The 62,050-nt window shown below is 46.8% G+C and overlaps 1 protein-coding gene across 1 annotated transcript; it reads right to left on the bottom strand.

Annotated features, from left to right (window-relative positions):
* Positions 1 to 7,893: 7,893 nt before the first annotated feature.
* On the bottom strand, positions 7,894 to 43,941 carry ZC3H12D (zinc finger CCCH-type containing 12D). Its single transcript, XM_007516406.2, has 5 exons — positions 43,543 to 43,941; positions 24,626 to 24,765; positions 17,478 to 17,712; positions 11,297 to 11,403; positions 7,894 to 9,547 (listed from the first exon to the last, which is right to left on the bottom strand). Exons 1-5 carry the CDS (start codon positions 43,845 to 43,847, stop codon positions 8,778 to 8,780), a joined length of 1,557 nt encoding a protein of 518 aa, XP_007516468.1. The 5' UTR covers positions 43,848 to 43,941; the 3' UTR covers positions 7,894 to 8,777.
* Between the last annotated feature and the right edge of the window lie 18,109 nt (positions 43,942 to 62,050).

Here is a 62,050-nt window from a genome sequence, read left to right as displayed (position 1 = left end):
GTGACATGGTCCAGGACATCCAAGCAATAACTGTCAGTCTGGATAAATAATGAAACTGAGTCAAATAAGGGTGTGAGCCAATGGGCAGTGGCCCCGAGGTCAGGTCCAGGGTGAAAGAAATAAAAAAGTCTTATTGGCCCCGTTGCTCTGGGTAAACAAGCAGAGAACTTTCCACTCCTAGAGCACTTTGCCAACAGTCATAAATCAAGCACACTGAGCCATACAAATCATGAAAAGTTATTTTGAAAGCAACTTGGCCCAAAAAGAAAAAAAAAAATCCCTGGAGTTGATGCAACTCAAAGAAAACAGGTGGATTGGGAGATAGTTCCCCGGATACCCTGCACCTTATCATGCATAAGGCCCTGGGTTCAAGTGACAGCACCACATAGGAGCACCATCAACAAGATGAGGTCACAAGGCTTTCCATGAACAGTGGAGTGGTGCTGTGGTGTCTCTCCTCTCTGTGTACCTGACATCTCTCTCTCAAAAAAAAATGTAGGTAGTCAGGCAGTATCACAGCGTGTTAAGCACACATGACCCAAAGTGCAAGGACCGGCATAAGGATCCCCTGGCTCCCCACCTGCAGGGGAGTCACTTCACTAGTGGTGAAGCAGGTCTGCAAGTGTCTATCTTTCTCTCCCCCTCTATGAGTTCCCCTCCTCTCTCCATCTCTCTCTGTCCTAACCAACAAGGACGACATCAATAACAACAACAGTAATAATAACCACAACAATGATAAAATAACTAGGGCGACAAAAGGGAAAAAAAACACCCTCCAAGAGCAGTGGATTCATGGTGCAGGCACCGAGCCCCAGCAATAACCTTGGAGTCAAAATCAAAGAATGGAGAAATGTCCATCTTTCTCTTCTCTCCAGAAAGAAGGCTATGGGGGGCAGGTGCTGGCACAACCGGTTAAGTAAACATAGTACTGAGTGTAAGGACCAATGCAAGGATCTGGGTTCCAGCATCAGGCACCTGTAGGAGGAAAGCTTCACAAGTGGTGAAGCAGATCTACAGGTGTCCCTTTCTCTCTCCCTCTCTATCTCCCTCTCCTCTTTGAATTTCTCTCTGTCCTAGCCAATAAAATGTGTGTGTGTGTGTAGTGGGGTGTGGGGGTATGGGGCAGGTGGGAGTGTGTGTTGGAGAATGGCTTCCAGGAGCAGACCAAGCCCCAGCAATAACACTGAAGGCAAAAAAAAAAAAAAAAAAAAGGCGGGGGGGGGGAGGCCCCAGGCTGGAGTCTCTCCCATTCTGGATGCTTCTTTCCCTTGCAATATCATAATCCCCAGATAATTTGTGATCTGGGTGCTACTAGGAAATTGGGCTCTGTAGAACAGTCACTGCAGCCAGGTGATGTGGCACTTTGGTGGGAGGGGACTTCCAGAATCCTTCAGCGACCACCCCCTCAGCAGCCCAGGCTTGTACCTGGTTTCCTGGTGATGGAACCAGCTGACTGCTCCCCTAGACCACCCAGCAGCCTCGTGCTCCCCAACCCTGACCTGTGAGGGTTCTCTTTCAGTGAAATATGCCTACAAGTATAGCAGGTGCCACTCAAGATGTCTGAGTCTTCTGAATTTTGTGTAGTGAATATGAATATTTTTAAGGCAGCATTGTTTTTTCAAGAGTTTTCTTTCTTTTCATCTTTTTAAAAATATTTATTCCCTTTTGTTGCCCTTGTTTTATTGTTGTAGTTATTATTGTTGTTATTAATGTCATCGTTGTTAGATAGGACAGAGAGAAATGGAGAGAGGAGGGGAAGACAGAGAGGGGGAGGGAAAGATAGACACCTGTAGACCTGCTTCACCGCCTGTGAAGCGACTCCCCTGCAGGTGGGGAGCTGGGAGCTCCAACCAGGATCCTTATGTTGGTCCTTGCGCTTTGCGCCACGTGCGCTTAACTCATTGTGCTACCACCCGACTCCTCCTTCTTTTTTTTTAAAATCAACATTATTCACTAGATAAGATTTAGAAAAGTAGAGACCATAGAGAGAGTCACCTGTAATTATAATCCTACCATCCAGTTATATTATCTGGCTCTTTGGTTATTTTCTAATAATATATACTTTATTTTTTAATAAAAAGCAAGATAATGGTGTGTTTTTAAGATCTTTTTAAAATATATATTGAATAAAGTTTATTAATGATAAGAACATCACTCTGGCACTGAGGTGACAGATTCAACTCAGGACTCACGCTTGAAAATTCAGCACTCTATTTACTGTGCCACCTCCTAAGTTTACTTCTTTTCTTTTTTAAAGATTTATTTTTATAAGAGGAAAAAGAGACCCAATCCCTGTTCCACTGTTTTATAGTTGTTGTGGGGATTGAATCTGGGAACTCTGGAGCCTTGGGTATACAAATGTGTGCTCTAACAGCCTAGGCTATCCCCTCAGCCTATTTCTAATGCCCAGTATATGCTCAATATTTTTCATGCTGTTAACGTCCTTCCGTAATATCTTTCTGGCAGCTCACAGTATTTGCTGCCTGTCAGTCAGTTAGTCCAGAAATTCAGCTGGTTTCTGGGCACTGTGTCTGCTCGCCATTCTGTTTCTTTGCCCAGCTCCTTTATAGAGATGCTATTTTTCCTCAAGGCCAGAGAGCGGTGACCTTGCTTGGCCACAGAACTCGGAACAAAACTATTGTGAATTAGGTTCGGCCCTGGATGGTGGTTTTCAGCTGAGTATCAGTTTAAGGACCCGTGCTGCTGAGACTCCAGAGTTCTCTGATCCAGAAGGCTTCGGTGCAGATGTGAGTCAGGGAACAAGATCACCTGTTGACTGAGAAGAGCCACTACTTCCCCTTCAGGACTTGTGGGAGCCTCCCACCTGAATCTAGGTGCAATTCCAGAGCTAGCATGATTAACACAAGGCTACATATCTCAGGCTCTGAGACAGCAGGCCCTTCCGACCTCCTGCCACAGAAAGCTGGGTTTATGCGGCTTTTCCCCCACTAACGGAGAAAAGAGAATAAACTCAAGAGAATAAACACTTTCCCAGTTAGAACAAGAGTTGCGTTGGCCTGGGGATGGAGAAAGATGGTACCAGTCCCCAGAGTTATACAATGCAGTGGGGATTTGTTCTGTCTACCTCAACACCGCTCCCCCACTTTCTCTGACTGAACTCTCACATTGTAACCCACCCACTGCCAACCAAAGTGGGTTCAGACAGAGCTGACACCTGCTCAGTCTCATCAGGAGTGCCAGACCTGGTTAGACTGAGCAAGACCTGCCTAGACCAACTAGAATACTTCACAGTGATTGGTCCAGCAGATGGGCATGTGATCCAGCCAGGCCAATCAGAACTTTTCCAGGATTTTCCCAAGGCTGCCTCTGGGTTTGGCCAAAGATGTGCCCTTATCTATCAACAAAATGGTGCCTTCCCCCGCTGTTTTTTTTTTTTTCCTTCTTCCCTTTCTTTCTTTAAAGATCCATTTATTTATTTATTTATTTAGCCTCCAGGGTTACTGCTGGGGCTCAGTGCCTGTACTATGAATCCACTGCTCCTGGAGGCCATTTTTTTTCCCCTTTTGTTGCCCTTGTTGGAGCCTTGTGGTTATTGTTGTTGTTGATGTCCTTCGTTGTTGGATAGGACAAAGAGAAATAAAGAGAGGAGGGGAAGACAGAGGAGGAGAGAAAGATAGACACCTGCAGACCTGATTCACCACCTGTGAAGCGACTCCCCTGCAGGTGGGGAGCCGGGGCTCTAACCGGGATCCTTAAGTCGGTCCTTGCGCTTTGCGCCATGGACGCTTAACCCACTGCGCTACCGCCCGACCCCAGATCCATTTATTTTTATGAGAAAAAACAGAACCCTACTCAGCTCTGGTATATATGCATTGCTGGGGCTTGAACCAGAGACTTCTGACATGCAACTCCTGTATTTTACCTACCAGTGAAGTTGACTCCTTCCCACGGCTCTTGTGTAAGGAAGATCTTTAGTAGAATAGTCAAGAGTCCCACATACAGTAGAGAACAGAGCCTCCAATTCCAGCCAACCACTCTGAGGGCTCCACACCCGACTTGCTGCCATCTGTGCAGGCAGGTACATCAGAGCTCCCAGTACAGAGTTCTACCCCCGTGTGGAGGTGACCCACCCAGTATGAGGTTTACCAGAGCTCCCTGACTTATGTTCAACCCTTGCATCAGTGGTAGACAGGGCAAGCAGGGGAGGCTCAATCAGAACCTCAGATGAACGTGACAGCTCCTGAGAGAGGTTCCGGCTATGAGTCCTTGGAACCACACCTGCCCTGATGCCATAAAGCGTGTGCATTTTATCTTGGGCTCTGACTCTCTGTCTTTTTTTTTTCCCCTCCAGGTTTATCACTGAGGCTCAGTGCCTGCCCTAGGAATACACTGCTCCTGAGACAATTTTTTCCCTTTTGTTGTCATTGTTGTTTACTGTTTTTGTTGTTATTGTTGTTGGATAGGACAGAGAGAAATGGAGAGGGGAGGGGAAGACAGAGAGGGGAAGAGAAAGATAGACACCTGCAGACCTGCTTCACCGCCTGTGAAGAGACCCACCTGCAGGAGCTTGAACTGGCCGGTCCTTGCGCTTCCTGCCATGTGCGCTTAACCCACTGCCACCGCCCAGCCCCCTCTCCTTGTTTGTTATGAACACACTCTTGGTGTGGGGAATATTGTCTTCCTTGTCTTTTGGGAGATTTTGTGTGGGGTAGGTGACTTCATGGGGCTTCATGAACTTAAGTCCTCACTTCAAAGAACCCCATACCTGGTCAAATGCTCTGTTGACACCATCCTAACTTGTTTTTTAAAAATAGAAATTCATTCATTATTTTTAATTTGATATCCCAGAGAGAAATTGAAAGGGAAAAGGGGGACAGGAAGGGAGAGAGACATCTGCAATTCTGCTTTGCCACTCGTGAAGCTTCGCCCCTACCGGTGGAGACTGGAGACTTAAACCCAGGCTCTTGTGCTGGTGACACGGGTGCTCAACCAGGTGCACCATTGCCAACCCCATCTTAAACTTCTTGGTCGACCCTGCAACAAATAGCCCAGCATTTCCATTTTGCACAGCACCCCACAAGTCAAAGAGGCCCATATTGGTTTCACACATTCCCACATAGGTGATTTGTGACTCCAGTTCAGTGTTCCAGCTCCCGGAGCCTCCTCTCCCACCACCCATTTCTAATGCCTTTTCCCTTCCCCTCACTCTTCTGACTTCTCCTCCAAGGGGGGGGGGGTGAGGCTGTCCCTATCTAGCTACCAGAGTTCCTTTCTCCTCACCTGAATCCTATGTAGAAACGTGAAAGCTGAAATCAATTTTCTTTTTAAAAAAAATTTTTTTTGCATTATCTTTATTTATTTATTGGATAGAGACAGCCAGAAATTGAGAGGGAAGGGAATGACAAAGAGGGAGAGAAACAGAGGGACACCTGCACTGCTTCACCACTTGCAAAGCTTTCCCCCTGCACTGTAACATGTGCGCTCAACCAGGTGCACCACCACCTGGCCCCCTTGAAATCAATGTTCTCTCTTCTTCTTCTTCTTTTTTTTTTTTTTGCCTCCAGAATTATCAGTGGGGCTCAAATCCACTGCCCCTTGTGGCCACTTTTTCTTTATTTATTTCTTTTTTGGATAGGACAGAGAGAAATTGAGAGAAGAGGGGCAATAGAGAGGGAGAAAGAGAGACACCTGCAGACCTGCTTCACCATTTGTGAAGCGTCCTCCCTGAGATGAATTTTCTCTGGGAAATGCCCACCTGAGTGTCTTCTCTTGCTTCTACCCCTCAACTCCTGACACTCCACAGTTCTGCCTCAAAGAGTCTCCTAGAGATCCCTAAGACCAAAAAAAAAAAAAAAAAAAAAAAAAAAAAAGCCATCCGGCACCAGGCTCCTCAGACCTGAGCAATTGTTGCTTCTTGTTTGATGATCATTCTTCCTGGTTCTGTAACAAAGATGTTGAAACTCTAGCAAAGAAGCCAGTGTCCTTGCAGACAGCCTACTGAACACTGAACATCCAGCAAAGGCATGCCCTGGCCTTAGCCTCCCCCCCAACCCCCCCAAAAAAATAGAATGAAACAAAAAAACAGCTAGAGTCTGAGTCCTCACACATGTTAAAACCCAAAGTGGGTGGGGTGGTGGTTGGACATCAGAGCAAGTAATATTCAGTTTGACAATGAAGAGTCCCGCTGAGAGTAAAAGGGGGCTTATTTGAGTAGCACAGTTAACAGCCAGGCACCCAGGTATTTAAAAAAATTTTTTTATTATTATTTATTTTCCCTTTTTGTTGCCCTTGTTTGATTGTGGTAGTTATTACTGTTGTTGTCGTTGTTAAATAGGACAGAGAGAAATGGAGAGAGGAGGGAAAGACAGAGAGGGGGAGAGAAAGATAGACACCTGCAGACCTGCTTCACCGCCTGTGAAGTGACTCCCTTACAGGTGGGGAGCTGGGGGCTCGAACAGTGATCCTTGCACTTTGCGCCACGTGTGCTTAACCTGCTGTGCTACCGCCACCCCTCCTACCCCCCCCACCCCCAGGTACATTTTATCCACCTATCTTATCCATGTTTTGTGTCACAAAGATATACCAAGACTTTGGGGAAAAAAAGAATTCCAAAAGGGATTACACTTGAAATGTGCTCCCTTGGCTTGTATTCCTGCTTGTTTTCATCTGAGTGAACCCCGTAAGGTAGTTTTACAGCTTCCTGAAGCTCAAACTTACCCTCCAGGGGAAGTAGTTGTAACACTTCTGACTACAAATTGATACAACAGTGCCACATCATCGGGAGGCAGAGCCAAGGGACAAAGCAGCTCTACTGTGAGGCCTGGCTTGTCCAAAGAAAAAAGGCAAATAGGGTAACACAGCCTATCTAGAAACAGTGGGACCTCTTTGGGACCGAGGCCCCCAAATATTAAGATACAGTTGTAGGTGCAGTGACTTTTTGGGAAACAGGTAAGTAACAGCTCCTGGCTGGAGTCAGGGAGAAATCAGGTTTCGAGGAAAGAAAGGAGTCACAGAGTGACACAGTGTCTGCAGTCACATTTTCTAGGATGAAGAGAGCGGGAGCAAACTGTCCTGGGGTGCACCCTAGGCCTCACCAACAAGGCACTCAGCTGAATAATACATGGATAAGAGCTTCCGCTGTGACTCTCCCCAGTGGCAGAGCCACAAAGTCCCCTGATGAACAAGTCAGCCAAGACCAGCAGAGCTGGACTCAGAACACAGAGAGAGTGGACAGCTGCTGAGGACACAGACTGCCTATTTCAGTAGCTCTGTGTCATTTCTTGTCTACTGAAAACGGTGGACCCCTTCTTCCAGACTCAAAGCAGTCCCTGGCTGGGAGACACAGCAATGGTGGGAGGTGACAGCAGACCTCCACAGCCAAGTTCATCCCAGTTTTCTGCTGACCCACTGAGAGACTGCTGAGCAAAAGTCCTAAGTCTTTAGGTGTGAATATTGGCCTGGAAGACCAGAACTGAAAAGGGCCTGGAAACTTCCATAATAGTTGACGGGGGGGGGGGGGGGAGGCAGCAAGACCCGCTCACCTGAACAGCGCACCTGCTTGGTTGTGGACACAATCCCGGCTTGAGCCTGACCCCCACTACACAGAAGGAAACTTTGATGCTGTGGTGTCTCTCTCAGTCTATCTCATCATTCTATCTGAAAAAGTCAGCCTGGAGTAATGAAGCCCCAGTGACAACCCTCTCCTCTCCCCAAAAAGAACAGAGACACTTAGCTCTAAGTCAAGAGATGTGTGTATAGCCAGAGAAATAGGGTGTGTGCATTGCCATGTTCAAGATCCACATTTGAGACCTAGGTTTGCGCCCCACACCGTCACATGAGAGGTGCTATACAGTGTCCTTTCTGTCTCTCTTAAAAAGTGACCCCTAGTGATGAAATCATATATACACATGGCCCATTTCTTTTTTAAAAAAAAAAAAGCTGTGTATTGTGATATTTGTGTGTGGTGTCTGTTCTATTTGTGTAGTATGTGAATTGTGATATTTGTGTGTGACGTGATGTTATGTGTGGAGTACCTGTTTATGTCACTACCTGTGTGAAAGTGTGGTGACATTTGCATGTGACCTATGTCTGTGTGTCTTAATACTTGTGAGGGTATGTGTGCTAGGTTATCTGTATGTGTGCTGTGACTGTGTGTGTGTGTACGTGTAAAGATGAAACACATAAGAGACCCTCAGTACAGTGTGCCCTACAGACAGAGCAGCACAGTTACACAGTTTCAAAGTCCCAGGTGGAGCCCACACCTTGGAAGTCTGAACTCTGGGCTCCCCTCATGGGGTTGTCTAAAGATCCTGTGAAGACCCCCAGCTCCCAAACCCTCATCAGCTAAAAGGCTACGTACTGGTTTGATGCAATGTCATTCAAGGCCGCTTGCCAGGATCTTTCAAATGTTTGCTCGTAAGCCACACTGTCCATGTGGCCACCAAGGCTATTCAAACCCAGGTTTGCTACGGGGAGTTTTATGCTGTGCCTGAGGGTATGGTCTGAGGTTCCCCCTTCCACTCCTTTCTGGGATGCTCCCACTAAATTGATCTTGTGACTCAGTTGTGGATCCCCACTGCAGCTTCACACCTCCAGCGGTGAGGACAGTTCCAGACACACCCTTGGAGCTGTGTTGGACCCAGAATCTTCCAGGCCAGAGATAAAGGCCCCTCCTGAAAAGCTCCCTGAAAGCTCCCCAGACGATATCTAAGGGAAAGGAGGGGCTGGGGGCGACCTTGGAACAGGCTGCATGCGGCCTCGCTAAATTGCAAGGAAGAATTGGGGACGTCCCCGGGAGGGGTGACTTGTCGGGCTCCTTAGGGCTTTCCCGAAGGCGCCCCAGATCCTTGGAGTCGCTGGATGAGGAGACTGAGCCTGGTGACATCTGAGAGCGCGGGGAACAGCGCCATCACGCGGTCCACCTGCCGTGGCGGGAAGAGTCTGCAGAGCGCGGTTCGCGCCCGGGCGCGCGCGGCCACCTCGCGGGGTGCGGCGGGGGACACCGAATCGGAGGGTCCCCCAAAGGGGCAGTCGCCCCAGCCTGGCTCTGTCCAGATTGGGTTGCCCGAGAATCGGCCCGCCCCCTCCGGGGAGGCCCACGGGTCGGCCGGCAGCCGGCGATGGGGGAGCACATCACTCTGAGGGTCCCCGAGACCGGGAGCATCCCGAGACCCGCCCAGCGCGCTCGAGGGGCTCGGCAGGCCGGGCGGGGCTGCAGGAGACGCCGCCCCCAGGTCAGGGCGGCGCGGCTGGCGCGCGAGGCTGCAGCAGGGCCCCGCGGATCGCGCCCCCAGGAGCCCCGAGGTGTCGCTGAAGCTGAGCCGCGAGAAGCCGTCTGCCAGGGCCGCCAGGGCCGCCGCCCCCCGCGCGGGGAGCTGGGTGCGCTCTCCGGGCTCGCGGGGGATGGGCGGGGCAGCTGCGGGGGCGCCCCGGGAAGCCCCCTGCCGCCGGGGCCACTCGTCCTCGGCGGCCGCACCCCGCCAGGCCCGAGTCTGTGCGCGCAGCTCGTCTGCCACCGCCAGCTGCGCCTGGTGCGGCCTCTCGGGGTGGAAGAACTTGCACTTGACGCCGTAGGTGCATTTCTTGCCTGGAAGGGGCAGCGGGAAGGGGGCGCGGGGTGAGACTCGGGGCGTGAGCTATGCTCCCCTCACACACACACCTTTCTCTTTGGGGACCTACTAAGGTTGTAAAAAGAGCCTTGGGGCACCGGCAGGGCGCACTAGGTGCAGCACCCTCCCCCACAGTGTGGGGTACTGATAGTGCACCCCATATTTCTCAGTGTAGGAGCACCGTCTAGCCAGGGACTGAAACCACATCTCAGGATCTGGTGAGTGGCCTTTGGGGTGTACCTCCCTTGGACATCTGGGCGCTAAATTGCCCTCTCCTTAATGATTTCTTTCTTTCCCCCCTCTCTTTTTCCCCCACCCCCCAGCCCCCAAAGAGACACCATTAAGCCAAATCTTCCCCCAGTGCCTTGAGATCTGAGAGCTGGAACCTGGGTGGAGCGCATCCTGGAGTGGGCACCTTCCCAGCTGAGCTCTCTCGCAGGCAGTTTGAGGACTATTTTAGAAGTGCTCAAGTCAGTTATGAAACAGGCCACTTCTGAGTGGAAGAAGGCAAGGTGGACCAACCTGGGTGTAAATGGCCCTGAAGGCCACTTAGGGCTTGACTGGACTTCTAAATACCCCTACACATACCCACCCACACACATGAATAATACTAATAATAATATTAACGGGTGTGGGGTAGATAGTATAAAGGTTATGCAAAGAGAATCTCATGCCTGAGGCTCCAAAATCCCAGGTTCAACCTCCCACACCGCAAGAGAGCTGATCAGTACACGGGTTTAAAAAAGATAGTAATGTTGGGAGTTGGGCTGTAGCGCAGCGGGTTAATCGCAGGTGGCGCAAAGCACAAGGACCGGCATAAGGATCCCGGTTCGAACCCCAGCTCCCCACCTGCAGGGGAGTCGCTTCACAGGCGGTGAAGCAGGTCTGCAGGTGTCTTTCTCTCCTCCTCTCTGTCTTCCCCTCCTCTCTCCATTTCTCTCTGTCCTATCCAACAACGACGACAACAACAATAATAACTACAACAATAAAACAACAAGGGCAACAAAAGGGAATAAATAAATAAAATAAAATAAAAAGATAGTAATATTAACACAACCTGAGGGCACCAGGAGGTATCACATGGGGTGAAGCCCCAGACTTGCAAGCATGAGGTCTGGGGATCCATCAACCGCCTCACATATGTAATTATTATTGTTGTTGTTGTTGTTATTATTATTATTATTTTACCAGAACACTGATCATCTCTGGCTTATGGTGGTGCAGGGGATTGAACCTGGGACTTCAGAGCCTCAGGCATGAGTCTCTTTGTATAACCATTATGCTATCTACTCCTGCTGATTCTCTCTCTCTCTTTCTCTCAGTCTGCAGGTGCTGAGGGCTCGAGGACAGAGTCCTTTGCTCTTACCAGAGCGGAGGCAAATCCAGAAGGTCAAGGGGCAGAGGAGTAGGTGACAGGAAGTAGACACAGCCTTCAGGTGATGGAGAGCTTTGGGTGTGTGCACACAGCCTCCCTGCTCCCCTTCCCCAGCCTCTGGCCAGTGTGTGATCCCCACAGCCAGCCCTCACAAATGTCCCCACCCAGGACACGCCAGTTCAGCTAACTGTAACTGTGTCAGGAAACCACTGACCAGAGAAGTTGTTACCTTTCCAGAGTTACACAGCCCAGTGAGGGGGCAGAAGTGAGACTAGAACCCAGGCTGCTGCACTGAGGGGACAGAAGACCCTGAACAGGACCCCAGGATCCTTAAGACACAGGTACCACCCACCGTAGGGACAGTGCTGCCAGGATGGCTCCGGGGGCTTTGGCTTTCGGCTTAGGAAGTTGCTCAAGGTGGGTCCCCAGCGGCCCAGGGGGTCATCAGGGGGCATGAACCTGGAAAAGAAGCACAAGGGGTGATCGCACACCCATGGGGGTGCACCACTGGGTGCTCCTGGCACCCAGCTGAGTGCACATTATCAAGTAAGTGCTCAAAGGATCTTGGTTCAAGACCCCACTTTCCACTTTCTACCTGCAGGGGGAGAGAGAATGGACTTCATCAGGGTGAAACACTGAAGGCGTCTCTCTTTCCTTCTCTCTATCTCCCCCTTCCCTCTCAACTTCTCTTTGTCTTTATAAAAGAAAGAGACAGACAGACAGAGCACACCACAGTGGATTCACTGTAAAGGCACTGATCCCCATCAATAACTCTGGTGACAATTTTTTTTAAATAAAAGTACAAGATCCAGCTGGGGAGATAGCTGAGCAAGTAAGAGCACGGGGCCTACATCCCCAAGGGCTCAGGTTCCACCCTTGGCAAAGTCATAAGCCAGAGCTCAACAACTACCCCCACCACACACACAAACATATGGTTTTAAATGCACAGTCCTAAGCCAGGGATGTATCTCACCTGTAGAACACACAACTCACATGTGTCAAGTCATGGATTTGAAAGAAAGCAAGAGAGAAATAAAGGAAAGGAAGAAAGAGAAAAGAAATATGCAGGCTCTAGGCTCCACACTTGGCCTGCTTCAAATTATTCCAGAATGTGCGGGTAGTTTTTTTTTTTTTATCCATGAAAGTTAGCCCCTAGCTTTTCTCGGGCCTCTCTGGGTCCTATTTGGAAAAGGCTCTCTACTGTTTTCCAGTCTTGAATGTAGTCCCCTAGTTGAGCACAAGTCCCTTTTTATAGCAACATTTGTTTCCAGTAAACACTTTCAGCACTTACAAAGGCTCGCTCATCTGGAGGGGTAGTGGAATATAAATTGGGATAAGAGATTGTTTTGGTGAGTTGCTATCCCTCTCAGGCTTAAAAGGTCAAGCAGAGACCCACCCAGCTGACTACTAGGCCACCACCAAAGCTGGGAGAGTCCCAGCTCTCAGGACACCGCCTCCTGGATCAGATCCCAGCTACACAGCTTCTCAGAGTTGGCTCCTGACTAAGAATCCCGGGCACCACCCTCTGAGGTTTTGAAAAGTCCCCAAGGACTTCGCCCTGTCTCCACACACAGGGTAAGAGGGCCCCTTGGACCTGCCCTGGGCACAAGGCATGTGTCCTCACCCCCAAGGGGGCAGGCAGACTCTGCTTCCTGGCAGCCCCGGGACCTCTCAGCAGCCCCTTAGGACCCAGTACATCAGGAGGACTTGACCCAATAACCTGTCTGTCACCAGACCAGAGCCGGCCAGGACCCAGCAGACCCCAGTGAGGATTTTCTGGAATCAAAGGTTACTTCTTTCCACATTCCTGCAACTGGTCTTATGCGTGCATGCGTGTGTGCATGTGTGTGTGTGCGTGTGCGTGTGCGTGTGTGTGTGTGTGTGTGTGTGTACTTGACCACAGGCCTCCTTCCAACATCTGCCTGGGAACCACACTTGGAACCAAGTAGAAATGGGGACAAGAGCGCCCCCTGGTGCACCATGTTTGGCCTGAGAATTAAGGGGTACAATTCTTCCTGGTACAGACTTTGTCCTCCAAGGACAGTTCACTCAAGGTGACAACTGTTCATTTCAACGAGCGTGGGTGACCAGCCCACAATACACAGCCTGTAAAGAACAGAAGTTCTTCCCACAGCTGGCTCTTTCCAGCTCGTTTCACAGCTCTGCACAGTCTCATGTGTCACCTCTGTCGTCTCTTCCTCCTTTCCCCAGAGCCATAGTCATCCACTCATTCACTCATTCATCTACTCATTCATTCACTCACTCACTTGCTTATCCACTCATTCATTCATTCAGTTCAGGCCTTTATTTATATACTCATTCATTAACACATACACTCATTCATTCATTTATTTACCTACTCTTACATCCAGACTCATTCACTCACTCATTTATTTTTTAATTATCTTCATGTATTTATCGGATAGAAACAACCAGAAATCGAGGGGTAAGGGAGTGGTAGAGAGGGAGAGAAACAGAGAGACACCTGCAACACTGCTTCACCACTTTCAAAGCTTTCCCCATGCAGGCAGGGACTGGGGGCTCAAACCAGGGTCCTTGACATTGCAACTGTGTGTTCAACCAGGTGCGCCACCACCCCGCTCCTTACTCTCACATTCACTCACTCACTCATTTGTCTGCTCACTCATTCATACACTCAATCACTTACTCATCTACAACTATTATGTTGGGGCCACTGCAGATAAGATACCCACAGTTCCTGCCTTCACAGAGCAAGGGGACTCTGAAGCCACATTCATGGGTGACGAGTCCAGATTGAGGGATGAGCTATGCCTATCTGGAACAGAATTAACATGGGATTGGCATCCCAGCTGGCATGTCTTCCCACTCACTTGTCCCATGCTAAACTGGTCTCAGCTCACTGCCTGCCTTGTCAGACTCCGAGCCTTGATCGCCCAGACATGCCCGAGGATCAATCTGATGGCCCAGCCCTGGCTTCCTCAATCCACCTTCACTCCATGGAGGGGCCCTCCCCAGCACAGGCTAGTTTGTATGCATGATCCTCTGCCATATTTGATTAGCAGAGTGGACCCAGCCCAGGGGGACCAACCTACAGGGCAGGAAAACCAACCAGATCAGCTGAGACAGTCCATTTTCTAGGCAGGTTAAGGTTCTTACAGGACCCCCTCCAAAAAAAATAAATAAAGACAGTGTTTCCTGCTTCAATGTATAGTTCAAGACCTTCAAAAAATAAAGATGGTGTTTCCTGCTTCAATGTATAGCTCAAGACCTTCAAAAAAAATAAAGATGGTGTTTCCTGCTTCACTGTATAGCTCAAAACCTTTTTAGGGACTAGGGATGTGGCTCATCAGCAAAGCGCCAACAAAGCAAAATAGCGATTTGCATGTGTGAGGGAGGCCCTGGGTAAGATTCTCAGCGCCACAAAAGAGCAACAAGGACAAGATGAGTCAGAACTCATGTATGATGGGGCAGTGCTCTGTGTTCTCCATTCTTTTTCTTCCTCTCTGTTTCCTACCCCTAAGTACAGTTAAACGGAAAAGTACTAAGCCGAGGAAGTGACTCAGTGCTAAAAGGTATGAGGTCTGTGTTTGATCTTTGGCATCACATAAAGAAAGAAAGAAAGAAAGAAAGAAAGAAAGAAAGAAAGAAAGAAAGAAAGAAAGAAAGAAAGAAAGAAAGAGGGAAGGAAGGAAGGAAGGAAGGAAGGAAAGGAAAAAAGAAAGAAAGGAAGGAAAAAAGAAAGAAAAAGAAAAAAAAACTTCCCCACATTGAGATAACACCTCCTCCCACCTGTGAGGTATGGTCTATTTCAACAAAACAGGAAATGATAGCTGTTGGAGAGGTCTGGACAAAAAGGAACTCTGTTACACTGCTGGTGGGGATACAAGCTGGTACAGTCCCTGTGGAAAAGCAGTGGAGTCCTTAAGTAGAAATGGAAATGCCTGGTGAGCCAGCAGCGCCATTCCTAAGCATGTATCCAAAGGACTTTAAACATGAATTTGAAAGGATCTATGAACCCCTATGTTCTTAGCTAAACAATTTGCAATAGCCAACATGTGGGGCATATATTCAATGGAATACTACTCTGCAATTTAAAAAGATGAGATTGTATCCTTTGGATTGAACAAAATGGATAGACCTGACGATGATTATGCTAAACAAAAGGAGTAGAGAGGTGGAAGACAGTTACCGGATGATTTTGCTCATATTGGAATCTAGATAAGGCATACAACTTTGCAACAAATAAAAAAAGTAACCAAACGGCCTCTCAGTCTCTGTGAAAACGTGATACTTATGGGGGCATTGGCCACAGAAGTTTTGTGATGGGTATGGTGTGAAACTATACTCTTCTAATCTTATAAGCTTGTACACCATTATTAAACCACAAATAAAAATAATTTTAAAACTGCTTTGAAAATTAAACAAAAGGGGAGTAGACAGTCGATAGCACACATCACCACACACAAAGATCCATGTTCAAGCCTCCTGTCCCCACCTGCGGGGAGAAGCTTGACAGGTGATGAAGCAGTGCTGTAGGTGTCTCTCTTTCTCTCCTTTTTTTAAAAAATTTTTTTATTATTTTTTTAATTTATTCTTTTTGTTGCCCTTGTTGTTTTTTTATTGTTGTAGTTATTATTGATGTCATTGTTGTTGGATAGGACAGAGAGAAATGGAGAGAGGAGGGGAAGACAGAGAGGGGGAGAGAAAGACAGACATCTGCAGACCTGCTTCACCGCCTGTGAAGCGACTCCCCTGCAGGTGGGGAGCCGGGGGCTCGAACCGGGATCCTTACTCTGGTCCTTGCGCTTTGCGCCACCTGCGCTTAACCCGCTGCGCTACCGCCCGACTCCCTCTCTCTCTCCTTTTCTATCTCCACTTCCACTCTCAATTACTCTGTTCTGTCAAATATAAGAAGGAAAGAAAAAACAATGGGGGGATGGCCACCAGGAGCAGTAGACTTGCCATGCAGCCACCAAACCCCAGTGATAACTTTAGTGGCAATGAAAGAAGGGGGAAAAGAATTGCAAAGATATAAAAGAAGTGAAAAGAAGAGCAACAGAGTTCAGATTTTCTCTCATGATGTACAATGACCATCTCAGTGCTCTATTTTACATGGGTTTTGTTTGTTTGTTTGTTTGTTTGTTTGTTTTACCAGAGCACTGCTCACCTCTTGGTCTCTGGAGCCTCTTTGCATAACCACTATGCTATCTATCCCCTGCCCCAACATATTCTTTTTTTTCTTTTGCCTCCAGGGTTATTGCTGGAGCTCAGTGTCTGCACCATGAATCCTCTGCTCCTGGAGGCCGTTTCCCCCCCTTTTGTTGCCCTTGTTGTTGTAGCCTTATTGTGGTTATTATTGTCGTTGATGTCATTTGTTGTTGGACAGAGAGAAATGGAGAGAGGAGGGGAAGACAGAGAGGGGGAGAGAAAGATAGACACCTGCAGACCTGCTTCACTGCCTGTGAAGTGACTCCCCTGCAGGTGGGGAGCTGGGGGCTCGAACCCGGATCCTTATGCCTGTCCTTGCACTTTGCACCACGTGCGCTTAACCTGCTGCGCTACTGCCTGACCCCCCCCCAACATATTCTTTAAAAATAATAACATGATCCTGGTTCGAGCCCCCGGATCCCCACCTGCAGGAGAGTCGCTTCACAGACGGTGAAGCAGGTCTGCAGGTGTCTGTCTTTCTCTCCCCCTTGCTGTTTTCCCCTCCTCTCTCCATTTCTCTCTGTCCTATCCAACAACAACAACATCAGTAATGACCACAATAATAAAACAAGGACAACAAAAGGGAATAAATAAATGAATATTTTTAAAAATAAAAAAATAATAATAACATGTATAAATAGGGGAAAAGCAGAAGATATTTTCTTTACAAAGGGGGGGATAGCATAATGGTGATGCAGAGAGACTCTTAAACCTGAGGCTCCAGAGTCCCCCAAACCACCATAAACTAGAGCTGAGCAGCGCTCTGGAAAAATAAATAAATAAATCCCAAAGATACCCACCCATTAATCCCCCAATAAAGACATTTTAAAGTAAAATTAAATAACTTTAAAAAGAAAAAAAAAACCAGAATAGTATACACCTGGTTCACCCACTGGGCAACTCAGTGCTGGGTTCAGCCACCTGTAGGCACAGTGACCAAAAACTCAAAAACAACTGAAACCAAAAAAAACAAAGGGGGGGGGATTGGGGCAGGAGAGACAATATAATGGTTATACAAACAGACTCTCATGCCTGAGGCTCTGAGGCCCCAGGTTCAATCCCCTGCACCGCCATAAATCAGAGTTGAGCAGTGCTCTGGTAAACCAACAATAAAAATCCAGTTGGGGGAAAACGAGTCACAAAACCCAGAGGGGCAGAGTGAAGCTGCTGCAGTGAGGGGTGTCCTCAGCCGGCTTTTTCCAAAATTGAGTGTCCTTTATTTCTGGCGAGGTGTGCCCATGACCACAAGTCCCCCTGGGCCCGGTCACCTGGAGTGTCCGTCGGTCACCTCCCTCTGTCCTGCGCCAGGCCTTCCTCCTCCCAGCACCCCCAAGCCAACATACCGATCATTGACAAAGGAGAACATGAGCAGCCTCTGCTCAATGAACCACTTCCACTCGGGGTTCTCGCTCTGCAGGTCCCGGTAGTTGTCGTTGGAGACGATGATGCCGTCCTGCTCGTAGGCCACCTTCACGATGTACCGGTCGTCGTAGCAAACCACCCGGCGGCCGTTCAGCTTGCGGGACGGGGTGTACACCAGCACCGCCTGCCGCTCCAGCTCCTCCAGCACGTGCTGCTCTGGGGGGCAGGAGGGCAGCCAACTGAGGGCCTCTCACCCTGGGGGCCACCGGCTGCCACCCCTCCCCCGTAGCTGTGAGGACAGGGGAGGTAGACACAACTGGTAGGATCCCCAGAGGCTGTTGTCCCCCTAAATGAAAACCATCATGGCTGTAGCATCTGGTGGGCAGAGGTGCCAGCTGTTGGCTGCTCCCTGCAGGGTGCCCGAGTGAAACCAAGCAGACAGCACCTGTACCAGCCCTCAGGGAGAGACCCCCACCACACACATAATCAAGAAGACCACAGACAGCGCAGAAAAGCAGCGCAGAAATGTAACTGGTCTGGTTCTCCCCTCACTTTTTTTTTTAAGATCAGGGATCTTTTTTGGATTAAAAATAAACACATACACATATATTATTGGATAGAGACAGAGGGTAATTGAGGGGGGAGTGATAACGAAGGAAAGAGGCAGAGAGAGAGACCTACAACCCTGCTTCACCACTCATGAAACTTTCCCCCAGCAGGGGGCTTGAACCTGGGTCTGTACACTGTAATGTGTGCACTTAACCTGGTGCACCACTGCCTGGCCTCCTGGATTTTTCTTTTTAAGATGTGTTTTTCTGTTTACTTATTTGCTTACTTGTTTGCCCACTATGAAAGAGAAACAGAAGTATCAGAGCACCACTTAGCTCTGGCACATGGCAGCATCAGGAATTGAACCTAGGATCTCTGGGGTCTCAGGCATCCAAGTACTGTGCTCTCATCTTGAGCAATCTTCCCTGGCCCCACCTGGTTCTTTATTCACAAATAAAAACACAGACTGCCAAAGCTCATCAGGCTTTTGAAGAGAAGATTCAGCGAGAGAGAGAGAGAGAGAGAGAGAGAGAGAAAGACTGACTGACTCATGGGAAACTGGTCCCAGAAAAAAATAAAGTGGAAATGGAATTTAGGAGAATATATTTTTAACCAGAGCACTGTCCAGTTCAGGCTTATGGTGGTGTGGGGGATTGAACCTGAGACTTTGGAGCCTCAGGTTCGAAAGTCTTTTTACATAACCCTTATCTGATTCCACCACCCTAAAGGGGACATTTTTAAAAATCAATAAATTTTTAAAATTTGTATGGAATTTTTAAGATTTGTATAGACGTGGTCATAGTCAGATGTGTCACACCAGGTAGAGAGCACACATTACCGTGTGCAAGGACCTAGGTTCATGCCCCTTGTTCCTACCTGCAGGGGGGAAATTCCAGAAGCAGTGAAGCAGGTCTACAAGTGTCTCCCTTTCTCTCCCTCTCTTTCTCCCTCTCAATTTCTTTTTTTTTTTGACATAGTTATCAAGTGTTTATTCAGAAACTATTTAAAAAATTACATGTGCTAGGATTCCCTCTCAGTTTCTATCTGTCTCTATAAAAAAAGGAATAGGAGAAAATTTTTTTAGTAAGTGGTCAGGAAGATTCTGCATCCGTGAGAAAAGAATAGCACTATATTTTGAGGGGCAGGGGGCTTCTCCTAGTGGTCCTGGCAGTGACATAGTGGATAAAACACCAGACTCAAGCTGAGGTCCTAAGTTTGATCCCTGACACTGCGTGTACCAGCGTGATGCTCTGGTTCTCTTCCCACCTCCCCATCTTCACACACACCTCTCTTGTTAGCAAGTTGTATTTTTGTTTTTGTTTTCGCCTCCAAGGTTATTGCTAGGGCTCTGTGCCTGCACTACAAATCCACTGCTCCAGGTGGCCATCTTTTATCCATTGTTGTTGCTGTTGTTGTTGTTGGATAGGACATAGAGACATTCAAAGGGGAGGGGAAGATAGGGAGGGGAAGAGAAAGATAGACACCTGCAGACCTGCTTCAACTCTTGCGAAGCAACCCCCCTGCAGGTGTGGAGCTGGGGGCTCAAGCTGGGATCCTTGCACTGGTCCTGATGCTTCACATTATGTGTGCTTAACCCGGTGCATTACCACCTGGCCCCCAGTGAATAAGTTTTTAAAAGAGAGAGAAATCTCCCTGAATCACCTAGAACTCAGTCTTGTGGTCAATGACTCAGTAGAGACAGCACCAGCCACAGTTCACCATCTGACTTCCTATTATAGGAAAGCCAAACCAAGAAAGCAAACTAAACTCAGTTTAGTTAAACCATAATATTCTTTACTTGTGGCCTAGAGGCCCAGCAGGTGGCTCAGTGGGTGAAGTGAATGTCTCCTATGTCTGGCATCATGGTTCCACTCCCTGGCACCACCAAGAAGAGAGAGGGGAGGTGCTCCATGAGTGGTGGAGCAATGCTCTGGTCTCTCTCTCTTTTTAAAAAATATTTTATTATTTATTTATTCCCTTTTGTTGCCCTTGTTGTTTTATTGTTGTAGTTATTGTTGTTATTGATGTTGTTGTTGTTGGATAGGACAGAAAGAAATGGAGAGAGGAGAGGAAGACAGAGAGGGAGGAGAGAAAGACAGACACCCGCAGATATGCTTCACCGCCTGTGAAGTGACTCCCCTGCAGGTGGGGAGCCGGGGGCTCGAACAGGGATCCTTCCGCCGTTTCTTGCGCTTTGTGCTACCTGCGCTTAACCTACTGCGCTACTGCCCGACTCCCTACTTTGGTCTCTCTTTATCATCCTCACTCTCTCAAAAAGTAACAGAAAATAAAACGTGGGCCAGGAACCCATGGAGATTATGCTCAGTGAAACAAATAAGGAAGTGCAAGATAGCTACTGAATAGTTTCACACATATACGGAATGTAAAAAACTAAGGCAAAACTAGCTTGCGAAGGTAACATTTAGGGGGCCGGGCAGTAACACACCCAGTTGAGCATACATGTTACCAAGTGCACGGACAAAAGTTCAAGCCCTCAGTCCCCACCTGCAGGTGTGCAGGTTTCTATCTTTCTCTCTCGTTCTCTATCTCCCCCTCCCCTTCCTCTTCTCCCTCACAATTTCTCTCTGCCCCATGAAAGAAGGAAAAAAATTAAGGAAGGAAAGAAGGAGAGAGATGTCTGGGAGGTGTGGGCATGGAGTAATAGGAAACAGAAATGATCCCCTCCAAAAGAAAAAACAAACAAATATCTATAACTATTGACCTTAATGAAAGAGGGGGGGAGGGAGGGGGAAAATGGATGGCCTCTGGGAGTGGTGGATTTGTAGTACGGGCACCAAGCCCCAGCAATACCTGGTAGCAATAATAATAATAATAAAAGGAATAAGAAAACTAACTCTAGGCTTCTGAAAGCTATGGTGTTCATATGTTGTAGTGGCACATTTCAACTAGAAATATGATGATTTCAGATTTAATATATACTTAAGTCTCTACCTGAAGGGCTCTGGAACTAGTAAAGCTATCTACTTTGTTCCTCAAACATTGATCAAGTTAAAGAGTGACAGCTTTGGGAGCTGGGTGGTAGCGCATTGGGTTAAGCACACAGGGCCTGGGACACAAGGACTGACTTAAGGATCCTAGTTCAGCCCCCTGCTCCACACTTACGGGGGGGGGGGGGTGTCACTTCACAAGTGGTGAAGCAGGTCTGTAGTTGTCTATCTTTCTCTCCCCCTCTCTGTCTTCCCCTCCTCTCTCCATTTCTCTCTGTTCTATCCAACAGCAATTAACAATAACAACAAAATGGAAAAAATGGCTGCCAGGAGCAGTGGATTCATAGTGCAGGCACTGAGCCCAAGCAACAACCCTGGAGGCAAAAAAACAAAAACAAAAGTGACAACTCTTGGGAAGTGACAGCTCCTGGGTTATCCTGAGGAGGAAAGAGACTAACTCATTGGGGTCAGTAGCCACGAAGATGCTGAGATGAGATCTAGAATCTATAAGACTTAATTACCACCCTCCAAATTCTAAAGCTGTTTACTCAAATCTGCTGAATCAACTCCTTCGCAAGCTACAATTCTTGATATATTATATAAAACTTGCTGTATAAAAAGGTTCTGGCCTTTAAGGGGGTGCTCCATTGTTCTTCCCCCTCCTTTAGGGGTACATTTTTAAAGCATTTTATTTATTTATCAATGAGAGGGATAGGAAGAGAGAGGGAAAGAACTAGACATCACTCTGGTACATGTGCTGCCGGGAACTGAACTCAGGACCTCATGCTTGAGAGGCTTTATCCACTGTGCCACCTCCCGGACCATGGAATACATTTTCTATGGAGACACCTTCAGTGTCTCAGTCAGACACATAACTAATGTCTCTCTGAGTAATCTTTCAGGTTCATGCATCACCCTTTGGGGCACAGGGACATGTGACAATATGTTTCAATTCTTTTTTTCTTTGCTTTCAGGGTTATTGCTGGTGTTCAGTGCCAGCACTACAAATCTACTGCTTCTGGTGATCTTTTTTTTTTCCTTTTTTTTTAATTGGATAGGACAGAGAGAAATTGAAAGATTAGGGGGTAATAGAGAGGGAAAGAGAAAGATAGACACCTGCAGACTTGATTCACCATTTGTGAAGTGTCTCTCCTGCAGGTGGGGAATAGGGGCTTTGCACAGGTCCTTGCACTTAACTGGAACACCACCTAGCCCCTCAATTTTCCATATTTCACATAAAAACAAAAGTCTCTCTCTCTCTCTCTCTCTCTCTCTGTGTGTGTGTGTGTGTGTGTGTGTGTGTGTGTGTGTGTGTGTCTAGCCAACTGTCAATGAACATTTAGGCTGCCCCCATATTTTAGTTGTTGTGAATAATGCAGCTATGAGCATGGAGTTCAGAATTTTTAAATCGTAAGAAGAGGCTGGAAAGTTGGTTCAGCAGATAGAGCACATGTTTGGCTTGTATGAAGCCCCAGGTTTGACCCCTCACATTGCATGTGACCAGGGGCTTCTCTGGTCTCTTCATCGTTTTCTTTCTCTCACTCTCTCATAAAAGAGATTTTTTTAATTTAATTTTATTTTATTTTAATATTTATTTTATTTATTTATTCCCTTTTGTTGCCCTTGTTGTTTTATTGTTGTAGTTATTATTGTTGTTGTCGTTGTTGGATAGGACAGAGAGAAATGGAGAGAGGAGGGGAAGACAGAGAGGGGGAGAGAAAGATAGACACCTGCAGACCTACTTCACCGCCTGTGAAGCGACTCCCCTGCAGGTGGGGAGCCGGGGTTCGAACCGGGATCCTTATGCCGGTCCTTGTGCTTTGCGCCACCTGTGCTTAACCCGCTGCGCTACAGCCCGACTCCCAAAAGAGATCTTTTAAGGTGCAAGCTTTTATTTTCTTTATTTGTTTATTGCCACCAGGGCTATCACTGGGGCTAAGTGCCTGCAAGACTACCACTCCCAGTAGTCATTTTCTTTCCCCTTATTATATCATCATCATCATCATCATTTGATAAGACAGAGAGAAATTGAGAGGCAGAGGGTATAGAGAGGGAGATATAAAAAAATAGACACCTGGGAGTTGGGCGGTGGCTCAGTGGGTTAAGCGCCCGTGGCACAAAGCACAAGGACCAGGGTCTGAGCCCTTGGCTCCCCACCTGCAGGGGAGTCGCTTCACAGACGGTGAAGCAGGTCTGCAGGTGTCTATCTTTCTCTCCCCATCTCTGTCTTCCCCTCCTCTCTCCATTTCTCTCTGTCCTATCCAACAACAACGACATCAATAACCACAACAATGTTAAACAAGAAGAGCAACAAAAGGGAAAATAAATAAATCAATAAATAAATATAATAATAGAAAAGAGAGAGACACCTACAGCCTGCTTTACCACTCATGAAGCTTCCCCTCTGCAGGTGATGACCTGCAGGTCCTTGCACAATACAACATATGCCCTCTACCAGGTATGCCACCACTTGGTTCCATTATTACTTATTTTGTCACCATAACTTCACTAGTCCAGGCTAATTTGGGGGGGGGAGTAGAAAGAGACACAGAGAGAAAGAAGGAAAGATACCATAACACTGAAATTTCTTTTAGTGCCCAGGGGCCAAGCTCAAACCTGGGTCTCTCACATGGCAAAGCAGGCACTACCCAGGTGAACTGTCTTTCCAGCCCACAACAATTATATTTTGTTTATTTATTTATTTATTTTTACTTTTTATTATTATTTATTTTCCCTTTTGTTGCCTTTGTTGTTTTTTATTGTTGTTGTAGTTGTTGTTGATGATGATGATGTCGTCGTTGTTGGATAGGACAGAGAGAAATGGAGAGAGAAGGAGAAGACGGGGGGGGGGGGGGGGGGGGGGAGTCAGACACCTGTAGACCTGCTTCACCGCTTGTGAAGCGACTCCCTGGCAGGTTGGGAGCCAGGGGCTCGAACCCGGGTCCTTACGCCGGACCTTGCGCTTCGCGCTACCTGCGTCTAACCCTCTGTGCTACTGCCTGAGCCCCTTATTTATTTGTTTATTTATTTATGTATTGATTTTTTGTCTCCTGGGTTATTGCTGGGGCTCTGTGCCTGCATTACGAATCCACTGCTCCCGGAGGCCATTTTTCCCATTTTTATTGCCCTTGTTACGCTTGTTGTCATTATTATTTTTGTTGTCATTGCTGTTGTTGTTGTTGGATAGGACAGAGAGAAATCGAGAGAGGAGGGAAGACAGAGAGGGGGAGAGAAAGACAGACACTTGCAGACCCGCTTCACCGCCCGTGAAGCGACCACTCTGCCGGTGGGGAGCCGGGGGCTCGAACCGCCGTCCTTACAGAGGTCCCTGTTTACGCATGTGCGCTTAACCCTCTGCACTACTGCCCGGCCCCCAGCAACTATATTTTCAAAGATTTATTTACTTCTATGAAAGAAAAGAGCACTGCTCAGCTTTGACACCTGGCAGCGCCAGGGACTGAACCTGTGCCCTCTGGAACCTCAGGTACGCCAATCCTGTGCTCTACTGCAGTGAGCTATCTCTGTAGCTCAGGACAGTTATTCTTAGAGTGTAAGCCTTCACACTGAAATCTAAAGTCATCTGGGCTGGTAAAATAGCTCACACACGTCACAATCAGTCCTGTCCAGCATACCTCTAATAGGAGTGTCAGATCTTGGGGGGTCTTTCCTCCAGGATGGGACAAAAACTTTGATGTATGGATGTCCTCTGTCCCTGAACCAGTCCACGGCCAGCTGGATTCCCCGGCAGGAGAACACTTCTTTATTTCCATGGCTACAACAGGAAAACAAAGATATCTGTAGAGACCTGGAAAGGGTGCCTAAAAAGTGTCTTTTTCTATCGGGCTCTGCAGGAAGACAGGTGTCTAAAAAGTGTCTTCTTCTATAGGGCAGGCAAAATTAGTAAAATCGGGAGTCGCACAGCAGGTTAAGCTTGCGCAGATGGCATTAAGTGCAAGGATTGGCGTAAGGATCCCAGTTCAAGGCCCCAGTGGTGAAACAGGGCTGCAGGTGTCTCTGTCTCTCTCCCTCCTATCTCCCCTTTCCCTCTCAATGTCTAGCTGTCTCTATCCAATAAATAAAGTTAAAATAAATTTTTTTTTAAAAAGAGTAGAAAAGCTTTCAAGGGAGGGGATGGGATACGGAGTTCTGGTAGTGGGAATTGTGTGAATTGTACCCCTCTTATCCTATGGTCTTGTCAATATTTCCATTTTATAAAAATAAAAAAAAAGAAGGGGCCAGGTGGTGGCTCACCTGGGTAAGCGCACATATTACAGTGCACAAGGACCTGGGTTTGAGCCCCTGGTCCCCACCTGCAGGGGGAAAGCTTTGCAAATGCTGAAGCAGGTCTGCAGGTGTCTCTCTGTCTCTCTCCCTCTCTATCTCCCCTCCTCTCAATTTCTGGCTGTCTCTATCCAATAAATAAATAAATTAAAAAAAATAAAAATAAAAGAAAGAAGAATAGGGAAGTTTCCGATGGAGGGGATGAGATATAGAACTCTGGTGGTGGGAACTGTATAGAATTGCACCCCTCTTATCCAACAATCTTGTTGACTATTACTAAGTTACTAAAAATAATGTCATTGCTGACTTTCATTGTGTGTGAGGGAGGCAGGTGGGTGATCAGGGGGAGATCCCATGTGCAGGTTATACCTTCTCTCTGTACAAACAAATATCCCTTAGCTTGAGAAAAGTAAGAAGATGGGGTTTGAGGGGTCAGGTGATGGCGCACCTGGTTAAGTGCGCACATTACAGTGTGCGAAGACCCAGGTTCAAGCCCCTGGGCCCCACCTGCATGGGGAAAGATTCATGAGTGGTGAAGCAAGGCTGCAGGTGTCTCTCTGTCTCTTTCCTGCTCTATCGCTCCTTCCCCTCTCCATTTATCTCTGTATCTAATAAATAAAATAAATTTTTAAAAAAGATGGGGTTTGAAATAAAGCTGGAATTACCTTATGATCCAGCGATACCACTCTCAGGCATTCTATTCAAAGGATACTCAACCCCTAACTCAGAGGGACCTGTGCATTCCTCTGCATTATTCACAACAGCCGAAGAATAGAAGCATGCTAAACGCCCATCAGCACATGACTGGCTAAAAGAAGTTATGGCACGTACTCCATGGAACACTACTCTGCAATCAAAAAAGATGATATTGTGTCCTTTGGGACAAAATAGATAGAACTGGAGGTGATTATGCTTAACAAAATAAGGAGAGATGAAATACAATTATCAGATGGTTTCATTCATATGCGCCCTCTAGAGACCTCATGTACATGAACAAGATCCGGAGAAAACAAACTCAGTGGGATCCATCCATGGAGGGGCCACCACAGGTTCCTGAAGTGAGTTTAGTCACTGCTCCGCCCCAGCACCTGTGCTTCCTTCAGCCTTTTCCCCTAGCCACACACCTTCCTCTACTTGGACCACAGGGCCTTTGAACCTCAGCTAGTCCTTCTCCTCCAGAAGTCAACTTTGTTTCTACTTTCTCTGGAAAGCATCCCCTGGTCCCTAGGCCCCACCAGGCTCCTTAGACTATTGACCCTCCTCAGCTTCGTACTTCTTCCCAGCACTTCTTTTGTTGTCCTTGTTGTTTTATTGTTGTAGTTATTGATGTCGTCATTGTTGGATAGGACAGAGAGAAAAGGAGAGAGGAGGGGAAGATGGAGAGGGGGAAAGACAGACACCTGCAGACCTGCTTCACCGCTTGTGAAGCGAATCCCCTGCAGGTGGGGAGCCAGGGGCTCGAACAGGGATCCTTAAACTGGTTCTTGCAGCTGTGCGCCACGTGCCATGCGCCACGCACGTGCGCTTAACCCGCGCTACCGCCTGACTCCCCCCAGCACTTCTCATAGTTGAACGTTCACACCCACACCTGGGTCAATCCTAAATTCGTTCTGTCTCTTCAGTGAATTCCACTTAGCCGGTGCCTCCTCACTGGGATCAACTCAGTTAAAAAAAAAAAAAAAAAGATTGAATAAATAAATGAGAAAAAAAAAAGCCAGTGTTAAACTGGAGGGTGGGGCAGCCCAGGCAAGGAACAGAGCTGGCTGGAAAGATTCAACACAGGATCCAATGCAGACATCTCACTCACTTGGATTATAAAGAGGTTCTCATGCCTGAGGCTCCAAAGTCCCAGGTTCAATCCCCCACACCAACCATCACCAAGAGCTGAGCAGTGTTCTGGTAAAAAAATAAATAAGTAAATAGAAATAAATAAATAGAAAATTCAATACAGGATCCAATGTAGACACTGATCTCACCTGCATGGATCACAAATAATGTAAATGAATAAATTTTTAGGGTCAGGTGGTGGTATACCCAGTTGAGTGCACACATTACAGGGTACAAAGACCTGGGTTCAAGTCCCTGGTTCCCACCTGCAGGAGGGAAGCTTCGCAAGAAGTAAAGCAGGGTTGCAGGTGTCTTTCAGCTCCCATTTCCTTCCCAATTTCTCTACATATCCAAGACAAACCGAAAATAATAAGGTAATATTAGAAAATAATAAATTTGCCACAATAATTATTATAACCAAGCAGGCTATTAGAGCCAGAGAACTTTGGTGACTGTTGGAAACAGGAGGAGAAAGGGTACAGAGGGCTCTTGGGGTGACAGCAGTGGTACTCTGGCGATGGGTGAGTTGAGTCTGGGGCACATACAAAGGTGTGAAATATTAATACGCCCTCAAGTTTCATAATATTATGACCAGTATGATGGCTTACCTGGCTACTTGGCCTGCATTGTCATGTGTGCCCCTGCCCCCCACCCATCACACAGCCTCAGTGCTGTGATCTCTCTCTCTCTTTCTCTCTCTGGAGTTTGACTCTCAAGCATGAGGTTCTGAGTTCAATCTCTCTTCTTAAATTTTTTTCTGATATATTAATTATTGGATAGAGACAGAGAGAAATTGAGAGGGGAGGGGTAGATAGAGAGGGAGAGAGACAGAGAGACACCTGCAGACCCGATTGACCACTTGTGAAGCTTTCCCCCCTGCAGGTGGGGACCAGGGGCTTGAACCCAGGTCCTTGCACACTGTACTGTGAGCACCACCTGGTGTGCCACCGCCTGGCTCTTCTCTCTCTCTCTCTCTCTCCCTCTCTCTCTCTCTGAAAAAGTCAGCCTGGGATGGTAGAGCCCTGGTAACCAAATAAAACCAAAAAACTGGAATTTCACAATATTGTAAATCCATGTAAAAATCATTTTTAAAAAGTTGGGAACCAGGTGGTGGCACACATGGCAAAGCAAACACATTACTATGCTCAAAGACCTGGGTTCAAGTACCCAGACCCCTCCTGCAGGAAAGGAACTTTCACAAGCAATGTAGCAGGGTTGCAAGTGTCTCTCATCTTATGTTAAAGCAAAAGCAAATAAATAAATAAATAAATAAAAAGCCACAGAAGCAGTGGAGCCAGGGCAGCACTAAGCCCTAGCAATAACCGTAGTGGCAAATAAAAATAAAATAAAATAAAAAGTTCAACACAGGAACGGCTGGTTGTGCTCCTGTCCCTGGGTGCATCCCTGTGGGTGTCAGGTGGGGTGAGCAGAGGGGAGGCCGTAAGAAGTGAGGTGAAGGAGGCTGCAGCTGTCCCAAGAGGCCTGGCAGGCATCACAGCCCACAGCCAGCAGATGGTACTTCAGACTTCCGTATTCGCCTTTGCCCGGACCTTTCCTGTCACTTTCTCACAGAGGGTTAAGATAGCTCCAGACTGGTCTGGAGAAAGACAGGAGTCCTTGGAAATCCTACTCAAGAGCCTAAACCGTGGGATTTAAACCGGTGCTGGAAGAGGACATCCTCAATGTGACGCTTCAGAAACCAGGCCTCAGGGCCTAGACTGAGCACAGTTTTGGCTGTGGAGGCTGAGCTGTGGAGCATATGCAAATAGTCAGGAGAAAATATCTCTGGGGCCTGTCTGCAGCAGGAGGAAGAGGAAGTGGGAAACTAGTCCCTTCCACCCTGGCCTCAGCTGAAAAAGAAAGACGGCCAAAGAAAGAGGGTGTCCTGCTGGGGCCTTGCAGAGTCTGAAGGGAGGGACATGAGGAACTATCTAAATGGGTGCCCAGAGGAGGCCAAAGCTTCTGAATCTGTCTTCAAGAGACTCCTGGGATGGGAGTAGGCTGAAGCCATACACTCTAGGCCCTCACATGCCCCCAGGCCTGGTGGAGTGTCTGAGGCCTGGGGACGGACCAATGATTTCCCCAGGAGAGACTGTATACCCAGGGTTAAGCCAACAGGCCCCTGGAGAGGTCTCCTGCCTAAAGGCAGGGTGGGCCCCATAACCCTGCTGTGTTCACTATTCGGGTCAGCTTGGCCACTCTGCATCTGAGCCCAGGGAGGATCCCAGGACTCCTTTGCCAAGGCCAACACCAAGTCTCAGCCTCCCAATGCCATTTTGGAAGGGAAGTGTGGTAAGGAAGGAAAAATGAACCCCAAGCCCTCAATTGAAGTCACTGAGATGCCCTATAAATGCAAGTTTAGGGCCAGGTGGTGATGCACCTAGATGAATGTGCATGTTACCATGAGCACGGGCCTGGGTTCAAGTCCCCAGTCCCCACCTGCAGAGGGGAAGCTTCACAAGCCGTGAAGCAAGTGTCTCCCTTTCTCTCTGCCTCTCTATCTCCCCTCGTCTTTGAAACTTCTCTCTGTTCTAACAAGTAAAAAATAAAGAAGGGAGGGAGCGAGGGAGGGGAAAATGGCTGCTGGGGGTGGTGGTGGGTGGACTTGTCATGCAGGCAGCGAGCCCCAGTGATAACCCTGGTGGAAAGAAAGAAGAAAAAAAACAAGCTGCAAGTTTAGGCTTCTCCCTCTCCATTACCTAAAAGAGGGGAGACACGACACCTAGCACAGAAGAGCAATCATTTCCTCCCAGTGAAGCACATACACTGTCATGTGCAAGGACCAGAATTCAAGCCCCCAGTTCCCACCTGCAGGGGGAAGCTTCACAAGCAGTGAAGCTGGCTCTCTTTCTCTCTCCCTGTCTATCCACCTCTCTCCTGTCAATTTCTCTCTGTCTTATCAAATAAAATAGAAAGGAAAGGGAAAAAAAAAGAAAAGAAAAGAAAAACGTAAAATGGCCGCCAGGAGCAGTGGATTTGTATTGCAGGCACCGAGCCCCAGTGATAACCCTGGAGGCAAAAAATAAAATAAAAAGGAAAGACAAAGAATCTTTCTCTGTGCATATTGAAACAGTGACATGAATGACTGATGACACCCCGTCACCCACACCGCCCCAACCCCTGACACAAGTATGTCTTGGCTGTAAGAAAGTCTGTCAGGGGGCTGGACGCAACCGGCTAAGAGCACATGATGCAAAGCCCAAGAACAGGGATACGGATCCCAATTCGAGCCCCCGGCTCCCCACCTGCAGGGGAGTCGCTTCACAGGCGGTGAAGCAGGTCTGCAGGTGTCTATCTTTCTCTCTCCCTCTGTCTTCCCCTCCTCTCTCCATTTCTCTCAATCCTATCCAACTACAATGACAGCAATAGCAACAACAATAACAATAAGCAACAAGGGCAACAAAAAGGAAAAAACAGCTTCCAGGAGCAGTGGATTTATAGTGCAGGCACTGAGTCCCAGTGATAACCCTGGAGGCAAAAAAGAAAAAAGAAAAGAAAAAGAAAGTCTCTGTTCAGTCTCAGTGGAATGTGTCATTACCACAATTCTTTCCTTTTTTAAAAAAATATTTATTTATTCCCTTTTGTTGCCCTTGTTGTTTTATTGTTGTAGTTATTATTGTTATCATCATTGTTGGATAGGACAGAGAGAAATGGAGAAAAGAGGGGAAGACAGGAGGAGAGAAAGATAATTCACCTGCAGATCTGCTTCACCGTTTGTGAAGCGACTCCCCTGCAGAGGGGGAGCCTGGGGCTTGAACCGGGATCCTTACGCTGGTCCTTTGCATTTGCGCCACGTGCGCTTAACCTGCTGCGCTACTGCCGGACTCCCCACAGTTCTTTCCTATTTTATGTGGTGCCCAGGAATAAACTTAGGGTCTCATGTATACATGATCCCACCAGGACCAGTATTCTGTTCTTTTTTTTCTTTTTTCTTTTTTCCCAGAGAGAATAAGGAGAGAGGAAGATACAGACACCAAGAGAAGAGATGACACCGTGACGGCACTGTTATGCCATGTATGTATACCAAGTCTCCGTGCTATCCGTGGTGCTCGGGCAAATCAGGTGACACACAAAATAATAGCTCTCAGTGCTTGGCTCACAGGAATTGTTTTCACAACAAAATGTGAATATGCTGGGGTCAGGCGGCAGCGCAGCGGGTTGAGCGCACGTGGCGCAAAGCGCAAGGACCTGCATAAGGATCCCGGTTCGAGCCCCCAGCTCCCCACCTTCAGCGGAGTCGCTTCACGGGTGGTGAAGCAGGTCTTCAGGTGTCTGTCTTTCTCTCCCCCTCTCTGTCTTCACCTCCTCTCTCCATTTCTCTCTGTCCTATCCAACAATGATAGACATCAACAATAACAATAATAACCACAACAAGGCTACACAACAAGGGCAACAAACGGGGAAAAAATGGCCTCCAGGAGCAGTGGATTCATGGTGCAGATACCGAGCCTCAGCAATAACGCTGGAGGCAAAAAAAAATGTGAATATGCTGAAAGTAAATTTGGAAAACAAAAGAACAGCTGTCAGAGTCTCATACCCCACCACCACCCCATTCCTGTTCCCACTCTGTTTGTCCCTTTGAAATAATGAAGGAGAGTTAAGGCCTAGGACAAGCTTTGTTTGAGAAGATTTTCAGGAAGCCCATTCTGATCCAGGAGGCTGAAAATCTCCCATTTTGTTTGCCCCTTGAACCCACCACCAGGTTTCGCAGCCCCAGCCCACTTCTACCTGTATAAATACACCCTGGGACAGAGGAGCAGGGAAGTAGGTCTGAGCATCACTCCTGCCTCCACTGCACATTTGAACCACAGTCAAAAGCCTTCCCCTTGGTGCAGAAGTTGGTGGCACAGCCTTTGTGTTTCTACAGCACAGGGTGCAGCAGAACCAGCCCACACAGGGTTCCACTCACACCTTCTTCTTCTCCTTTTTCCCCTTCTTCTTCTCCCTCTTCCTCCTCCTCTTCCTCCTCATCCTCCTCCTCCTCTTCTTCCTCTCCTCCTCCTTTTCTTTCTTCTTCTTTTTCAGAGCTGGGGCCTTATACAAGCACAACAGCATCATTCTGAAGCTAGCTCTTCCATTCAGAAAGGGGGAGTGGGGAGAATATATCACAGCACTGTAGATTATCCCCCAGTGCCATGGTACTTCCATGTGGTGTGTTGTGCACATGACAAAGTACAAGCCCTACCTGGTGAGCTGTCTCTCTGAGCCTGTGTTTACTTCTCCTTTTGCCACTAGAGTTATTGTTGGGAATTAGTGCCAGAGCTAGAAATCCACCACTCCCAGCTGATGGCCATTTTTCCTCAGATTTCCTCCCCTTTTTTTATTAGATAGTACAGAGAGAACTCAAGATGGGTGTGGGAGATGGACAGGGAGAGAGACATCCATAGACCTGCTTCACCACTCATGAAGCTTCTTCCCCCATGCAGGTGGGTATCAGGGACTGGAACGCAGATCCTGGAGCATGGTAATATATGTGCTCTACTAGGTGGCTCCACAGATTCTTAAAAAGTATTTTATTTATTCACTTACTGGATAGAGAACAGAAAGACACTGAGATGGAGGAAGGAAATAGAGAGGGAAAGAGGAACACCTGCAGCACTGCTTAACCACTTGTGAAGCTTCCCCCTGCAGGTGGGGACCAAGAGCTTGAACTTGGGTATTTGCACATGGTAACGTGTTCCCAATCAAGTATGAGACCACCAGGGACTTTAACTGATTTTCTTATTTGTTGGATAGACAGAAATTGATAGTAAAGAGGGGAATAAAGAGGGAAAGAGACAGTTGCGGCACTGTTCAATTGCTCAAGATATCCCTTTTGCCTTTCACATTGCTCAACTGGGTCCGACACCACCCCACCCTGAATTTACTTATAACATTGTTTTACAAAATTATTTTCATATCCACACATGATGGATGTTAAGTCACCACCACATCCCATCCAAGTTCTGTCTAGCCGTGAATTTACTTCTTAATTGTTGGGAAATTGTGCAGATGTGGCTGAACATTGGCAGGGCCCACAAACCACTTTATTTCCATGCAAGTATTATTCACAGATCTCCACCACCTTATCCCCTCAGGGTATTGCTAATTCAGTTAAAACCATTGCAACAGTTGCTAAGGACGCTTCCACCTTCCCAACATGCCTTTTGCCTCTCTCCACCCCCTTTCCTAGCCAATCCTGTCCCGAAGAATTGCCACTTCCAGAATTCTCCCATAAAAGCCTCTCCTGTTTCCATTTTCACTCTCTTCTCTCTTTTCTCTTCTGAAACCCGACCCGGAAAAGGGCTGGTGGGCATAGTGGGAGGCGGCCATTTTGCTAGCTCCATGTGGCCTAAACCACTGTGCTCTCACCCAATTCTGGGACAACCGTGTGAATAAAGATTTGTGTTCGCGCTCCGCCATGAGTTCCTGGTCTCTTCTCTCTCCCCTGTGATGTAACCCGACACTAAATCATTAGGAGATCTTGAGGAAGTAACCTTAATCCCATTATGCTCTTAAGGAAACTAAAGGGAACAATGTGCCCAAGAGCCCAATCTGAAAGCTGAGCTCAAGCCCTGATGGGAGCTACAAACTCTTCCTCCCCATCTACACTTACTCCTGTCTCTCCTCAGGCTCTGTTCCTAGAGATCCAAATGACAGCTCACTTGGAACCATGTTACAGGCTACCAAATTTTTTGCAGGGGCAAAAGATAGTTCTCAGTAGGGCATATGCCTTAGTATACTTGAAGCCCCAGGTTGGAACCCCAGCACCACATGAGAGCACCAGAGGAAACTACAGAGATGCATTCTGTGTCTGTCACTCTATCTGAAATGCAAAGAATGAACCCAAGAGTGATAGAAGTGTGTGTGTGCATGAGAGAGGGGGGGAGACAAAGAGGAAGAGAGAGAGACCCTAATGACTAAAAAAATAATGAAATATTCATTCTCAGGGAGGAGGGAAGAGTCACTAGGTTCCAGTATTTAGTATCTCAGTCTGCAAGCAGGGTGCTGGGCACTTGGCCCTGGGGGAGGGAGGGGGATAAGGGAACCAGGATTTGAATAAAGGGAGTGTGCAAAGGGGAAGTGGGTTGGTGCCTGAGGTGATTTTTGTCTACAAGACAGTTGTTCTGGGCCATGCAGGGTCAGAGTGTAACCATTTACTGTAACTAGACACTCTGATTGGAACACTGGTCTGTAACCTGATAAGTTCCTGCAGAAGCTGGTGGCTCCCAGAATAGTCCTGTGCAGGGCAGGGGGAAGCTGGAGAAGGAAAGGCAAAGATTAGCAATGTGTCCCTAGCCTAGATGGTACAAGACAACACATCCAGGGCTTGACCCTGATTTTTTTTTAATCTTATTTTAATTACTTTATTTAGTTATTCCTTTTTGTTGCCCTTGTTGCTTTATTGTTGTAATTATTATTGTTCTCATCATTGTTGGGTAGGACAGAGAGAAATGTAGAGAGTAAAGGAAGACAGAGAAGGGGAGAGAAAGATAGACACCTGCTGACCTGCTTCACCACTTGTGAAGCGACTCCTCTGCAGGTGGGGAACCAGGGGCTCGAACTGGGGTCCTTAGACCAGTCCTTAACCCGCTGCACTACCGCCTGACTCCCGACCCTGATTTTTATTTAAAGTTATGTTGCAAGACCCTGCAATTTACAACCCTCCTCAATAAAAGATCTCTCCCCACTCCAATCTGGGGGGGAGAGGACAAAAGGGACTGTTGCGAGCACCTCAAAGGGAGAACTAGGTGAAGACGGGTTTTTTAAATTCTTTTATTTTTATTTATTTTTATAGACTTGATATTGCTTTATTTATTTAACAATGATTGACATAATTGTAGGATAAAGGGTACAATTCCATACAATCCCTACCACCAGAGTTCTATATCCCATCCTCTCCATTGGAAGCTTACCTATTCTTTATCCCTCTGGGAGTATGGACTCAGGATCATTATGGGGTACAGAAGGTGGAAGGTCTGGCTTCAGTAATGCTTCCCTGTTAAAAATGGGCAGGCCAGTCCATAATCCCTGTGTGTTTCTATCTTTCCCTAGTAGGGCAGGGCTCTGGAGAGGTGGGGTTCCAGGTTATTTTTTTATTTTTTAAAAATAATTTTTAGGGGCTCGGTGGTGGCGCACCTGGTTAAGCGCACATGCTACAATGCTCAAAGATCTAGGTTCAAGTCCCTGGTCCCCACCTGCAAGGGGAAAGTTTTGCAAGTGGTGAAGCAGGGCTGCAGGTGTCTCTTTGTCTCTCTCCCTCTCTATCTCCCCCTTCTCCATTTCTAACTGTCTCTATCTAATAAATAAGTAAAGATAATAAAAAAATTTTAATTATTTTTATTTATTTATTTATTTATTGGATAGAGGCAGCCAGAAGTCGAGAGAGAAGGGGGAGATAGAGAGACACCTGCCGCCCTGCCTCACTACTCACAAAGCTTTCCCCTGCAGGTGGGGACCACAGCTCAAACCTGGGCCATGGCACACTGTAACATTTGCACTCAACCAGGTGCACCAGGAGCTGGCCCCAAGGTGCAGGCTTAAATAGGAGTCTCAAGGTCAGCTTTGCCAGTACTTGTTCAGTACATAACCTGCTGATAAATCTGGAAACTTCCGTTCGTAAATCTGAGTTTGTATGATTGATCTGTTATTTGTTGGTTTGTTTTATCAGAGCTCTGTTCAGCTCTGGTTTCTAGTGGTGCTGGGGATTGATCCTGGGACTTTCATGCCTCAGGCATGAAAGGCTTTTTGTAAAACCCTTATGTTGTCTCTGTAGCCTACATGAGCACTTCCATGGCCAAAGTCTCTACTGGAGAATACGGCAAGGTTTCAAAGATCTGAAAGTATAAACAAGGGGTTGGCTCAGCAGTAAAGTGTTTTCCTTGCATGTTTAAAGTTCTGGGTTCAATCCCCAGCACCATGTGAGAGCAGCAAGGAGAATTCTATGGGGTCCAGGTGGTGGCGCACCTGGTTGAGCACACATGCTACAGTGCACAAGGACCTGGGTTTGAGTCCCCAGTCCCCACCTGCCAGAGGGAAAGCTTCACAAGTGGTGAAGCGGGGCTGCAGGTGTCTCTCTGTCTCTCTCCCTATCACCCCCTTCCTTCTCAATTGTTGGCTATTTCTATCCAATAAATAAAGATAAAATAAGTTATTCTTTATGAAAAATAAATTTAAACAAATAAATAGAATATTTAAAAAATAACTAATGACAACAATTCAAAAAAAAAAATGACCCGATATGCCCACACATGAGGACATAGGCAAGAGAAAGCTTTGTGGGAGGCGGGAAGAGGATGTGAAATTTCAGGTGGTTTCCCCCACGCTGAAGTCGTTCAAATCACTACTTTCCTGCATTTGCCTACAACAGTGGCCCTGGAAGATTTGCCAGCCAAGGAAATGCTGGGGATCACTGGGCATGAAAATCAAAATTCTACCCAAGCCCCACGATGTAGCTATTAACATACTTTCAAGACAAGCCACCTTCTTTTTTAGAAATCTGGTGTGTGTGTGTGTGTGTGTGTGTGTGTGTGTGTGTGTGTACATGCATCAGAAAGGGGGAAAAATAGCCACCAGGAGCAGCACAGGCACGATAGCCTAGCAATAACCCTGGTGGCAAATAAATAAACAAATAAGCCAAGTTTAAAACCCATTGGATATTTTTTCTGAAAGCCAAGAGGTGCACTATGACTGGTGCAGTCAGCTCACACCTCTCTCTCTCTCAGCCACACACATGCACATAACAGACATGTCTTGAAGGTGTGTGGGTTGCACTTAAAATCAGGCTCTGGTAAGGATTCCGGTTCGAGCCTCCGGCTCCCCACCTGCAGAGGAGTCGCTTTACAGGTGGTGAAGCAGGTCTGCAGGTGTCTGTCTTTCTCTCCCCATCTCTGTCTTACCCTCCTCTCTCCATTTCTCTCCGTCTTATCCAATGACAGCAACAACAACAATAATAATAACCACAATGATAAAACAACAAGGGCAACAAAAGGGGAAAAAATGGTCTCCAGGAGCAGTGGATTCGTGATGCAGGCACTGAGCCCTGACAATAACCCTGGAGGCAAAAAAAAAAAAAAAAAATCAGGCTGCGGACTGTTACCCAGTCAGAGCCACCATTACCTCAGGTACCTGTGACAAGGAGACACGTCCTGGGCTCCCATCCTGCAGAGAGTACTGGGACCCTGATGAGGAATAGGCATCTAGAACACCCTACTGTGTAGCTGGTAAGCCCAAGTTCAAGGCTCATCCCGTGGAGGAGGATGCTGGTCAGTGTAGACAGGCTCTGGCCCCGAAATAATGACTGACAGAGGTGGTGACTCACCTGGCAGAGCACACACGTTACTGTATGTGAGGTCCTATGCCTGCCTCCTGGTCCCCACCTGCAGGGGAAACATCACAAGCAGCGGAGTAGTGCTGCAGGTCTCTCCTTCTCTCTCTTTCCCTCTGCCTCTTTCTCTTTCACACACCTCTATCAAAAATGTTTTATTTAAAAAAAAAACAGATGCTGAGAGGGGCTCAACAGTGGTACACTTAGTTGAATGCATACATTACCATGAGTAAGGACCTGGGTTCAAGCCCCCAGTCCCCAGCTACAGAGAGAAAGCTTCACAAGCAGTGATCAGCGCTGCAAGTGAGAGACACTTGTAGCAAAGAGTTGCCTCCCTCTCTTTCTGTCTCCCCCTGCCTTCTCATTTTCTCTCTGTCAAATATGGCCCTGTCCCTCTCAATTTCTCTTGGTCTCTACACAGTAATTAAAAATAATTAAAATTAAAAAGAACAATATTTAGGTGCCAGAAGATAGTTCACCTGGTGGGGTACACACTTTACTAGGAGCAAGGAGCTGGCTTTGTGGCTCCCACCCAGTCACCACATCAGAGCACCGTACAGAGCAGTAGAGCAATGCTGTGGTGTCTCTCCTCTCACTCTCCGGGGTAAAAAGAGTCCATTGAGACGAGTGACAATGTATGGGAGGGGCTGGGCGGTGGTGCAGCTGGTGAAATACACATATTACAACATATAAGGACTGAAGTTCAAACCTGCACTCCACCTATGAGAGGGAAGCTTCATAGTGGTAGATTAGTGCAGCCATTAGAGATGTCTCTCTCCCTCTCTACCTCCCCCTACCTTGTTGATTTCTGTCTGTTTCAATCCAGCAAATGAATAAAAATATTTCAAAAAGGAAAGAAAAGGCATGGGCATGAAGCTGGGGGTGGGGGGAGAAGAGAAGAGGAGAGAAGAAGGGAAGGGAAGGGAAGGGAAGGGAAGGGAAGGGAAGGGAAGGGAAGGGAAGGGAAGGGAAGGGAAGGGAAAGGGGAAGGGGAAGGGAAGGGAAAGAGGAAGGGGAAGGGGAAGGGAAGGGAAAGAGGAAGGGGAAGGGGAAGGGGAGGGAAAGAGGAAGGGGAAGGGGAAGGGGAAGGGAAGGGAAGGGAAGGGAAGGGAAAGAGGAAGGGGAAGGGAAGGGAAGGGAAGGGAAGGGAAGGGAAGGGAAGGGAAGGGAAAGGGGAAGGGGAAGGGAGGGGAAGGGAAAGAGGAAGGGGAAGGGAAAGGGAAAGGGAAGGGAAGGAGAGGGAAGGGGAAGGGAAGGGGAAGGGAAGGGAAGGGAAAGAGGAAGGGGAAGGGGAAGGGGAAGGGGAAGGGAAGGGAAAGAGGAAGGGGAAGGGGAAGGGAAGGGGGAAGGGGAAGGGGAAGGGGAAGGGAAGGGGAAGGGAAAGGGAAGGGAAGGGAAGGGAAGGGAAGGGAAGGGAAGGGAAGGGAAGGGAAGGGAAGGGAAGGGAAGGGAAGGGGAAGGGGAAGGGGAAGGGGAAGGGGAAGGGGAAGGGGAAGGGGAAGGGAAGGGAAGGGGAGATGCATGTAGGCAGGAGATGCAGCTTAGTAGCAGAGCAAATACTCCGCATTTATGAGGTACTGACTTCTATCGCTGGTACCATATTAAAAAATGTAATGCATTTCTTTCTTTTGGACATACATAAAATAATACCCTTGAGTCCTAGAACATTAGAGATGAAAAGGCACTCGGTGTTGGCATTATTGAGTCTAACCACTTAATTGTCATAACAGGGCTCAGAAAGAGCAGGTGATTCACACTAAGGTCACACACTACACTGAGAATTTAGACCTGCACTGTCCAAACAGAACCTCTCAGTACATGTGGTTATTTGTGCTTCAAGTGAAAGCCATTCAGAAGAAATAGATGATACAATTCCGCTCACCAGTTGCCCTAGTCACATTTCAAGTGTCCCAACCACATGTGGCAAGTGGTCACCATAATGAACAGCACAGAGCTAGAACTTTCCACATCACAGGGTTCTTTTGGGCAGGAGAGCAGGACACAGCTTTTTAGACTCAAAGTTCCATTACCCATCATCCCCTGCTTCTGAGCTCCCTGGTCTCCTTCAAGAAATACAAGAGATCCAGTCAAACTTGGAACCAAGTAGGAGCAGTTTCCAGGGTTGCTGTCTTAGAAACTCCCCCACACTACAATTTATGAATCTCATTAAAGTTGACCCACCATTTACAGAATGAAAATAAAGACATGGGTCCTGCTTGTAAAAGCAAAATGGACTCCTTTTATTATTCCCACGAAGAGGTGGACAGATTCTACTTAAGATCCAAGATTTTCTTTAAATGGCTTGGGGATAGAATAGGTTTCATAAAACAGGTCAACTCTTGCATGTTCTCTGGGCCAGGAGATAGCTCACCAGACAGAGAGTGCACATTTTACCATGCCAGAGGACCTGGGTTCAAGCCTCAGAACCATATGAGAGCATCACGCACAGCACCAAGGGAAGCTCTGTGAATGGTAGAACAGTGTCAGGGTGTTTCTGTCCCGTGCTAAAATTAAAAGGAAAAAAAGCCCTTGTGTGCTCTAAAGTACTTTCCCTTTTTTTTTTTAAAAGATGTATTTATTCACGAGAGGAGAAAGAGACAGAACTGAAGCATCACACTGACGTAGGTGATAATTTAAATCAAGACTGGGACCTCATGCTTGAGTTCAGCGTTTTATCTACTATACCACCTCCCCAGCCACCATTTTCTTTTTAAACGCCTTTGACTGGGGGCCTGGAGGTAGCTTACCCTGTAGAACACTTTGTTATGTACAAGGACCTGGGTTCGAACCCCAGTCACCACACAAAGGAAAAGCTTCACAAACTATGCAATGGTACAGTGATATCTCTTCTTTCTCTCTATCTTAAAAATAATAATTGTTTAAAACTCTACTAAGAGTGCTAGAAGCATGCAGGTATGAGAAGCTGGTGAGAATTATATCACACACACACATACACACACACACACACACACACACACACACACACACACACACACAAGCCCTTAGCCCAGTGACTTCCCACAGAGCAGTTACTCTAAGTTTCCTGGGTTCAGTCACTGCAAATGGCCTCGGGCTAACCATATTAAATAATGTTCCTTTGGGAGAGGAGCTCATGGAAACTTCATTATAGAGTGATATGATCACAGCACAGGGTTGGTGGCCAGGGCCTGATGAAGCCAGTGATGACCTTGGCCAAGCCCATTGAGCCTGCTCCTTCCTCTTCCAACTGAGGGAAGGGCTGAAGGCTGCTCTGACAGTGGAGAGACATGTGGCCCAGGACCCTCATGTCTCTCATATAGTACAGTCTTTAGCTATCATTTCTCACTCTTTATCAACAATTTTCACACTATGGGGATCACAAACCTTCTGAATTATGCACTGAAAGTTATAGGTCATGGAGAAATACGTTCTATGCTTTGCAAATAATTTCAGGTCACCACTGGTTTTAAAGATGGAAAAAGAACCGAAGTTAAAAAAAAAAAAAAAAAGCCACATCCTGAAGCTTCCAGACAGGTATTTACATTCTAATGCTTCTTTATAATAAGCCTGAGGGGGGAAGTTTCTATTTGCAAATCATACTGACTACAACTGTGTAGGAGGGGCTAAGGGGGGCTTTGGGTGAGACTAAATGAATTTTCCTGGGCCCTTCACAATCATGTGCAAATAGAGGATGTGGTTTAAATTTAACTCCCAGAGACTTTCATGAAAAGTAAACCCTCCCCAGCACCCAAGCATAACAAGTTTAAAATAAATTTTTTTTAATCTGACCTCCAAAAATAATAATGACACCTTCTGATGGTACTGAAATAGTCTTTTTACCTTGCAGTCACTCTATTCTGATCTAAGGCCAGAGTTTAGGACTGAAAAGGTCTTCAATTTTAAGTGATATCATCAGTGGTGTGAGAGATAGTATTGTGGTTATGCAAAGACAATCTCATGCCTGAGGCTCCAAAGTCCTAGATTCAACTCCCATACCACCATCAGCCACAGCTGTGCAGTGTTCCAGTAAAAAACAAACAAAAGCACCTTACTTTCAAAACTCTCTTTCTATGGGTGCCTGAGGAGACAGATGCTTCATCCAAAGCAGCAGACAGAGATCAAACCCCAGACTTCCTCTCTCAGACCTTCAGAATCTACAGGACTCTTAAAATCCTATAAATTGGGGGTCGGGCAGTAGCGCAGTGGGTTAAGCACTCATAGCGCAAAGCACAAGGACCAGCATAAGGATCCTGGTTCAAGCCCCCGGCTCCCCACCTGCAGGGAAGTCGCTTCACAGGCAGTGAAGCAGGTCTGCAGGTGTCTGTCTTTCTCTCCCCCTCTCTGTCTTCCCCTCCTCTCTCCATTTCTCTCTGTCCTATCCAACAGCGATGACATCAATAACTACAATAACAACCACAACAAGGGCCACAACAAGAGCAAACAAAATGGGGAAAATGGCCTCCAGGAGCAGTGAATTCGTAGTGCAGGCACTGAGCCCGTGATAACCCTGGAGGCAAAATAAAAATAAAATAAAAATAAAAAATCCTATAAATTCCACCAGAGCTCTTAAACTGAGCAGACATCTCAGGCTCACTTATTCGACGCCCACACAAAAAAAGCAGGACAAAGCTATCACAGAGACCCAGTGGACCAGAGCCTAAACCCTCAGGAAAAGAGAAAGATCTGCTATCTGTTGCTATAATATACTCCAGAGAGACCCAATTTGTTGAAACGTGAGTGAATATTCAGACTACCCCACACAGGGTGTGTGGAAAGAGTTACTAAGTCTGAGCTATTTGGGGTTGGACCATACCCTACTTCCAAACCACAATGCCAAGCCCAAGGAATCCCAAACCTCCAGGGCAAAATCACACCAAAGAATACCCAGCTGGCACATTCTGGAACTTCTAATAACACAGTTTTTTTTGGATTCCCACCCACTGCTCAGTTTTTGAAAAGAAGTGCATTGTTTTTTTTGTTTTGACCACTGCTCAGCTCTGGTTTATGATGGTGCTGGGAATTGAACCTGGGACCTCCGTGGAGCCTCAGGCATGAGAGTCTTTTGCAAAACCACTGTGCTAACTCTCCAGCCCTGAAAAGTGCATCTGTTTCCAGTAGTGAGCGGCCCATTTCCTGTGGCTCTGTCTTTTGCACTTTGTAATCAGCAAATGAATATAATCCACTGGTTGAAGGGAGGCTTCCTTTCCCAGCAGGGGGTGTAGGTGAAGCTGTTTGAGGCTCTCCTGGTGGGATTCAGTCTCCCCAGGAACATAAGCAAAGCAGGGTGTGATGCTCTCTCCACCAAAAAACACAGTCATGAACACGGTTGCAGCTTAGAGACTCCACTTCTCAAAGTACACACACACACACACACACACACACACACACACTGAAGAGGGATTGTCCCAACTGCTTCCAATGCAGTTCAAGTCCCATTACTCCTCTCCCTCTCATGACCTTGAGGAAAGAAGAGCAATCTGCTGGCCTGTGTCAGAGAATAAGAAAACAAACTAAGGCAACTTTTCCAGAGTCACATGGACACCAGGCAAGCAGCCACATCTGCCCAGGTACAGCCTGGGGGGCCCTTACCTTGTTGCCCAATGCCTTCCCCTAAAATAGCCTAGGCTGTCTCTCTGGAATTAGCAGAGTAGTAACCCCAAACTGAACACACAGGCACAGTGCTGGGCATTTGGGGCAATTTCTGGTCTAGGCTCAGAGAGGGTAGGTGAGTTTCTTAAGGTTACAAAACTACCAGGAGATGACACTGGGATCCAGATCCTTATTCTTGGGCTCCAAAGCTCTTTTGGCCAAACCACTAAATACAGGGCCAGTTCCTTGAGGCCTTCCAACCCCAAGGTTAGTAAATAGGGAAAAGTGAGCTATCAACACAGAAAGGGAAAACACAGACTAAAACTTGGACTGGGGTGGGCTCTGAGAAAGGAGAGCATGGATGCGGGGGGCTTGGTGGGAGAGGGGCTTTGGGGTTCTGATGCATAATGGCAGAAAAAGACCCAAATTGGGGGTGAGAGTGTTTTTCAGACACCAGTTATGGGGAGAGGAGAAATGGTACCCATGTGTCAACAACTATTGTAAAGCATTAAACCCTTCCCAGTAAAATATTAAAACATATTTTTAAGAAAATTAAAAGTAAGCTACCTCATCGCCACATTGCTACCATCGATGACAATGGGTCGCAAGGAGGTGGCCGGATCTCCGCAGTCCTCTTGCTGGTCCACCCCCAGCCAGCGCGGGACAGAGTCCAGGATCCCGCAAGAGCCCCTGGGGACCAGCACAGGCGCCCCGCTGATCTCGGAGGCACCTGGCCGGCTGCCGGTCTGGATTAGCTCCTGCAGCACATCGTTGACCAGAGCATCCTGGCCCAGCTTTTCCAGCACCCTGACCACGTCTTCGTGGCAGTAGCCCAGCTTCTGGAAGAAGTCCATCTTGCTGGAGCGCTCCATGCTGAGTCCACCCAGCCAGGGGAAAGGGTCCGGCCACCAGTTTCCTCCAGGTAGAGCCCCACCAGCATGAGCTATAGAGAACAGGCGTCCGTCAGGTGTTTTCTGGGCTGTGGGGTGACTGAGGGCAGGCGCTATGAGCTCCCTCCCCACCTTATCTGTCAGGAAATCAACTGTCGCCTGGTCCCCTTGGGGATTTTCAGTTGCTCAGTGTGGTCGGCAGCCACAGATGCAATCAAGCTGCTCTCAGGAGTGACTTCTCTTGAGCCTTCCCACCCCACACACACGTCCCCATCTCAGTCACTGGCCAGAGAGGGTCAGTGAATAGGCCACTTGCTCTGGGGACATTTGTACATGTGTCAGAGAAGTGTCTCTAAGGCCCTATTGTGGGCTGAGTTTTATCCCACCCATCCCCAAACCCCAGCTTCTCAACATCTCAGATTGTGATTCTATGTGGACGCATGGTCTCTAAAGAGATGGTAAAGTGCAGTGGGTCCTAATCAATGTGACTTAGTGTCCTTACTGGAAGAAGAGGCTGGGTCACAGACACAGGTGGGGGTGGGGGGTGACCAGGAGAAGAGCCAGAGAGAATGGCTTTCTATAACCCAAAGAGGAGGCCTCAGTAGAAAGCCACCCTGCCCACAGTTTGACCTCCACATTCTAGTCATCAAAGACAGGCCATGACACCAGGTTAAGCGCATGCATTACCATGCATAAGGAGCAGGGCTTAAGCCCCCACTCCCAACTCCCCACTCCCCACCTGCAGGGGGGAAGCTTTACATGTGAAGCAAGTCCTGTTGGAATCTCTCCCTCTCTATCTCCCCCTCCTCTCTCAATTTCTCTCTGTCCTATCAAATAAAGAAAAAGAAGGAGAAGAAGAGGAGGAAGAGAAAAAAATGGCCACCAGAAGCAGTGGATTCATCATGCAGGCACCAAGCCCCAGCAATAACCTCGGTGGCAATAAAAAAAAATTAAAAAGAAATGTGTAGCCAGGCGGTAGCACACATGGCGTACAGTGCAAGGACCAGCATAATGACCCCGGTTCTACCCCCCCCCCCCCGCTCGCCATCTCCAGGGGGAGGGGATCACTTTACAACTGGTGAAGCAGGTCTGCAGGTGTCTATCTTTCTCTCCCCCTCTCTGTTTTCCCCTCCTCTCTCATTTCTCTGTTGTATCCAACAACAATGACAGTAATAACAGCAATAATAATAGCAACAAAGATAAACAACAAAGGTAATAAAAGAGAAAAAAGGCCTCCGGGAGCAGTGGATTTGTAGTACAGGCACCCAGCCTCAGCAATAACCCTGGAGGCAAAAAAAAAAAAATGTGGCACAAGGACTAATAAATATGACAGTAATAATCCATGTCACCATTGCCCTAGAGTCAATGTCTTTCCCTCCCTTAGTCTGGCCCCTCTCAGACCTTCTCCTGCTGCCCCTTGCCTCCTCGTCCCCAGACCTTCATTCTAGTCTTCCCATGTGACACCTAGTAAATGCACTGCAACCACCTCCCATAGCACTGTACCCTCAGGCCCTCCTGGTATATCCCCCTTGTATCAACACTGTCTTCTAGGACAAGTCTGACTGTCATCCCTCTACTGAGGAGAAAACACCCATGTCAAGAGCAGAAAGCCATCCCATCCCTGAGCAGACTGCCAAGCTGTTCCCAAGTAGCTTTGCCTGCTCCCCAAATCCACGGTCCCCACTGCTCCATCGGCCCCTTTTTTATATTGTTATGTATGTATTTATTTATTTATTTTCCCTCCAGGGTTCTAGCTGGGGCTTGGTGCTGACACTACAAATCCACTGCTCCTGATGACCATTTTTTACTTTTTCTTTTATTTTATTTGCTAGGACAGAGAGAGATTGAGAGGGAACGGGGAGATAGAGGAAGAGAGAAAGATAGACACCTACAGACCTGCTTCACTGCTCATGAAGCAGGCCTACTGCACCTGGGAAGCAGGGGCTCAAACCCGGGTCCTTCCACACAGTCCTGTGTGTGCTTAACCAGCTGTGCCACCGCCGGGTCCTCCAATCAGTCCCTGTCTTAGAGCCAGGATGAATCTCAAATATCCCAGAATATTCTCATCACTGTGCTTCTACATCTGCTATTCCTTCCTACCCAGAATGCTCTTTTTGCTTTGACAAACTCCAAAGTTCAACCCAAATGTCACTCAAAAGGGTCAGTCAGCCCTGACTCCAAGGATAGGGGTGACGTCCACCATGCACTCTGCTCACAGCTCTGCTCAGACGCACGGAAGTATCATTCATCTGTTTCTCAGGCCGTGGTGAGCCACATGCTGACCTGTTTGCCGCAGAATCACTACCACCTAGCACAGGTGCTTAGTCTTTATGAAAAGTGGAGTACATTATTCTCAAATAAAAGCTCAAAGCTGAGAGCCAGGCTAAGAGCATAATGAGAGTGAGTGCACAGGATTTGCAGGCAAGAAATCCTAGGTTCTAGGGCTGGTGAAATAGCTCACCTGGGCTGTGAGCTGCTTTGCTATGCGCATGACCTGTGTCTAAGCCCAGCCCCGCTGTATTGAAGGAAGATTCAATGCTGAGAAGGAAGAGAAGAGGAGGAGGAGGGGGAAGGGGAAGAGAAAAGAATAAGGAGGAGGAAGAGGAGGAGGAAGAGAAAAGGAGACACCACTACCACCACCAATAACCAGAGTTGCGTTGTGCTCTGATCATAAAATAAAAATAAATTGGTGGGAGTTGTCAGGCAATAGCCAGCAGGTTAAGCACACGTGGCGCGAAGCAAAAGGACCGGCATAAGAATCCCGGTTCGAATCCCCGGCTCCAATCCCCGACTCCCCACCTGCAGGGGAGTCGCTTCACAGGCGGTGAAGCAGGTCTGCAGGTGTCTATCTTTCTCTCCCCCTCTCTGTCTTTGCCTCCTCTCTCCATTTCTCTCTGTCCTATCCAACAATGAAGACATCAATAACAACAATAATAACCACAACAATAAAACAACAAGGGCAACAAAAGGGAATAAATAAATATTTTTAAAAATTAAAAAAAAAAAATAAAGTGGTGTATTGCACCAAAGTAAAGGACTCTGGGGTAAGGGGGAGGGTTCAGGTTCTGGAACATGCTGGTGGAGGAGGACCTAGTGGGGGGTTAGAATGTTATGCAGGGGAGTCGGGCTGTAGTGCAGCGGGTTAAGTGCAGGTGGCACAAAGCACAAGGACCGGCATAAGGATCCTCCTTTGAACCCCGGCTCCTCACCTGCAGGGGAGTCGCTTCACAGGCGGTGAAGCAGGTCTGCAGGTGTCTATCTTTCTCTCCCCCTCTCTGTCTTCCCCTCCTCTCTCCATTTCTCTCTGTCCTATCCAACTACAGCGACAATAACCACTACAATAATAACTATAACAATAAAACAACAAAGGCAACAAAAGGGAATAAATAAATAAATATTTTTAAAAATAAAACAATAAAAAAGAATCTTATGCAGAAAACTGAGAAAAGTTCCACATGTACCAACTACTGTGTTTTACTTTCAGCTGTAAGCCATTAATCCCCCAATAAAGAAAAAAATACGTAAAAAAATAAGCAAATCAATGCCCAAAGTTGAAACTGTCCTTCATCAAATACTTTTTAAGTTTCCAGTCTTACTGAATGGCATCCCCCAGAGATGCCAAAAAGGAAATTTCAGTGTCACCTTTGACCACTGCCTTTCACACACTTCTGAATCTAGTAGGTTACTCACCCTAGCTGCTGGGCACTTTCTTTCTTCCCTTCTTTCTTCCCTTCTTTCTTCCCTTCTTTCTTTCTTTCTTTCTTTTCCCTTCTTTTCTTTTTCTTTTCCTTTTTTTTTTTTTTTTTGCCTCCAGGGTTATTGCTAGGGCTTTGTGACTGGACCATGAATCCACTGCTTCAGGAGGCTACCTTTTTCCCTAGTTGTTTTATCATTTATTATTATTGTTGTTGTTATTGATGTCATTGTTGGATAGGACAGAAAGAAATGGAGAGACGGGGAAGACAGAGAGGAGGAGAGAAAGATAGACACCTACAGACTTGCTTCACCGCTTGTGAAGCGACGCCCCTTGCAGGTGGGGAGCAGGGGGTCAAACTGGGATCCTTACTCAGGTCCTTGCGCTTTGCGCCACGTGCTCTGAACCTCTTTGCTACCTCCGGACCTCTGCTACTGGGCTTTTTTTTTTTTTCTTTTTCCCTTCTGTTGCCCTTGTTGTTTACCATTGTTGTTGTTCTTGTTGTTATTCTTATTGTTGTTGTTGGCTAGGACAGAGAGAAATGGAGAGAGGAGGGGAAGACAGAGAGGGGGAGAGAAAGACAGACACCCGCAGACCTGCTTCACCGCCTGTGAAGCGACTCCCCTGCAGGTGGGGAGCCGGGGGCTCGAACTCATATCCTTATACAGGTCCTTGCACTTCCCGCCTTAAGCACTAAACCCTTTGAGCCACCGCCCAGCCCCCTGCTGGTCTTTTCCTAAGAAGACTCTCTCTTCTCCACTCACACCAGCGCTGCTTTAACTCATTCCTTCATCATTCATTCATTCGTTCATTCATTCATTCTTGTAACAGGCACTGAGGCTCCAGGCACAATGCAGGAACCCAGTCCTATAATATCAAAATAGCTTATGCCTAATTATAATTTTTATCCACAATTTACTCAGGAAAACAGACCAAAAATATAAACAACAGAGTACAAGTCGTGGTAATGAGCATAACACTTTTAATTACAAAATACACTGTTAGGGCCAAGAAGATAGCTCACCCAATGGACTGTGTGTTTTATCACACATAAGGCTCTGAGTTCAATCCCCAGCACCACATGGGAGTATCACAGACACCCCTGGGAGAGCTTCATGGATGGTGGAGCAGTGCTCAGGTATCTCTTTCTCTGTCACTCACTCCCTTGCTATTCCATCTCTTAAAGTAAAATAAAAATGGGGGATCAGGCGGTAGTACAGGGGGTTAGGAGCACATGACACAAAGCGCAAGGACTGGCATAAGGATCTCGGTTCGAGCCCCCAGCTCCCCACCTGCAGGGGAGTCCCTTCACAGGTAGTGAAGCAGGTCCGCAGGTGTCTGTCTTTCTCTTCCCCCCCTCTGTCTTCCCCTCCTCTCTCCATTTCTCTCTGTCCTATCCAACAGTGATGGCATCAATAGCAACAGCAATAAAAATAACTACAATAACAATAAAAAACAACAAGGGCAAAAAAAGGAAAAATAAGTAAATAAATAAATAATATTTTTTTAAAAGCAAGTGGTGAAGCAATGCTGCAGCTGTTTCTCTTGTTCTCTCCCTATCTCCCCCTACCCTCTCAATTTCTGGCTATCTCTATCCAATAAAGATTATATATATGAAACATGGCCACTTAGCTTCCTCATACAGGGAAAGAGAAACCAGAAAGGCCCTCATAAAACTGGGCAGTAAAGTGTTTACATCATTTCTCCCAGGGGCGCCCAGAAGTACCTCTTCCCAACATTCCTACCCCCAGAAATTCCAGTCAAGCTACTCCATGGATCAGAGACTTGTGACCCCTTGAAAACTTTCTTGCCCCCTCCTTTCTGTAAAGAGCAATTGTCAGGGTCTTCAGCAGGAAAATCAAGGCCTGACCCTTCAGACCTAACCCACTCACTCTCTAGTCCAGTCTCACCTTTTACTCCTTCATGGGGGAGTTTCTCTCTCAGGATGGTTGTCCCCTCAGGCTGGGGTCCAGCTTTAGTCCCTTCTCCAAGGAGAAGTGGAGTGGACACTCACTCTTCCTAGAAGGCCAGCCTCACATGGAGATGCTCTTACTGTCCCTGAAAGACCTTCCTCTTCACTTGGGCTCTCCCTTCCGCCCAGAGGCCTGTCCCTCCTCCACCGCCAAACCTAGTGTCTCCTCCTCCTCCTCCTCCTCCTCCTCCTCTTCCTCCTCTTTCCCATTCTGATTTTAATCCCAGCTACACTTCCACCCTGTTCCTCTCTAATCATGCAAGCTCTCAGACTTGGTTTGGCTTAGAAGAAACAAAGAGAAAGGAAAGTGAGAGGAGGAGAGGGGACTAAAGTTAAGTGGAGGAAAGAGAAGCGCAGCATTAAGGCTCATATTCTCATAGTTCCTTTCCACTTTGCCTCCTTGTGGAGACTCTTTGATAACACCTGTTATTCCTGGAGGGAGGCTAGAAAGTAACCTGCCCTTCTCACAGCTGCAGAAGCTGAAGCTCAGCGTGGTACACAAGAAAAACGGCAGAGATGGGCCCTAAGTTGATGCCAAAAATAATGTGGGACTTTGAGCTGAGGGACAGAGGCATTCTCTTGTCACTGCAGACATGGGGGGGGAAAGTGACACGTATAGGCCCAGTCAGGTGACATCTTGAAGGTCACAAGGCCACAGCTGTGAGGAGAGTCCCCGTTTGTTTTGTAACTTTGCATCCTGGTGTGACAGAAATATGAATGTTTCCAAAATGAACTGGGGTTTTCACCAGGGGCAGGGGCCGGAGTGGTCACGTGAGGGCCTGTCCCAGGGGCAGCTCCTGACAGAACCCAAGAGCCACCCTTTCCTGAGGAGATTTTAGAAAGGCGATGCATGGGCCAGGGAAGCTGTTTTCATACAACACTGACTGAACACCTTCACCAGCTTAACGAGACTTTTTCCCCCCTTGAGACTTCAGAATCATCTCCATTTCTTTTTACAAGATCTGAAATAAGGGTGACACCTGACTTGGGGTGGGGGTGGGAGTCTGTTCTCAGGCTCCACTGCCCCCCACCTCGGCACACAACTGTCTCCTTCAGATGTGACTGTCTTTGAGCTATGAGCCAACCAGCAGCTTCTTTTTTCCTTTCTATTTTTAAGACCTGAAAGTGTTATTTTCTTCCTCAATCTTGACTGGAAGTCACACGATACAAAGATGATTAACACTCTGAAAAGCTTCACAACCTCCTCAGCAAGGCAGCACTTCGCTGTGGTTCGTCCTCAAAGGGGGGTGGGGGTGCTGAGGAGATGTGTTCGGGTGCCAAAACTGAATGCTGCCTAACAAAACAGCCCGGAAGGATGGCTGGGGAACAGAGGGTAACAAACTGGGGTTCCCAGGTGAGCAATGGGAGTGGGCTCCCTCTAGAATCAGTCAATCCAAGTTGAGGGCCCCTTGGTCAAAGGTCTCTAACATTTGACTAGAAGAGCCCCCTAGAGGAAGCATAAAAGAGGGCCTGGGAGGTGCTCCCCCACAGAATATGCTTTTTAACACGAAATAGGCCCTGGGTTAGAGTCCTAAAGGAGCTTGCATGGGCATATGTGAGGCACTGAGTTCATTTCCTAGTTCCATATTATAAAAAAGAAGAAAAATTGAAGAAGAGGGGTAAGCATGAGAGGGATAAGATATACAGAGAACCAGAGCTGAGTGGTGGCTCGCCCGGTAAAGCACACTTGTTGCCATGTTCAAGGACCTGGGTTCAAGTTCCCAGTCCCCACTGGCAGTGGAAGAAGCTTCACAGGTGGTGCAGCAGTGTGTGTGTGTGTGTGTGTGTGTGTGTGTGTGTGTGTGTGTGTGTGTGTGTGTGTGTGTGACACTTTGCAAAAACAATAAATAATAAAGTGTGGTAGTGGCAGAAGCAGTGTTGATGTGTTGGCACTGAGCCCCAGTGATAACCCTGGTGGCAAAAGGAGAGAGAAAAAAAAACGTATGGAGAATCAATAGCTCACATTTACAGTTTTTTTATAATTATAAAGTGCTTTCTTGAAGATTATGTCTGGAAGGTCTTCAGAGAGAGTCTCCCCATGATTCACGCTCCTGAGGAAAAGAGACTTTGTTACCTGACCAGGACTCCACAGCTAATACTAGACCCTCAAGGGGGGGCGAATCCCACCATTACTTAAGCCAGAGAGTGTTGCTCAGGGCTTCCTGGAGCCAAAGGACAAGGGTGCCCCACACATCCGCTCCAGATAAGAGCATCCAATATGGTGCCCAGAGCTCCAAAGTCCCTGCTCTAGACACCTCTGAGAGCTCCAGGAGGTGCCCCCACATTCCAGCACTGCAAGTCATCCCTACTAGTGAAGAGAATTTTCTTTTAAATAGCGTCCAGGTAGAAGTTTCCTGATTCTGCCCAGGTCTAGAGGCTTCCAGGGAACTTTCAGTGAGATTTTGAAGAAGTCAAAGAGAGGCAATGACTTTGGCCCATGAGACTTGAATTTTGACCTCACCCTTTTTTAAATGTCTATTTATTTATTTATTTATTTATTTATTTATTTATTTTTGCCTCCAGGGTTACTGCTGGGGCTCAGTGCCTGCACCATGAATCCACTGCTCCCGGAGACCATTATTGCCCCTTTTGTTGTAGCCTTGTTGTGGTTATTATTGTTGTTGTTGATGTTCGTTGTGGATAGGACAGAGAGAAATTGAGAGAGGAGGGAAAGACAGAGACGGGGAGAGAAAGAGAGACACCTGCAGACCTGCCTCACTGCCTGTGAAGCAACTCCCCGGCAGGTGGGGAGCTGGGGGGCGCAAGGACCTTACACCAGTCCTTGCGCTTTGCACAACATGCGTTTAACCTGCTGCAGAGCCAGAGACGACCCGAACTGCCCCTGCGGCTCCAGACAGACTATGACCCACATAGTCAACGACTGCCACCTCTCCAGATTCAAAGGAGGTCTCGAAACTTTACATCAGGCTCAACCTGACGCTATTGACTGGCTACGGAAGAAGGGCAAACTCTAGAAGAACCACCATTAAAAATAAATTTAAAAATTTATAAATACTATTTATTTTTTAAAATAAATAAAATAAATGTTTATTTATTTTTAATGAGAGAGAAAGACCAGAGCACTACTCAACTCTGGCTTATGGTGGTTCTGGGGACTGAACCTGGGACCTCAGAGCCTCAGGCATGAAAGTCTTCTTCATAATCATTAAGCTATCTTCCCAGACCTTTTTTTTTTGGTATGATTTTTTTGTTAGAAAACCAAAACATTATTACTTTGACATAAGCATTATTATTGATTGAAATTGAGACTTTAGGCTTACAAGCCATGACTTCTACCTCTGTGCCACCTCTTAAATAGTAATAATAAAAAAAATAAGGGAGTTGGGTGGTAGCGCAGCAGGTTAAGTGGCTTAAGGATCCTGGTTGGAGCCCCTAGCTCCCCACCTGCAGAGGAGTCACTTCATAAGTGGTGAAGCAGGTCTGCAGGTGTCTATCTTTTTCTCCCTCTCTCTGTCTTCCCCTCCTCTCTCCATTTCTCTCTGTCCTATCCAACAATGACAATGTCGATAACAATAATAACTACAACAATAAAAAAGGGCAACAAAAGTAAATAATTAATTAAATAAATAAATAAATATTTTTTAAAAATTTAAACTCCAAAAGGATGCTGGGCAGCCTGCTCTGCCACTTGGAGGAGGACTGGTCCTGAAATGAGCGCAGCCTAGAATGTTCCCATCTGTGACCATGAACTGAGATCTCAGACTGAGAGGGACTCAGAGGTTACACATATTCCTGTGCTAAATATGAACAGGCACGGGCCCTAGGTCAGACTGGTGAGGTTAACAGTCAGTGGTATTTGTACACTTTCCTCATGTTTGGGAGCTGCTCTCTACCCTAATCCAGCTTTCGAGCCCTATTCTCAACTCTGACAACATCTTCCCAGACAATATTTTTAGTCCACCTACATGTTAGCTATCAGGCTCGGGTGAAAATTACAGTTATGAGCCCCATAGAGCATACCTAAAGTAGATTTCCTAGCTCCTTCCCACAGGAAGACACCTAATCTCACCTGCTCTAGTCCTACCTCTGGGTCCCTGTTTACTAAACATTTTGTCCTGCTTTATATTTTACTGCCTTTCAGCCACCAAGTTGCAGCTGCTACTATGATGCCATCTGACTTCTCGCCAGATGACCTCGCCAATGTGTCCTGAAGCCTCATCTCTCCAGAGCCCTACTCCACTACACAGAAACAGGCTGGGAATATGGAGCAACCTGCCAACATCCATGTCCAGCAGAGAAGCAACTACAGAAGCAGACCTTCCACATTCTGCACCCCATAAAGAATTTTGGTCCCTACTCCCAGAGAGATAAAGAATAGGGAAGCTTCTGGTGCCAGGCTGTAGCACACCAGGTTAATCATGCATAGCACAAAGAGCAAAGATCCCGGTTCAAGCTTCCGGCTCCCCACCTGCAGGAGCGGTCACTTCACAAATGGTGAAACAGTTCTGCAGGTGTCTAACTTTCTCTCCTCCTCTCTGTCTTCCCCTCCTCTCTCAATTTCTGTCTGTCCTATCCAATAACAGCAGCAGCAACAACAACAATGGGAAAAAAATGGCCACCAGGACTCTCGTGGTGGCAATAGTATGGAATTATACCCCTGTTATCTTACAATCTTGTTCGTCATTATTAAATCAGTAATAAAAATTAAAAAGAAAAAAAGGATTTTGGTCCATACTCCCAGAGGGATAAAGAATAGGAAAGCTTCCAGTGGAGGGTTTGGGACATGGAACTCTGGTGGTGAGAACTGTAAGGAATTATACCTCTACTTTCTCTTTTTTTTATATTTATTTATTTATTCCCTTTTGCTGCCATTGTTGTTTTATTGCTGTGCCTATTATTGTCATTGTTTTTAGATAGGACAGAGAGAAATGGAGAGAGGAGGGGAAGACAGAGAGGGGGAGAGAAAGACACCTGCAGACCTGCTTCATCGCCCGTGAAACAACACCCCTGAAGGTGGGGAGCCTTCGAACCCAGATCCTTAACGCTGGTCCTTGTGCTTTGCGCGCGTGTGCTTAACCCGCTGCGCTACCACCCGACTCCCTTACCCTACTATCTTATAATCATCTTCTTAATCATTATTAAATTACAAATAAAAATTAAAAATAAAATAATTTAAATAATTAATTTAAAAATTATTTTAATTACCACCAGGGTTGCTGCTGGGGGTTGGTACCTGCAGGATGAATCCACGACTTCTGGTAGCCTTTTTTTCTTTCTTTGCTTAATTTGGTAGGACAAAGAGAATTGACAGGGAAGGAGGAGACAAAGAGAGAGAAAGAGAGGCAACTGTAGCACTGCTTCACTGCTCGAGAAGCTTCTCCCTGCAGGTGAAGACCAGGAACTTGAATCCAGGTCCTTCAGCATAGAGATATGTGTGCTTGGGGGGCGGGCGGTAGCGCAGCAGGTTAAGCTCACATGGCGCAAGGTACAAAGACTGGTGTAAAGATCCAGGTTCAAGCCCCCAGATCCCCACCTGCAGGAAGGTCACTTCACGAGCAGTGAAGCAGATATGCAGGTCTCTATCTTTCTCTCCCCCTCTGTCTTCCTGTCCTCTCTCGATATTTCTCTGTCCTATCCAACAATGACAATAACAACAACAATAGTAGCCACAACAACGATAAACAACAAAATGGGAAAAAATGGCCTCCAGGAGCAGTGGATTCTTAGTGCAGGCACTGAGCCCCAGCAATAACCCTGGAGACAAAAAAAAAAAAAAAAAAAAATGTTTGCTTGATCAGGTGTGCCAGCCCCTTAAAATTAATTTTTTTATTTTGAAATAAGACATATTTAATAGACTTTAATCTTTTTGTAAAGTGAAGTTTAGTGTCACTAAAGACCCATCACCACCATCCATCTCTAGATTTTGTCCATCTTCCCAAATGGATATTCTTTCTCCATGTAACACTATCTTCCTGTTTCTCCACTCCCTTCAGCCTCCGGAAACCACCATTTTATTTTACATTTATATAAATCTACCTTCTCTGGGAATTTATAGAAGTGGAATCATTTTGGATTTGTCCTCTGTGACTGACTTAGTCCACTTAGCACAGTGTCATCAAGTTCTCATCGTATTGGGTTATGTGTCAGAATTCTCTTCCTTTTTAAGGACTGAGCCTTTCCTCTGTGTGGTTGTATTAATTTTCACGTATCCATTCTTCCGCTAATGGTTTCCTGGATGCTTCCACCTTGGTGTAATTGTGAGCAGGAATGGGCTTGAGCTAGACATTCAGGGAGCTAGACTAGCTCCCTGACTCGGGAGCTAGTCAGGTGAGCTACCTCCCGAGTGCCAAAGTAAATAATTTTGATAAAGAGGTAAAGTATTAGGGCCATGTGGTGGTGCACCTGATAAAGCACTCACATTACAGTGCCCAAGGACTCAGGTTCTAGTCCCTGATCCCCACCTGCAGGAGGAAATCTTCACAGGTGGTGAAGCAGGAATACAGGTGTCTCTCTGTCTCTCTCCCTTTCTGTAGCCCCCTCCTTTCTTAATTTCTCTCTGTTTCTATCCTATAATGAATGAATAAAAATAAAAAAAGAGCTTGAAAAATCTAAAAAAGAGAGAGAGAAAATATTCAATATCAAGTGATTGTTTACAGTCGCCATCCAATGACTCAGTCTCCACATTAAATAAGAAAGATAGTATATACAAAATGACCGGGGCCAGGTGGTGGCGCACCTGGTTAAGTGCTCACATCGTACATCACAAAGTAATCATGAAGATTTAGTGTGGGGGTGGCACACCCACTTAGATGCACATATTACTAAACACAAGGATCTGGGTTTGAACCCCACTCCCCACCAGCTGGGGTCCACTTCCTGAGTAGTGAAGCAGGTCTGCAGGTGTCTCTCTTTTTCTCCCCCTACCTCCCCATCTTTTATCAATTTCCCTCTGTCCTAGCTAATGAAAATTAGAAGGAAGAGATAGACTTCCGGAGGTGTGGTGATAAAGTAGCAGCAGCTGCATTCTCCTATCCCCAGTCAACTACGAAAAGCAACGGCAATCACCAGAACCTTCAACAGTTATGACTAAGATATCTTCAAGAATTCACCAAGCCACAGCCATCAAGTTGCAGATGCCATCCTGACTTGCCTGGGCAGACAACCTCACCAGTGTGTCCTGGAACTTCACCTCTCCAGAACTCTACCCCACTAGGGAAAGATAGAAACAGGCTGGGGGTATGGATCAACCTGCCAGCACCCATGTCCAGTGGAGAAGCAATTACAGAAGCCAAAACTCCCAACTTCTGCACCCTATCAAAAATTTTGGTCCATACTCTCAAATGGGGAGAAATGTTAGGGGAAGATGACCAGAGGGCTCTGAATTCCATCTCTATCGGAACCCAGGGAGAGAAGAGGAAAAAGGGAGAGAGACATCTGGATGTAGTGACTTGGAAAGGAAGATGGGACTATGGGGGGGGGGTAAATAAACACATATATAGACTGATAATTGTAGAAATAATAATTGACCCGTATCTGCAGCCTTGGGAGAACTGCTGTAGTTTACAATGGAGGGAGTGGGGATCCAGAACTCTGGTGATGGGAATGGCGTGGAGTTGTACCCCTGTTATCTTGTAATTTTGTAAATCAATATTAAATCACTAATAATTTTTTTAAAAAAAGAAAATTAGAAAGAAGAAACAAATGGGAAAAAATGGCCACTGGGAGCATTGGATTCATAGTGCCAGTGCCAAGCCCCAGAAATAACCCTGGTGGCAAAAAAAGACTTAGTGGGTTTTAAACTGATACAAACACACAGCCTTCTACATTTACAGATGTCTAACATATATGTATACTGAGGATATTTTGGTTGAGTAGAAATCAGCATCACCACTATCTATTCCTGGCCTTTCATTTATTTATTTATTTTTTTTTTTGGCCTCCAGGGTTATTGTTGGGGCTCGGTGTCTGCACTACAAAATCCATTGCTCCTGGAGGCTATTTTTCCCCTTTTGTTGTCCTTGTTGTTTATTCTTGTTGTTACTACTATTATTTTTGTTATTACTCTCATTGTTGTTGGATAGGACAAAGAGAAATCAAGAGAGGAAGGGTGTTGGTATGCTTCTAAAACCCCTTCTGTTTCATTGGTTTAATCCCCCCTGCTTAACACTGTATTCTATTTACATAACCACTGTTAACTAAGCACAACCCTGCCTGCAGGGCATTGGTTTAATCCCCACTGGTTCATGATGTCTTTTTGCTCCACCCCCTCTCATAGTACACCCTGATTTGCACCAGTCACTTTTCGGTCCACCCTCTCTACATCACTTCCTGTTTACACCCTACTTGGCAAGTATAATAGTTTTAGTTTAGTTTAGCTTAGCTTGGCTTAGATTGTGCTGCGTTCCACATGAATAAAGACTGAAATGTGTACCACCCAGTCATGAGTCCCTGGTGGTCTGTCTCCCATCAGTGAAGCTCAGCCCGACAGAAGGGAAGACAGAGAGGGGGAGAGAAAGATAGACACCTGCAGACCTGCTTCACTGCTTGTGAAGCGAGCCCCCTACAGGTGGGGAGCCGGGGGTTCGAACTGGAATTCTTGCTCTGGTCCTTATACTTCACACCATGTGCACTTAACCTGCTGCGCTAGTGCCCGACCCCTATTCTTGGCTTTTATTCTTGAATTCACAAACTTTTTTATTAAGATGTGCCTGAAATTTCTATGCCTTCTGATGTTACACAATTAAAACATCTTGGAGGCCGGGTATATGCGCACCTGGTTGAGCGCACGTTTCAATGTGCGAGGACTAGGGTTCAACACTCTGGTCCCCACCTGCAGGGGGAAAGCTTTGCAAGTGGTGAAGCAGTGCTGCAGGTGTCTGTCTGTCTCTCTCCCTCTCTATCACCCCCTCGCTCTCGATTTCTGGCTGTCTCTATCCAATAAATAAAAAAATCTAATAAATTTTTTAAAAGATAAACAAAATTAAAACATCTTTCAAAGGCACATAGCAAGAGTTTTTACCTAAAGAGCTTTCTCCAGTTAATCTTTCTCCCACAAAAGACTCCTAAATTTAAGTACAACTTTTAAAACTACAATCATATTATTGTTAATGTTTTTATTTTATTTATGTATTTTTGGATAGAAAAATCAAGAGGGAAGGGGGAGCTAGAGAGGAGGAGAAAAAGAGAGATACATACAGCACTGCTTCACCACTCATGATGCTTCCCACCCTAAAGGGGGGGAATAGGGGCTTGATTGAACCCAGGTCCTTACGCATTATAACATATGCACTCACCCAGGTGGACCATTACTCTGCCCTAAATATAATTTTAAAACAAGCAAGAATAGCACCGACAGGAAACTGAAAAGGCTGGTCCTGAAATGAGTATAGCCTAGAATGTTCCCAGCTGTGACCCTAGACTGTGAGCTCAGACTGACAGAGACACAGAGGTTCCACAGGCTGAGAGTTGGCTCAGAGGATGGAACACATGTTTAACCAACCTGAGGCCCCAGGCTGTGTCCCTGGCATGGGGTATATCAGGACAGTGCTCTGGCCTCTTGCTTTTGAAAGAAAGAAAGAAAGAAAGAAAGAAAGAAAGAAAGAAAGAAAGAAAGAGAGAAAGAAAGAGAAAGAAAGCTCACTTAATTTTTATTTTTCTCTTAAAATAATTTAAGATGAAACTGGAAACATTGCTCAGTTGGATAGTGCATGCTTTGCCATGTGCACAACACAGGTTCAAACCCAGCTCTCTCTCTGTCTCTCTCTCTCTGTCTCTCTCTCTCTCTCTCCCTCTCTCTCTCTCCGTGTGTGTGTGTGTGTGTGTGTGTGTGTGTGTGTGTGTGTCTACAAAATGATAATAATAATTTAACAGGTGGGATATCAGGTTTCTGAGGGTGGTATTCTAGCATGGTTCCACAACCTCTGCCAGCCCCCACTGGCTCTCTCTCTCTCCCCCAGCCCTGCCCTGAGTCTGCCCATGTGTTTGTCATGTTAGCCAGGGGCCGTACTTACCAGCAGGCTGTGTAGCTGAGGGGGTGGGGGGGCCTCACAGAGGAGGTGGCACTCCCACCAGCTCTTCCAGCTGTCACGCTGCCATTCTCCTCCCAGCTCACCAAGTGTCACAGAATGTGGGGGAACATAGCCCTCACCAGGCTACTGGGAGCCACTTGGTGCCATAACTACACTTTGTGGACACACATTCAGCTGCAAAGGTAGTTTTGCTTTGGGTTTCAGGAAGAAAAAAAAAAATGGAGAAGAAAGCAAATGGGGGAGGGAAACGTGAAGGCTGGTCTCAGCATGAGTCACTAAATCAAAATTCAGCAACCACATGCAAAGCAAACTGTCCCAAGCTAGTCCCAACTTTCTGCAGGCTGGGGGCCTGGGGGGTCTGGGAGGTTGGTGGGCACTTGCTTCTGTCCAGGGTGCTGAGTTGCCTGGCATGGGGAAGGGGGGGTGACTGTTTCTTTTTCACAGGGTAGGGGCTAGGGGATGGGGGGCTGAGATCAGACCATTCTACAGCCTTAAAGCTATCAGGCTGAGCAGGTAGGGGCCACAGACCCTGAAGTCACTGAGGGCCGCCCAGTCAAGTTCAGAATCAATGGAAAATTACAGTCAAATCCTACCACAGTTCACCTCCCAACAACCAGACAGTGTCCCCAAAGGGACTTGCCCAAAGACACATCCAGCCAACTGGTTAACCTGGATTTAGAACCTTAGTATGGTGCTGAAGAAGTAAATTTAAGACCAAGAAGATAGCACAGAGACTTACACAACAGACTCTCATGTATGAGACACCAGAGGTCTTGGGTTCAAAAGCCCATAAACAGTGTGCCCATATAATCAATCGATCGATCAAACTTAGTAGAAAAAAATAAAACAAAAAAGTGGAAATAAGAGAAATATGGTAGAACATCACTTTTGAAAATCTGCACTGAGGCGTGGGGGTGGGAGAGACAAACGGGTTCTGTTATGATTGGTGTAGCTGAACTTCATGAGATCATCTATAGGGACAAAAATCATGGCTTTCTAGAAAGGCTATGCAATGATGGTTTAATGTATATTTAAAATGGATTGAAAATACAAAATAAATAATTAAGTTTAGTAGAACTTGCTGCTTTTGATTGTTTCCTCACTGACACCCACACACACACACAAAGATCTGAAGCAGTCTAGAATATAAATACATATGGAGAATGGACCAGTGAAATAAAAATCAAAAGTACAATCAGAAATCACTAGAAGAGAAAAGAACACCATACACGAAAGCTGGGTTAAAACAGTTCTTCAGGAGGAGTGGGTGGTGGCGCACCTAGTTGAGCACACACATTACAGTGTACAGAGACTTAGTTTCAACCCCCCTGTTCCCACCAGGAGGAAGGAAACTTCACAAACAATGAAGCAGTGCTGAATCTCTCTCTCGCTCTCTCTCTCTTTCTCTACCCTCCTCTCTCCTTCTCTCTCTTTCCCTCTCTCTTTCCCTCCCCTCTAAATCTCAGTCTATCCAAAAATGAATAAACAATATTATAAATAAATAAATAAAACCATTCTTCCATCATAGAAGATAGCTCACCACAGGTGAAGCGCACTTGGTGCAAAGCTCAAGCATAGGCGTGAGAATCCCGGTTCGAGCCACCTGCAGGGGAGTCGCTTCACAGGTGGTGAAGCAGGTCTGCAGGTGTCTATTTTTCTCTCCCCCTCTCTGTCTTTGCCTCCTCTCTCCATTTCTCTCTGTCCTATCCAACAACGATGACATCAACAACAATAATAACTACAACAACAATAAAAACAACAATGGCAACAAAAAGGAAATGAAGAATTAGACACTGTGATGGGCGAAGCTTATGTGCTGTAGTGTCTTTCTGTCTCTGTGTCTCTCTGTTTGAAAAAGTTGGCCCAGGGTGGCAAAACCCTCACACCGATGGGAAAAAAAGTCAATTGGCTATTGCTATTATTGTTACTACTGTTTCTTTTGCCAGTTTGATTAGTTATTTATATTCCATACTCCATGAACTCATTTCACAAATGGGATTCATAGCTTCCATGCTACTAAATGTCAAGAATTAGACACTGTGATGGAAAGTGCTGGATCTACTGGAGCTATCGCACAGATCCCCAACTGGACCTTTTTATATGTATTTTTTTTATTTTTGTTTATAAAAAAAGGAAACACTGACAAAAACCTTAAGATAAGAGGGGGTACAACTCCACACAATTCCCACCACCAGAATTCCGTATCCCATCCTTTCCCCTGATAGCTTTCCTATTCTTTATCCCTCTGGGAGTACGGACCCAAGGTCCTTATGTGGTGCAGAAGGCGGAAGGTCTGTCTTCTGTCATTGCTTCCCGGCTGAACATGGGCGTTGGCAGGTCAATCCATACTCCCAGCCTGCCTCTCTCTTTCCCTAGTGGGGCGGGGCTCTGGGGAAGCAGGGCTCCAGGACACATGGGTGAGGCTGTCTGCCCAGGGACGTCTGGTCGGCATCATGGCAGTGTCTGGCTCTTATCTCTGAAAGCAATGGTCGTTCTTGAAAGAAAACCAGGAGGGAGAATGTGGAAGCAG

The sequence above is a fragment of the Erinaceus europaeus genome, chromosome 13 (assembly GCF_950295315.1).
Source record: "Erinaceus europaeus chromosome 13, mEriEur2.1, whole genome shotgun sequence".
Classification (NCBI taxonomy): domain Eukaryota; kingdom Metazoa; phylum Chordata; class Mammalia; order Eulipotyphla; family Erinaceidae; genus Erinaceus; species Erinaceus europaeus.
The sequence above is the reverse complement of the archived record's forward strand: the minus strand, read 5'-3'. Positions and strand labels throughout refer to the sequence as shown.

What these genes read in the sequence shown, in the direction of transcription:
- ZC3H12D (XM_007516406.2), bottom strand. Translation starts at nt 43,847, where the DNA reads ATGGAGCGCTCCAGCAAGATGGACTTCTTCCAGAAGCTGGGCTACTGC. An exon ending in GGTAGCAATGTGGCGATGAG is followed by an intron (nt 24,766 to 43,542) that starts GTAGCTTACTTT and finishes TTCCTGTTGTAG; the next exon opens with CCATGGAAATAAAGAAGTGT. An exon ending in TTCTCCTTTGTCAATGATCG is followed by an intron (nt 11,404 to 17,477) that starts GTATGTTGGCTT and finishes CTTCTTTTCCAG; the next exon opens with GTTCATGCCCCCTGATGACC.